Below are 72,089 nucleotides of genomic sequence, written 5' to 3'. Positions count from 1 at the left end.
CTGTAGATGCAACCAAACTTTGTCGCCCACCTGAAACTTGTGTGGCACCTGATGTTGATCATGTCACTACTTGTAATTGGAATTTTCCATAATGGAGTGGTGATAGATCGACCCGTTGGGTAGAGGTGCTCTACAAGTGAGATCGGCCAAATGCTTGACTTGACAGCGCAACGGTACTCCTGTGGGTGAAGATAAGATGACCATATCCCTCTGTTGTTGTTGCTGAATCAAGGAACCCTTCGCGGGGGTCATAGATGTGGCGATGATCTTCCCCTCAATTTGGGAGTGAACCAGACAGAAAATGAATTTCTTGGTTTGAGAGATGAGCTTGCTGCATTTCTTAGTAGTGATCAAAGAGGTGGTGGTAGGTGGGGCTACATCTGGTATCCTATATAATGAATTAACCCAAAGTAATAATAACAGCGCGAGGCCTTGACTCATACACAACATGTCACCTCCATAAGTATGGTTGGCCTAATAGTACATCACAAACATCAAGAGGTGCAACATCACACAATACATTATCCGTAAAGGGCTTGATGTTGTAGAGAAGGTAGCACTGCTCGCAGACTTGGAAATCTCGTCCTTGGTGAAGCCACTTGATACTATATGGTTGTGGGTGTGGTGTAGTCGGTAGGCCCAACCACTTCACGACCTCTGCTAAAATGAGGTTCTTTTGACTGCCACTGCCAGCAATGAATTGTAGCGGCGAACCCTTCACCCACATTTGTGAGTGCAAAAGATGCTCCCCCTCCTCTGGATCTTCAGGCTCATTCTTCTGGATCTTGGTAGTGGCAACAGTGGTGCAGGGCTCCGTGTCAATGATCTGCTTCCCTTTGCCGTTCCCTTTCTCAGTTTCTGACTCAGGGTCGAAACATGCATCTGATTTTGAAGCCTTCAACTCGGCCATCGGTGACTGCTTGGTCCGACACTCACTTGTGATGTGAGTGGGGATCTTATGGAAGTCGTACCACTTTCCTGTGTCCTTCTTTGACTTCGTGATGTTGTTATTTTCTTGCGGCTTTGACGGGTTGTATTGGGTCACCCCACCTTGGCTTTGTCCTTTGTTATTTGGATTCGTAGATCCAAAATCTCGCTTTTTTGTCTAAACTTCTTCTCGATTTTGACATCGTATCGGTACGTCATGTCGAGCAAGGAGATGTTCAAAAACTCCATATCGGCTTGGATGTATCTATATAGGAATTCATAGTATTTGAGTACCAAATTTAGCTCAGAGTCCTTGATACCCAACTGTGTGCAAAGGGTATGAAAAATGTTTGTGAACTCTGGCACATCTTGGTCCCTTGCCTATCACAGCATGGTCCACTTTATGTATTTTTCCTCATAGCTTTTGATAGGGTAGTACTGCTCCTTGATGGCATCCCAGAATGAATTCCAAATGGGTGCAGCTGAAAATAGTGAGCCCGTACTTTCATCCTTTTTCTTGTAGTAGGCTTCCCACCAGTCCTTGACGTGGGGGGTTGCTTTGAGAAGAGAGAAAATAATCTTTTCCCGATTAGAAAAATCATGAATAGAAAAATACCATTCTAGTATATTTAACCACTTATCTATGGCCTTTGCATCTATCTGACCCTCGAATATGGGGATTTCAAAGTTTACTTTTACCTTAAAGGGTGTGGTGTTTCCAGAGTAGCTGTTGGAATCTGATGCGTCTCCCTTGGGTAGCTGCTGAAGGATCTGGGCAAATTTTTCCATCATCGCGTTCCTTTGTCGCTCAAGGGCTTCTTCAAGCAAGATTTTGATAGGATCTCTTGCCCCCTCATCTTTCGTGTCTTCCGTCAGGGGAGGCCATTAGGATTTGCGAGGCTAGTCTTGTAAAGGTTCGACTAGTTCACACCCTAACTCATTATATCCCGACCTCGTTGGGGACATGCAAAGAAAAACATAGAAAGAGTAGAATGCTCTGATACCACTGATCCAGATTTAAATAGGAATGTAACAAAATAAAAGAATATCCATATACACATAGATGCAATGGAAACAATACTTCATTTCAGCAGAGGTCGTGAAGCGGTTGGGCCTACTGACTACACCACACCCATAGCTGTACAGTATCGGGTCACTTCACCAAGGACGAGATCTCCAAGTCTGCCAAAAGTGTCGCCTTCCTTACAGCATCAAGCCCTTTACTGATGAGGTATTGTGTGATGTTGCACCTATTGATGTTTTTGATGTACTATTAGGATAACCATACTTATGGAGGAAACATGTTGTGTATGATTCAAGGTCTCAGGCTGTTATTATTACTTTGGGTAATTCATTATACATGATATCGAAGGTAGCCCCACCTACCGCTACCTCTTTGATCACTACTAAGAAATGAAGCAAGCTCATCTCTTAGACCAAGAAATTCATTTTCTATCCGATTCGCTCCCAAAGTAAGGGGAAGATCGTCGCCACATCCATGACCTCTGTGAAGGGTTCCTCCATGCAGCGGTAGTAGCAGAGGGATACAATCATCTTCTCCTCACCCACAGGGGTACCATTGCGCTGCCAGGTCAAGCATTTGGCTGATCTCACTTCAAGATCACCTCTACCCAATGGGTCAATCTATCACCACTCCATTCTGGAAAATTCCAAGTACAAGCAACAACATGATCAACATCGGGTGCCACACAAGTTTCAGGTGGGCAACAAAGTCTAGTTGCATCTACAGAAAGAATACCTTACAAGAGCTAATCAGAAGCTCAGGCCACTCTGATATGGTCCTTACACCAGTACCAAGGTTGTGGGAAACAATGCTTTGGAGTACAGTGTTCCCCCATTCCTTCGCTTGCACTGAGTGTTCAATGTGGACTGCCCTTGACCATGCTTCCCACCATTACTGGACACATCAGACGTTGCAGAACAGCTCACCAGGGATGAAGTTTAGCAGAAGTTCCCTCATCTCATAGAGGAACTCAATGGAATGGGGACCATTTCTTCCTAAGGGGGTAGGAATGATCCAGGTGGATGTTGGTGGCCACCCACCTATCCCACTTGGACCCCCACAACTGTCTCTTTTAGTTTTTCAGTTTCCTTAATTGTGCTACAATTAAGGAAACTGAAAAACTAAAAGAGACAGTTGTTGGGGTCCAAGTGGGATAGGTGGGTGGCCACCAACATCCACCTAGATCATTGGTCCTACTACCCTAGAGGAATTATAAAATTTCTTGATCATTTATTCTTCATCACCAATGAAGTGTGCATATGCCCAATCGAATCCAATTTCTTTGCAATGTGCGGATGCAATACCTTTTGGGTCATATTTGTGGAACCTTAGCTCAATGAAATGGAAATAACTCATATCCTTAGCTTCTGCTTTGACCTCCCTAAAGTTATAGAAGGTATATGCTCCAATTTTCAAAGGGAACATAGTCCATGGTCCCTTTTTACCTTTTGCTAATGTCTTAAACAATCCAGTAGTTAATTGACAGGAAACCTCCTGTAAAACCACTTTGTCTATCACTAGTGTGGGAAGTTTTTAGGTGCCTAAAAACCTAACATAGGTTACTCCTCTAATTAGGAACGAATCTACAATATCGTGGAGAGGGTTCATGACCCTTTCAGACATACATGCAGACTCTTCTCCAAAGAGCGTGTTATACAAAGGAGCAATGAAATATTCTACAATCGTTTTGTACATTCCTTTGTAACCTATGTTCCCAAATATTTTATAATGAATATACATAGGCTCCTGCACTTTTGCGGTCCATTTTAAACTCAATCCTTCAAAGTCACATTTTACGCGAAGCCATATAAAACTCTGAGTGTTGACCTTTTGTCGTGTTCTTAGCTTCCTAAACATTTGACTTGAGAGAGGATGCAAGAATGCTTTCCCAATTGAATATCATTCCTTTTATTCTAATTGTGTGCATCAGAGGGACCCATGATCCCATAAAAGTATCAATGTTTTCCTTCACATACATCCTATTCATCATGATAACCATTAACTAGTATACCTTCCTGATCTGAATTGGATCCTAAACACTCTCTAAGTTTTCATGACTGTTTCAAATTATGCTAAGAAGATTCAAGTCTCAGAATAATCAAGCTATCATAAGGAATCCTCATGACAGTTGTAGTTGTGGCCAGAGTAGAGCAACGAGGACCCTCGATTGAGCGCGTAGACTGTTGGCCCATGGTAAAGTGCAATGGCAAGAAACTGGAAAAACCGGAGGCTAATTCGGGAAACAGAGGTGGATTCTGATACGCGATTAGTGCTAAAGCACTAATTGCATATCACAGGGTGTCCCCCTCAGTGAAGGAAGGCCCCGACCTGGACCCAAAATCACTATAAAATTCAGAAAAGTAACGCATTCAGTTCCGTAGTGCGGGATGCCACAAACCGGTAGCATATCGAAAGGCTTCGAGGCAGTAAGCAGTTTTGACTGAGTTCCGCCCGATGCCACACATCAAGTGACACGTGTCTGGTGGATGAGAGAGAAAACTACCCACATCGGACGGGTAAATATCGTGCAACTTGTTCGCCCGATATGAAGGACAACCGTAGAATCTGGGGGGCCCAGATCAATGGCGGAGATGCCTCTCGATGACTGGCTGGATTTGACAAGTCAAAAAGCAAGATGACATGGGATTTGAAGTCCGACGTGGATGATGAGTTGGGAAACGATTCATGTTTCGCGGGCGATCTTGAAGCAAACGAAATTAACAGCCATTCAAATATGGTTCAAGGAATATGACACCCAATTTGTTAGGAAACAGGTCGCCACCTCCCTGCGAGGCATTACCCAATAATGACGACACATAGTAGAGGAATTCGAATGGACAAAGGTAAGGAAACCAAAAGGTTGGGAAGCGGAAACGAACAGTCAAAAGAACAGACTGGCTTTAAAGCCATGAACTGACATAAGCAGAGGAGGAGTTAGTTAGACGTAGAAAGCTAAGAGCAGAGAACAGAGAGTAGAAGCTGAGCTAACTTAAAGGTAGCATCGAGCCAGACAGAGCCAGAGAGAGTTAGAGAGTCTGTGTGCTCCATAGAAGGCTTGAGAGGTTCAAGAAAACTTCTCGACATAGGCCTGTCATACTACTGTGACCATTAGAGGTCGAGTTTCAGTAAGGAGAGTCTGTGTACTCCAGTCCTACTGACTTATATCTGTTAAGTGAGACTCAAATTGAGCTCACTGATTGTAAAAATCTGCTTTGAAAACATAATAGAGAGGCCACCACTGAAGGCTAGACCAGGAGACGTAGCCCAGGAGCATTGGGTGAACTCCTTATTAAACTTGTCATCTTATATTTTTTCCTGTTATGTTTTCTGTAACTACCTTGGTGTTTGTATATTTTGCAATCTTATCGATCCATTGCATAAGGTAAAATAGTCACATCCATGCACATGAGTCTATAATACCTTTAATTCTTTGTCCTGGATAAATTCCAGATCAAGTGGTATCAGAGCTCTAGGTTACTAAGGCTAGACAAGATTGTGCTGGATCTTGTTGTTGAATGCTAATTAGATCAAAGCTTAAATTAGGAGAAGGAGAGTTGGCTGAAACTAACCCAGAAATTTGAAGAGTCTATTCGAAGAGGAAAATGTTAGAAGAAAATCCCTTTGAATTAGCCCCCAGTTCATGGATAGTTTTATGACCATGAGATCCATGGTGGAGGAAATGTATAGGGAATTTAAGAAAACTAGAGATGAAGATTCATCAAACTCCAAACAAGACAGAGTAGAAGAATCTCTCCACTCCTCCAAATTTGTTACGCCTCCTAATAGCCTTGAAAATAAAAAGAAGACATCTTTGATTAAATTAGATGTTAAATTTGATTTACCAATATATGATGGAGAGTTGAATGCAGAGAAGCTGGATAATTGGATCAGACATATTGATGTTTATTGTTGAGTGCAGAGCATTGACTCAGACAAGAGTAAGATTTAGCTAGCCAGCCTATGCCTTGGAGGCACTGCCTTGGTATGGTGGGAAGGCAAGACACACGCTGACATGAAGAAAAATGGTAAGATTCTTTCTGTCTGGAGTGAATTTGTTTCTGCAATTAAAAATAAATTCTATCCACTAGCTTACATGTGGCAAGCCATGATGAGCTGGCAAACTCCTCGGCAACTAAAAGGGAAAAGTGTACAAGGTTACACCCAAGAATTTATGAAAATAGCTTTGATTCTAGGAATTTCTTGAGACTCACTTGAGACTCTGTTGAAGTATATAGGTGGTCTACACAGCTACATGAGGCACACTATCCTCATGTTTAATCCCACTAGTATAGATGAGGTATCCGTTCAGGCTACGCATCTAGAAGCTAGAGGTAAGAATGGGAACCTAGAAGTTGGGGGATAATCCAAACCCACTGCAAGAAAAAATAAGGAGAAAAGAAAATAGAAATGGAAGGAGAGGAAGAAAACACTGTATCGAAAAGCAAGTCTTCATGCACTCACTGTAAGAAGGATGGGCATGATGATGAACACTGCTGGATTCTGCATCTGGAGCTGAAACCTAAGAAGTTCGAGGGCAAGAAGAAGAAGACTGTTGTAGCTATTCAAAAGGATTTGGGGTTAGACTCAGGGGATGAAGCAACAATCACAGCCACAGGTATAAAAGATAAAAATTCTGAAGCATCTACTAGTGATTCTGCACAATCTACTGATAATGAAGAAAATGAGAGAAAAAGACATGAGCTTTTTCATATTCAAGTTATTTCCAATCATCAAAAGATTGATACTTTGTTTGATAGTGGCTCACAAGTAAATTTAATTTCTGAAGCAATTGTAAAGAAGTTGGGATTACTAACCACACCTCACAAGAAACCATATCCATTAGGTTGGTTATGTGATAAAGCAAACCTACAAGTGACTAGACAATATAAACTTAAGTTTTCTTTTGGGTCAACATTTGTAGATGAGGTTGAGTTAGATATAGTTCCTTTGGATATATGTGGAATTGTTTTAGGAAGTCCTTACTTGTATGATAGAAAAGATATTTTCTATAGAGCTGAGAACAAGTATCTACTCATTAAAGATGGAATTGAATATATTGTAAGAGCTCATAAGCTCAAGAATAATTATACTCTCATAAACTCAGGGCAGATGAAACGAATTATAACTTCATGCAAACAATTTTTACTGATGGTTGTAAATGAAAAGAAACCTGATAAAACCAATGTATTTGAGGGCTGTGATGCTAAATAGCAAGCTGATTTAGAAAAATTTGTTTCAGCATATGATATATTTTTCCAAGAACCTAAAGGTCTGCCGCCCAATAAGGAAATAGTGCATGATATTAATTTGCAGCAAGATGCTCCATTGCCTAACATCGGAATGTACATGTTGTCCGCTTTAGAGAATGTAGAAATCAAGAAGCAGGTACAGGAGCTGCTTGAGAAGGGGTTCATCAGACCTAGCACATCACCATGTGGGTCTCCAATTTTTTTGGTGAGAAAGAAAGATGGCTCATGGAGAATGTGCATTGATTACTGAGAATTGAATAAGATAATGATAAAAAATCGTTATCCCCTTCCTCACATAGATGATCTATTAAATCAGTTGAAAGACGTTGTTTATTTTTCCAAGTTAGACTTGCATAGTGGCTATCATCAGGTTAGAGTTGCAGAGAAAGATGCATGGAAGACTTCTTTCAAAACAAAGAAGGGATTGCATGAGTGGTTGGTTATGCCTTTTGGCTTAACTAATGCTCCTACTACTTTCATGAGAGTAATGAATGATGTACTCAGACCTTTTCTTGATGATTTTGTTATTGTATATCTGGATGACATTCTTATATTCAGCAAAATGTGGGAAGAAAATTTAAAGCATGTTAAACAGACTCTAGATGTTTTGAAAGGAGAAAATCTTTATGTTAAACTCTCAAAATGTGAATTTGGAAAAACATCTTTGAATTATTTGGTACATATAGTAGGGGGTGGTGAATTGAAGATAGATCCCTCTAAGGTTTCAGTCATTGTAAACTGGCCTAAACCCAACTCTACTACAGCAGTTAGAAGCTTCTTAGGAGCAGTACAATATTGAAGAAAGTTTATTTCTAACTTTTCCTTAATTGCAGCTCCCTTACATATGCTTTAACAGGATTGAACAAGGTGTTTTGGTGGGGAGGCAAACAACAGAAAGGCTTCAACACCTTGAAAGAAAAGATTAGTACAACACCAGTACTAGCACTGCCCGATCTTCAAAGATCATTTGAGATTGAAATAGATGCCAGTGACTATGTCATGGGAGCAGTGTTGATACAACACAATAAACCCATATGTTATCATTCTGAGACATTTAATTCTACAGTATTTAACTATCCCACATATGATAAAGAATTGAATGCATTAGTACAGAGTGTGAAAAAGTGGAAACATTACTTAATGGGAAAAGAGATAGTTATACATACTTATCATCAACCACTTCAATATCTACACTCTGAAACTAAGTTACATCAATCAAGACACTATAGATGGATGGGTTTTCTACAATAGTTTCATTTAGTCATCAGATATAAAAAGGGCATCCACAATAAAGTTGCAGATATGTTGTCTAGACCAATTATAAATGCATCTACTATACTTAAGCATAATTCAGTATTGCATGAGAGGTACATTGAACAATATGCTCAAGATATAGATTTTAAAGATGTATATGCAACTTTAAGTCAAGGCAAAAAAGTAGAAGAATTGGATTATCATGTTAAGTACCAACTCTTGTATCATTTTAGGAAGCTATGCATTCCACAAACTGAAAGAGTAAAGATAATTCGCGAAGCACACACTTCTCTAATATCAGGTCACTTTGGTGTAAATAAAACAGTTGCACAACTGCAAAGATTTTGTTATTGGCCAAAAATGAATGAGACAGTTTCTAGATACGTAAGAGGGTGTACCATGTGTGCTAAAAGCAAGCCCAACAATAGAAAACTAGGCTTGTACACTCCACTACCAGTTCCTTCTCATCCTTGGGAAAGTGTTTCCATGGACTTTGTTGGAGGACTGCCTAAATCTAAGAAAGGTCATGACTATTTATATGTTGTTGTGGATAGGTTCAGCAAAATGTGTATTTTAATACCTTGTAACAAACAGATTACATCTGAACAAACTGCAAAGTTTTTCTTTCAACATGTATGGGTTCATTTTGGATTACCCACTTCCATAATATCTGACGAGATACCCGGTTTGTTGGGAAATTTTGGTTAAGTTTGTGGGAATTGATGGACACCAGGGTGAAGAAGAGCGCAGCTTTTCATCCGCAAACAGATGGCCAAACAGAAGTGGTCAACAGGACAATGATCTAGTTGCTCAGAGGCTATTGCAACAAGCATCCCAAACTTTGGGATGAACATTTATGTTATATGCAACATGCTTACAACCGAGCTAAAAATTATTCTACACAAAGATCTCCTTTCGAGACCTGTTTTGGTTTCACACCAAGGTCTCCCTTGAATTTTGTCTTTGGTAAAGACATAGCAATTGATGGACACAATGATGTGGACAAGTAAACCAAGTTCATTGAAAAAATCCAAGAGATTCACCAGGCAGTACAGGAACAGCTGGAAAAGAGCAAAGCCAAGTACAATGCAAGGCATGACAAGCATCGGATGGAGCATAGTTTCCAAGTTGGTGATCAAGTCTTGCTATATATCAGCAAAGGCAGAATGCAAGTTGAAGGTAAGAAGCTGAAGCCAATAAGGTATGGACATTTCAAGATACTTGAGAAAATTGGTGAGAGTGCTTTTCGCCTTGATCTACCAGCTTACATGCACATCTACTTAGTTGTTAATGCAGACAGCTTGAGACTATTTGAACCTTCATTAATAGAAGATCTCGAAGAGAAAGGTCAATTACTTTCTATTGATGATCGGTTTCCTGAATATCTTAATGAATTGTAGGAAGATACAGTTCTGGACAGGAAGGTAAGAACTAAGCGCGGAGGGTATTTTGAATACCTCAGGATTGGACTCAAAGGTTCAAAGCCAAGCAGTGTGAAATGGATAGAAATTGAGCAAGCGAGGAAGCAATACCCTCACTTGATTGATGCTTAAAATAAAACCAACTTTTGGTGGTCCAAAAGATTTTTCAGTGGGAAGGTCGTGATCCGAATTAGACCCTAAACACTCTCTAAGTTTTCATAACTGTTTCAAATTATGCTAAAAAGATTCAAGTCTCAGAACAATCAAGCCATCAGAAGGAATCCTCACGACAGTTGCAGTTGTGGCCAGAGCAGATCAACGAGGACCCTTAGTCGAGTGCGCAAAGTGTTGGCCCATGGTAAAGTGCAATGGCAAGAAACTGGCAAAACTAGAGGCTAATTTGGGAAACAGAGATGGATTCTGATACGTGATTAGTGTTAAAGCACTAATCTCATATCGCAGGGCATCCCCTCAGTGAAGGAAAGCCCCAAAGTGCCCGGACCCGAAATCGCCATAAATTCAAAAAAGTAATGCATTCGGTTCCATAGCGCGGGATTCCACAAACTAGCAGGATATCAGAAGGCTTCGAGGTGGTAAGCAGTTTTGACTGAGTCCCGCCCGATGCCACACATTGAGCGACACGCGTCCAGCGGATGAGAGAGAAAATCACCCGCATCGGATGGGTAAACGTCATGCAACTTGTCCGCCCGATATGAAGGATGACCATAGGATCTGGGGGCCTAGATCGATGGCAGAGATGCATCCCAATGACTGACCGGATTTGACAAGTCAAAAAGCAAGATGACAGGGGATTTGAAGTCTGACGTGGATGATGAGTTGGCAAACGATTCATGTTTCGCGGGCGATCTTGAAGCAAATGAAATTAATGGCCATTCAAATATGATTCAAGGAATTTGACACCCAATTCATTAGGAAATAGGTGGCCACCTCCCTACGAGGCATTACCCAATAATGATGACAAAGAGAAGAGGAATTCTAACAGATAGAGGTAAGGATACCAGAAGCCCGGGAAACATAAACGAATAGTCAAAAGAATGGACTAGCTTTAAAGCCATGAACTGACAGAAGCAGAGGAGAATTTAGTTAGACGCAGAAAGCTAAGAACAAAGAACAGAGAGTAGAAGCTGAGCTGACCTGAAGGAAACATCGAGCTAGACAGAGCCAGAGAGATTCAGAGAGTCTATGTACTCCATAGAAGGTTTGAGAGGTTCAAGAAAACTCCTCGGCATAGGCCTATCATACTATTGTGACCATTAGAGGTCGAGTTTCAGTAAGGAGAGTCTGTGTACTCAAGTCTGACTGACTTATATCTGTTAAGTGAGACTCAAATTGAGCTCACTGATTGTAAAAATCTGCTTTGAAAACATAATAGAGAGGCCACCACTGAAGGCTAGACCAGGAGATGTAGCCCAGGAGCATTGGGAGAACTCCTTATTAAACTTGTCATCTTACATGTTTTCCTATTATGTTTTCTCTAACTGCCTCAGTGTCTGCGTATTTTACAATCTTAACGATCCATTGTGTAAGGTAACATAGGCACATCCATGCACATGAGTATGTAATACCTTTAATTCTTTGTCCTGGATAAATTCCAGATCACTTCCTAAGGCATTTTTTTTCTAGACGACATTCATTGTGATCCTAAATTTGGTTGGCTCCTTCCATCATGAATTCAATATTTATTTGGTATATTCATTAAAGGCTAATAACATTTTACTGTTAAAGAATTCTTCATGCTCAGGTAGCTTATAATAGGTAGAAATATCAACAGTGATGAAGGATGTTATAAGTTCTCTATCATGTCCCCTGATTTCATAATGATATTCATCTTTGTGCTGCAATATCCACTCTATTGTTTTGGCACATGGGAAAAATGGTGGGTTTCTTGCCACTTTATACAACTAGGATTTATTGATTTTGATATACACTTTGAAATCTTCTTGATCCTGCAGGATGCCCTTATTTTCAAATTATGAGTAGATGTCCCACCAAGTGAGTTTTATTGTTTTGTGAATTTTACAGGTAGTATCTCCATCTATGGGAAACTTTGGTGGATTGTCTATGACCCCTTCTATGTTTCTATCGACACTACCAGAACTCTTGCCATAAACATTGTTCACAGGTGGAACAATCTCTCCAAAATAAGATGATATATTGATGCAGTCTAGGTTGATGGTACCTGACATCTCAAAAATAATTGTTAGTGACATAAATGTTAGTAAAAACGATGGTAATTAGCAGGAAGAAAGGCTTCGTTTAGCTGACAGGTTTAATTTATAGGATAGGTTGCATTCTTGACAAATAAGACAGGTCAATTGTGGACTTGATAGGAAGGATATGTCACATACTGATGATGTATTGCTAAGGTTCACAATTGTGATTTGTGACCTGGAGTGTTAGTGTGACGATCTAGTCCCCAAACATGATCATTAATAGAGTTGCACCTCTTAAGAGCAAAGCATGCAACACTAAGATAGTCTACAAACTTGGCTTATCATGGAAGTTGCATATAAGACAAGGCTAATTACATATGCCATTGGGATTTGTGACCTAGTCACAAATAACAAGGTCGTGTGGCATTGTCAGTGGGTGATTTTGTGACCTCACACAAGTCGCAATTTGTAACAACGACTAAGTCGCAACCTTGGATGGGGTTTGGGGAAGGGAGGAGCAATCCAAAGGCATGAATTGTGTGCTATTTTATTATTGGGTAAGGCCTTCGAATATCGTAGCACTTACAGTTAAGTGACGAGGTTTTATGTAGTTGGGAATATGGTGAGAGGTTACAAATATGAGTTTGGGTAGCATAAATACACCCCTCGCACACATAAAACCCCTTTTAAGTGACTTCAAATGGTTTGAATACAACTCCTTCTTGATATTGAATGATGAAACTTGGGGTTTGACCCTTATACTAGGCATAGAATTCTTCTCTTCGAACCGCAAACCTAAAAAATCTTATCAACGATTGAATGCAATTAAGTAGGGATTAGCCAACAACTTCATGTATAGGGTTCCATATCATAGCCATGAACAAACGCATGAGAATGAACGCAAGCTTACAACAATATCGTTCAATTTAAAAGTGATAGACTTGGGTTTGAATCAAATCAAAAACCATGGTCTGGTGGGTGAGTCCAGGAGAAATGGGTTAAGAAGGCTCAAATCAAGGGTTATTAGTTTGTGGGGGGAAGAGGGATGAACGATTTAGGGGAGGAAGACGCAGGGTTAGTGTAATACACCTTTGTTCTTTATGTTAATGTCTTATTATTTTTAGACCTGCACTATTTTTAGATTTGATGGCTGGAAAGCCATGTTGGATTTGAAATCGATGTGAACAATAAAGTTATGGTGATATAATAAATAGTTTTTTTAATTAATAAATAAAAAGTTGGAAATTACTTGGGAAAGAAGCACTTGAGTTAAGAAATTATTTCCAAGATTGGAAACCACTATTGGTGGATATGCTCATGATAAATCTTCCCTTAAATTCCCTTAAATGACTGCTAAAATCCCTAAGAGGCAAAAGATAGGATGTAATATGATCGGAGAGAAAGATATATTAAATCACTTAGTTGGAGAAAGACACTAAGTATGGGTGGAATAGAGCATTGTAGGAGAGAAAGGCAGGCTTTCAAGAAAAAGAAAAAATATTTTTTATGGAAAAAGAAAAATCCTAGGCAAGTGGGTTGGTAGACCCGAAAATCGGGACACTACTAAAATATGCTAAGGAAGGATATTTATAAGATAAAGTACTTGGAAATCAAAGAGGTTTTTGATTCCTGGAAATCACATCTCAGCTCAGGGGGAACTAGTTGATTCAATTTATGGTTGAGAGGAAAGTGTTTATTTCCAAGTAAATTTCCAGCAGCAAATATGGTAGACAATTTTTTTACATTAAATTTTCTTGGTTAATTATTTGTGCATGTTGAATAGGAGAAGAAATGTCTACAAAGTGGTACATGACTATGTTTTAGTTAATTGTCGGCTTGAAGTTTTATTATATAGATATAATACAACTTAATTACTTACCCCTTTAAGAATATGCTTGAATAAAGTTATGAATGCGTTAAAGGATATGATTGAATGAAGTTGTGACTGTGTTTAAGAGTATGATTGAATGAACATGTGATTGTGTTTAAGAATATGATTGGATGAGGCTATGATTGTGTGTGTATATCAACTGATACTCTAACTATTAATAATTCTATCTTCTACGAAATCTCATGACATATGTGATGCTAAAGGATATGAATGTTAAAGTGTATACTCTAGATGTGTCTATAGGAAATGGGAGCTACTGAAGAATCTCTGGTTATGTCTTGTTAAGGAAAAGGTTAAACAAATAGAATACGTAGGATTTGCGTGAAATTTGTTGGACATTGGATAAACCAATGCTCCCTGTGTGTTTCGCAACATGGACTAATCGCCTATTGTGGATCCTCATCTCTAGCTATGCGATCTTTGACTAACACCTGTAGGTTTTGTTCTAACGACAATCATGATTCCCAACAAGTGGTATCAGAGCGTAGGTCACGATTTCGATACACACCCAACTCACATTGGGGGGGATATTGTTGGACATTGGATAAACCAATGCTCCCACATGGACTAAAAACCTCTTGTGGATCCTTATCACTAGTGATGTGATCGTTGACTAACACCTGCGGGTTTTGGTCTAACGATAATCATGATTCCCAAACAAATTTCCTTAATTATTAGTGTTTGATGCTCATTACAATTAGTTTCATTTGATTTTAAATTAGGCTAATTCGATACTTTCATATAGGAAAAAAAAAAGTGAAGAAGCAAAATTTAAAAAATAAAATTTGAAGCATGAACAGAGTCAATAGTCCTGAATACAGATTCGTAGGTGCATGATGTTGAATAAATCAAGTAATTCTTTATGCAAAACAAGTACTCTAATTACTATTATGCATATAGATGAAAATTTTCTCTTAAGGGTAGAAAGTATAAGAATATTTCTCATTATAATTCAATTAAATTCCATTATGTTAAGAGTAGCAGAGAGTAAACTTATCAACATATCCCTAGAACTAAATTCCAAAGTAATTAGGAGAATTGAAACAAAAGAAAAAAAATAATTGTTGTGCTTGGACGACATATATCCATCAATATGCTCCAAGGTCATGTTACGATATATGTAGAGATCTTTAATTTACAAATAGAAACATAGAAACAACCAAACCTAGTGCAGTATTAACCATCCGACAATGCCTAATATGCATAACCAATGGGAAAGTACTTACAGAAACAAGGTCCTTTAGAAATGTACCAATATTGTTTATTGATTGACAATCATATAACTGAAAGCAATACTATTCTAATCAAACTGTGAACGATATTTAAACTAGCTAGAGAAGACGAGGAGAAGGAGTAAGCAAATAGAAATTTTAAAGGAACTCATTAAATAGTAAATTGGGTTCGTAATAATACCCTCTTAACACAGGTCATGTGCACTAATATTAAACCATACCATCTTCAAGCAAAGCCATACTGTGAAATATACCCCAAATTTCTTAGGAAAATGAATAGAGAATTACATCGAAAGAAACAGAACCATGGCCTTAAATGTAAGTTGTTCACGAAGAAAAAAATTCCAAGCACATTATAAACCCTAAGGGCATCCATTTCATCTATTTGTGGGCTACATATCACAACATAGTAAACTCCTAAAACTAAGACCAAGGATAAATATGCTATCTATCTCCACTGAGAAATGTAGAAAGTCATGCCATACGCCATTTAATAATAACATCGAGAAACAAAACGTGAAGTAGAATAGTGATTCTCACTTAACCAGTTCTTAGAGGAACTTTAAAATTAATCATCCTACAACAAAATTTGGGAGCAAGCAGACACTAAATGTGTCACTACACCAAAAAAATCCCAATAAAAGACGTGGTTACATGACAAAGACCAACATAGAGAGCCAGTAGGAATTACGGTAAAGACTTTAACACCAACTATGTGAAGTCAAACCTAATGTTAGCATCCTCATACCTGAATCCATGGGTACAAGAAGAATCGTGATCTTTGACTAACACCTGCAGGTTTTGTTCTAACGATAATCATGATTCCCAACAAATGGTATCAGAGCGCAGGTCACGAGTTTGATACACACCCGACTCACATTGGGGGGGATATTTTTGGACGTTGGATAAACCAATGCTCCCCATGTCTTTCACGACATGGACTAACCACCTCTTGTGGATCCTTATCACTAATGATGTGATCGTTGACTAACACCTGCGGGTTTTGGTCTAACGACAATCATGATTCCCAACCAAAAAACCTGAATTATTAGTGTTTGATGCTCATTACAATTAGTTGCATTTTATTTTAAATTAGGCTTAATTTGATACTTTCATATAGGAAAAGAAAAGTGAAGAAGCAAAATTTAAAAAATAAAATTTGAAGCACGAATAGAGTCAATAGTCCTGAATACGGATTTGTAGATGCATGATGTTGAATAAATCAAGTAATTCCTTATGCAAAACAAGTACTCTAATTACTGTTATACATATAGATGAAAATTTTCTCTTAAGGGCAGAAAGTATAAGAATATTTCTCATTATAATTTAATTAAATTCCATTATGTTAAGAGTATCAAAGAGTAAACTTATCAACCTATCCCTATAACTAAATTCCAAAGTAATCAACAGAATTGGAACAGAAGAAAAAAATAAGTGTTGTTCTTGGATGACATATATCCATCAATATGCTCCAAGTTCATGTTACAATATATGTAGAGATCTTTAATTTACAAACAGAAACATAGAAACAACCAAACCTAGTGTAGTATTAACCATCCGACAATGCCTAATATGCATAACCAATGGGAAAGTACTTACAGAAAAAAGGTCCTTTAGAAATTTACCAATATTATTTATTGATTGACAATCATATAATTGAAAGCAATACTATTCTAAACAAACTACGAATGATATTTAAACTAACTAGAAAAGAGGAGGAGAAGGAGTAAGAAAATAGAAATTTTAAAGGAACTCATTAAATAGTAAATTGGATTCGTAATAATACCCTCTTAACACAGGTCATGTGCACTGATATTAAACCATACCATATTCAAGCAAAGCCATACTATGAAATATACCCCAAATTTCTTAGGAAAATCAATAGCGAATTACATTGAAAGAAACAGAACCATGGCCTTAAACGTAAGTTGTTCAGGAAGAAATAGATTCCAAGCACATTATAAACCCTAAGGGCATCCATCTCATCTATTTGTGGGCTACATATCATAACATAGTAAACTCATGAAACTATGACCAAGGTTAAATATGTTATCTATTTCCACTGAGAAATGTAGAAAGTCATGCCATACGCCATTTAATAATAACATCGAGAAACAAAACATGAAGTAGAATAGTGATTCTCACTTAACCAGTTCTTAGAGTAGCTTTAAAATTAATCATCCTACAACAAAATTTGGGAGCTAGCAGACACTAAATGTGTCGCTACACCAGAAAAAGCCCAATAAAAGATGTGGTTACATGATGAAGACCAACATGTAAGAGAGCGAGCAGGAATTACGGTGAAGACTTTAACACCAGCTATGTGAAGTCAAAACTGATGTTAGCATCCTCATACCTGCATCCACGAGTACAAGAAGAGTCGTGATCTTTGACTAACACCTGCAGGTTTTGTTCTAACGACAATCATGATTCCCAACAAGTGGTATCAGAGCATAGGTCACGAGTTCGATACACACCTAACTCACATTGGGGGGATATTGTTGGACATTGGATAAACCAACATTCCCCATGTGTTTCACAACATGGACTAACCACCCCTTGTGGATCCTTATCACTAGTGATGTGATCATTGACTAAAACCTGCAGGTTTTGGTCTAACGACAATCATGATTCCCAACCAAATTACCTTAATTATTAGTGTTTGATGCTCATTACAATTAGTTGCATTTTATTTTAAATTAGGCTAATTCTATACTTTCATATAGGAAAAAAAAGGTGAAGAAGCAAAATTTAAAAAATAAAATTCGAAGCACGAACAAAGTCAATAGTCCTGAATACGGATTTGTAGGTGCATTATGTTGAATAAATCAAGTAATTCCTTATGCAGAACAAGTACTCTAATTACTATTATGCATATAGATGAAAATTTTCTCTTAAGGGCAGAAAGCATAAGAATATTTCTCATTATAATTCAATTAAATTCCATTATGTTAAGAGTAGCGGAGAGTAAACTTATCAACCTATCCCTGGAACTAAATTCCAAAGTAATCAGAAGAATTGGAACAGAAGAAAAAAATAATTGTTGTGCTTGGACAACATATATCAATCAATATGCTCCAAGGTCATGTTACGATATATGTAGAGATCTTTAATTTACAAACAGAAACATAGAAACAACCAAGCCTAGTGCAGTATTAACCATCCGACAATGCCTAATATGCATAACCAATGGGAAAGTACTTATAGAAACAAGGTCCTTTAGAAATGTACCAATATTATTTATTGATTGCCAATCATATAATTGAAACCAATACTATTCTAATCAAACTGTGAATGATATTTAAAATAACTAGAAAAGAGGAGGAGAAGGAGTAAGCAAATAGAAATTTTAAAGGAACTCATTAAGTAGTAAATTGGGTTCATAATAATACCCTATTAACATAGGTCATGTGCATTTATATTAAACCATACGATATTCAAGCAAAGCCATACTATGAAATATACCCCAAATTTCTTAGGAAAATCAATAGAGAATTACGTCAAAAGAAACATAACCATGGCCTTAAATGTAAGTTGTTCAAGAAGAAATAAATTTGAAGCACATTATAGACCCTAAGGGCATCCATATCATCTATTTGTGGGCTACATATCATAACATAGTAAACTCCTGAATCTAAGACCAAGGATAAATATGTTATCTATTTCCACTGAGAATGTAGAAAGTCATGCCATATGCCATTTAATAATAACATCGAGAAACAAAGTGCGAAGTATAATAGTTATTCTCACTTAACCGATTCTTAGAGGAACTTTAAAATTAATCATCCTACAACAAAATTTGGGAGCAGGCAGACACTAAATGTGTCACTACACCAGAAAAAGCCCAATAAAATACGTGGTTACATGACGAAGACCAACATGTAAGAGAGCAAGCAAGAATTAGGTGAAGAATTTAACACCAACTATGTGAAGTCAAAACCAATGTTATCATCCTCATGCCTGCATCCACGGGTACAAGAAGAGTCGTGAGTATAAGCATTCTCTGAAGGACAGACCATGAAGTAAAAAAAAAATCCTTGTTAATTGCAAGGAATTCATACCTGTAGTCATACGACTTCTTCAAACACCATTCCTACATATCAGTGTGAAAACCTAAGAATTGAGAGGATACATCCAAAATGATAGTGCAGAGAAGAGATTATAGAGGGTATGCAAAAAAAAAAAAACAACTAGAGGAAAAGCTCAGAGAAAAAGTGTTCATATCAAAACTCTTTAGAGATGAACGATACAAAATGAAAATTCCTAAAAAAACAACATTCTCCTTAAAACTTTACCTGCATTGTTGTCAAACAACCCTGTGCAGCTTATCCAACCCTAAAATACAATGGTAGAGACTCTGTGTCAATGTTTCTTACAAGGGAAGAATTGGCGAAGACGCTATCAACAGAATTGAAATCCTAATAAAGAAATTGGAAGGAAAATCCTTTGTAAGCCCATTTTCCTGAAGGAAGAGTGGTAGAAGCACAAGAAGAGAGATATATAGTTTCATGTTGAATCCACCTAAACTAAAATAGTATGAAGAAGACCCTGAAAAACACATTTAGAAGGGGATTTTGTCAAGGAAACAAAATCAAAGGGATTTGAAAAAGATATTTGAAATACATAGATTGACGAAGTCATTTTAAATATGACTTGCAAGTCTGTTGAAGACAACCATAAGTGTTGATGGAGAGTTCCCATGACACAGTACCCCTATGGAATATAAAAGGTGCCAAAATGACTGTGAAGCTCACGGTGGAGTGGTGTTGCAATGACACCAATACCAATCGGCGGCAGGAATAACAAAATGAAAAGGGAAATATTTTAGGGCATGGAGTTAGGGTTAGGGAAATTGAATCATTACCCTTGGATGATACAAAACTCATTTTCGTCATTCGTTGATTCAATAAGGTAGGTAACATCATATTCACATGATCGAGGAGGATGTGGCCACTATCGATTCAAGCACAAATCTTGAACAATGCTCAGGAATCGAGTCTAAAGCCCCACATGTGTTATATGAACAAGTGAAATAGGCTATAAACACATTATCGCCAATATGTCTTACCAATGGTCTAGGAACCACCATAACCTTGAATTCTTATTTAGTGTACCCTAGTGCATAATGATTTCAAATAGATATGCATTAATATATATAATATCAACTGGGGCATGTTAATGGTAATTGTAATTGGGTTGTGTTTTCCCAACTTAAGGAGTTTTCATGAGTAGGAGCCAATACACTTGGAAAATTCCGTTAAACTATATGATAGGCATGAGCCATCTTCTAGGGCCTTTGTAGGTTAAGTTTTAATGCATATTAGTGTTAGTTATAAACCCATTCCAAATTTTATATAAACTTAATTGATACTTTAATAAACATATAGACCATTGACATTGTATTGACTACCATGGTAAGGCGACCTTGTGGAATAGAAATTCTAACTAAGAGAATGATTTATTATGAAGGTTCCTACCCATAAGTATGATGAATAAATAAAGCATGAGTATTTTTAGTGACTTAAACTATAAGAGAAGATACTTTTACAATAAAATAAAAAATAAAAAAAATTGTTGTGGAAACCAGGTTTGTGAGAGATGGTATCAGAGCAATAGTTTCAAATTGAGCTTGAAAGGAACCACCACACTAATATGTAGTTATGTGTAGAGTTAAAAAATTGATTTAAGTATTGAGATTCTAATACCAGTTTGTGTTGACCATAAGGTACTCAAGTGAAGTAGGTTACAATGCATAATGGTTGATGAAACTACTCCACCCACAAAAGAAGGAGAGGAAATCCATAAGTATTTAATATGATGGGAGAGAAAGATATATTAAACCATTTAGTTGTATAAATACACTAAGTAAGGGTGGAATAGAGCATTGCAGGAGAGAAAGGAAAGCTTTAAAGAAAAAAGAAAAATAATTTTTTTAGAAAAAAAAAAAAACTAGGCAAGTGGGTTGGTAGACCCAAAAAGTGGGACACTGCAAAAATATGCTAGGGAAGGAGATTTATAAGTCATATTACTTGAGAATAAAAGAGGTTGTTGATTCCAATGGCAATCACATCTCAAATCGAGAGGGAATTGGTGGATTCATTTCATGGTTGAGAGGGAAGTGTGTTTTTCCAAGTAAATTTCCAGCAGCAGATATGGTAGACAATCTGTTTACATTAAATTTTCTAGGTTAATTATTTGTGCATGTTGAATAGTAGAAGAAATGCCTCCAAAGTGGAACATGAGTACATTTTAGTTAATTATCTTTTTGAAGTTTTATTGTATGGCTCTAATATACCTTAATTACTTATCCCTTTAAGAAAATTATTGAATGAAGTTATGACTGTGTTTAAGGATACGATTGAATCAAGTTGTGAATGTGTTTAATAATATGATTGAATGAAGATGTGATTGTGTTTAAGATTATGATTGGATGAGGCTATGACTATGTGTATGTATCGATCGATACTCTAACTACTATCAATTCTATCTTCTATGAAATCTCAAGGCATATGTGATGCTAAAGGATATGTATGTTAAAGTGTATATGCTAGATGTGTCTATAGGAAATAGTAACTACTAAAGAATTTCTCGTTATGTCTTGTTAAGAAAAAGGTTAAACCAATAGAATTCCTAGGATTTTGGTGAAATTACCTTAATTATGAGAGTTTGACACTCATTACATTTAGTTGCATTTTATTTTAAATTAGGCTAATTCGGTACTTTCATATACAAAAAAAAAACTGAGGAAGAAATTTTTTAGAAAATAAAAAATTAAAATTTGAAGTGCGAATAGAGTTGATAGTCCTGAATACGGGTCTATAGGTGCAAGACGGTGAATAAATTAAGTAATTCCTGATGGATAATAGGTACTCTAATTACTATTATGCATATAGATGAAAAAGTTCTCTTATGGGAAGAAAGTATACAAATATTTCTCATTATAATTCAATTAAATTACATTAATGTTAAGAGTAGCAGAGAGTAAATTTATCAACCTCTCCCTAGAACTAAATTCTAAAGCAATCAGGAGAATTGGAACAGAAGAAAAGAAATTAGTGTTGTGCCTGGACGACATATAACCATCAAGATGCTCAAAGGTCAAGTTATGATATATGTAGAGATATTTAATTTACAAACAAAAATAGAGCGACAACCAAACCTAGTGTAGTATTAACCATTTGACAATGCCTAATATGCGTAGGCAATGAGAAAGTACTTATAGAAAAAGGTCCTTTAGAAATGTACCAATATTATTTGTTGATTGACAGTCATATAATTGAAAGCAATACTATTCTAATCAAACTGATAATGATATTTCAACTAACTAGAAAATAAGAGGAGAAGGAGTAAGTAAATAGAAATTTTAAATGAACTCATTAAATAATAAATTGGGTGCATGCTAATACCCTCTTACCACAAGTCATATGCACTAATATTAAACCATACCATAATCAAGCAAAGACATACTCTGAAATATACCCCAAATTTCTTAGTAAAATCAAAAGAGAATTACATCAAACAAAATGGAACCATGGCCTTAAATGTAAGTTGTTTAGGGGAAAAAAGGAAGAAAGAAATTCCGAGCGCATTATAAACCCTGATGGAATCCATCTCATCTCTGTGTAGGCTATATATCATAACATAGTAAACTTTTGAAACTAAGACAAAGGATAAATATGTTATCTATTTCCACTGAGAAATGTACAAAGTCATGCCATAGGCCATTTAATAATAACATCGAGAAACAAAACGCGAAGCAGAATAGTGATTCTCACTTAACTAGTTCTTAGAGGAACTTTAACATTAATCATCCTACAAAAAAATTTGGGAGCAATCAGACAATAAATGTGTCACTACACCAGAAAAATCCCAATAAAAGGCATGGGTACATAACAAAGACTGACCTGTAAGAGGGTGAGCAGGAATTAGGGCGAAGACTTTAAAACCGTCTATGTGAAGTCAAAACTAATGTTAGCATCCTCATACTTTCATCTAGAGGTGAAAGAATAGTCTTGAGTATAAACATTCTCTGAGGGACCAGCCATGAAGTACATGTAGGTTTTAACCCCGTACAAAAATTACCTGCATACGAATTCTAAAACACAGAAAATAAACAATGCAAGAGCATAACACATCAAACACATATACACAGAGATTTTCCCTTGGATCCCAAAACCGGGACTGCCAGATTGATTTTTCATTATTTTCCTTTCAATGTTACAATACATATATATACATGCCGAAGCATCCAATACCATGGACCGAAAACCATCGCGCCCAAAACCATGTGTAAAAACCATGCACAAAACCATAGGTAGGTTCGCCCCACCTAATATAGGGTCCAAATTTCTTTTCCCCTAGGCGCTGCCACCCCCCCGTGACCCGCCCGCAGTGCAATCAACGCAACGAAGGGGGGGCTCTACCCCCCATCTAACCCCCCAGTTAACTAGGTGGGCTAGTCGTGGAAAGAATATAACACAACCCAACATTCTCCCACTTGTTGTTTTCTTTCCACAAGGAGCCACAGGAGAGCTTAGTCATTTATCTAGCCCTGCAATGCCCATTTTTTCTCTACACCAAGAGAACTTCTCAGAGCTAATAGATTTTGTCAATGCATCTGAAATATTATTCAAAGTGTCAACTTTTACCAGCAACACCTTTTTGTCTTCTATCATATCCCTCACAAAGTGATACTGAACATCAATGGGCTTTTTCTTTGAATGGTAAGCAGGTTTCTTTGACAAGAAAATTGCTCTTTGGCTATCACAGTCTATCCTTATAGCTCCTTGTACTAACCCCATACTTGAACACAATCTCTACAACCAAACTGCTTCCTTGCCTGCATGAGTGGCTGCCATGTATTCTACCTCTATAGTTGATAGTGCCACTACATATTGTTTCTTACTCATCCAACTAACTGCACCTCCAAATAGGTTAAACACATACCCACTTGTAGATCTTCTCTGATCCAGATCTCCAGCCCAGTTGGCATCAACAAAGCCACGAATATCCAACAATCTATCCAATCCTGGTCTTCCTTGGTAGCACAAACCATAATCACTAGTGCCACGGAAATACCAGAAAACCCGCTTCACTGGTGTCTAATGCTCCTTCCCTACTTTTGACATTGTTAGCGCTTGAATCTGCCTCAGGCTGAAGAAGGCGAAATTCGAGGCAACATCAAACCAATCTCAGCCTCGTAGCTAGCCCTACGAGGACAAGAGAGGGCCTCTCTGGGTCTATCTCGATAAAATGATCAATAGAGTCCGAGATGACTTAAAATGGGAACTAATTTAGGCTAGTAAAATGAATTCGAATGAGGGATATTTGATTTAATGACTAAGTTGCTGGGTTGCATGGGACAAGGACAGCGTGAGCAAAGATTTAACCAAAGGCACATGATATTTCATAAGGCGAGATAAGCATGAGGTTTTAGCAATCAAATTGAATTTAAATGGGGTGAAAAGACTGTTTAAGAAAGCTGAAAAGGGCATTAATGTATGAATCCTTTCCAGGCAGAAGAAAACACATAAAGACTGAACACTTCCTCAAGGCAGAGAAATGACTGAATTCTACTTTCTCTCACTTAAAAGTATTCAGCTGGAAAGATCATGAATGAAATGCAAAACATCACGGGATACATATGAAACAGAGAGAAAAACACATGCCAAAACTCATACCACAAGAATCTTATAAATCATAGCTGCACCATTTAATTATTTCTCTGTCAATATGTACAGCCAAACGCTGAGTTATTCCTCCACCGTTTCCCAGAAGTTACAAGCCAACCAACCCTTTGCAAATAAAATGTATACAATATATAGAATGTGTGGAGAAGAGATGGAATGCCCAGGGGTTGGGAAGTTACTCAAATCATTTCAAAATGGAGATGGAGAGCCAACCATCAACTACAGGTGCAGTGCTCTCAAGCATGACATTTGGCTGTGGTGACCCTTTGCATTCTTCGCCACTTGGATAGATGCCCACCTGGAGATAAAACTCTTTAAAATCTGCCTCTGGTGCCAAAAAACCGAAGATTGAATGACCGAGCCCACTTGGAGAAGTCGCGACCCAGAATTTCGTGAAACGGGAGCAAACTGGGAAAAATTTCCTCTGTGCGCCGTGCACTTTCCTCTGTGCGCCGCGCGCTTTTCTCTGTGCATCACGCTACTTTGGGGCCTGTTTTGGGGCACTTGTAGGTGTCCAAAATGTGCCCAAGTGGGCTTGCTAGCAAGATGGGCCTGTCTACTTTCTAATCCCACTGGAATTTCTAAATTTGGTGCTCATTTGCCCCTCCAAATATTCATTCTCCCAAGACTGCTTTCTTTGTGTCCAAAAAGGGGCAGAGAGGCCATGTTTTGGTGTTTTCTGACCTTTAGGAGACCCAAAACTTATCAAAATTTCTTGTCCGGACACGAATAGACATATTTTTCAATTAAGAATCCAAATATGCAAGCCATTCCTCATTTGGAGCTCTAGAATTTTAGCGCCGCATGGGGTGCGCGACACACAGGGAGAAAAACCCTGTTTTTTGACCAAAAATTTTCCTTAGCCTCTTTTTCTCTCCTTGTTGCTTTACTCAATTTAGCCTTCAAGCTCTTTATTCGGGCCTTGGAACTTATGTTTCGTGCCTGGTAGTGAAATGCCATATGCCTCAGCAGCGCAAGGTCTTTGTCTGTTTTGTTTAGCAGCCTCTCCAAGTGCATATTGGCTCTCTCAAGGTTGGCCTCCCGATCTTCATTTACCTCTTGCTCCAAGGAAGTGAGCTCAATCCTTGCCCTTTTAGCAGCTTGGCAATGCTCACGAATGTCTCACAGCTCCATGATCACCTGCTGGTCCTCTAGCTGCTTGTTCCTCTGTTCTAGGTACTTCATGTTCCACTTGGCCCTCTCCAAGTCAAGGGACAAGGCCTCAATCTCTGCTTGTTGTTCCCAAATGTTTGGTATCCCTGTTGCCACTGATATGGTCTTTGGTGTCAAGGTGAAGGTGACCCCAACCAAGATAGATTGACCCCCCTATAGATGTAGTGAAAAAAGGCGGGCCTACTCATGATGTACTCTGACATTTTCCACCCTTTGGCAAAATTCATAACATGCCAAGTGCTGGAAACAAGACATGGCAAGTGGGCATGTCTATAGCTCTTTGAGGGTGTTTGGCTCGTCTCTGAGATGTCTGCCACTCCGATGATGTATCCTATGGGCCCTCTCTCCTGAAGATGTTTCACTGTGTGTATCCCCCTCATAATATGAGAAAATTCCTGATGCCATTATTGTTGTGTGTACCTTGAGTTTTCTTTTGCTGCCCTGAGAATCTGTCACCAAGGGGAAAATAAAATAGGGAGTGTTAGGAGGGGAATGATGAAAGGGGAATAGGGATTTAAGAGGAGAAAGTTATCAGGGATTTAGGAATATTTTGGGTATAGTTTTGATGGGACAGGGTTTGGATTTTGTTGAGGTAGGGTTTGGATATTTTGATCCATAGAAATAAAGGGAACAAATGGATATGATTATAGTGGTGCTAGGGTGATGGTAAGGGGAAAATGATAGAGGGAAATTAGTTGATAGGGGTGGGGTAAAATAATACTTCAGCAACAATGTCACTGTAGCAAAACCCTAGTTTTTTTATTTTCTTTGTGTATTGCTTTGTTCATTAAAAAAAAAAATTGGCATTGGATTTATACTCATCAAAATCATGATATTCTTATCAATTTTAATGCCAAGAGTGAAGGTATTTGCCCCACCTTTCAAGTTTGATAGGCATTCACAAAAATTTTGGGCGATTTAGTGGTTTTTTGAGCTTATAGGTCTGTGCGCCGCGCGCTCTGCCCAGTGCGCCGTGTGCTCTGAGTGCACCGCACCAGTGGCAATTTTGCACTAAGGTTGGGCTCCTAGTGCGCCGCGCGCCCTGAGTGCACCGTGCCTCTTCATGTGTGTGCCGCGCGCCCTGAGTGCACCGCGCCTCTTCATGTGTGCGCCGCGCGCTACAAAAGTCGCCCAGTTTTGCTTGGAAGGATAGGGGGAGGGTTTTGTGGTGGATTTAGGGTGGGTTTCTTAGGAAAAATGGTGAAGGGGAGATGAGAAAGATGATGGGTGAGGGGAAAAGGGGAGTGGAGTGAAACCTTGGTGCTATCATCTCATTTTTGCAACCCCAGACATCGTCTTCTTGGTGATTTTCTTATGGTTGACCTTATGCTTTTGGGTGACATTTCAACATCTTATAAACACCATATCATTGACAAATTTGATGTACAAGAGGTGTCATAAAGCCTACCTCTTGATTTGATGGGCTTCATAAGAAATTTGAGGCAATTTTTCACAATTTCAGCTCCTTTTTTCCCTGTGCGCCGCGCTCTCTGTGTGCGCCGCACCAGTGTAAATTTTACACTAGAAAATATCTCCTAGTGCGTCGCTCTCTTTTCCAGGTGACTTTTGGAGGCCTTCCTGGTGTACAAATTGGGTGCAAGATAGCGCGTTGGAAATTTACTTGAGTCTAATTTCCAACCCAACCAGAATTTTTCAATTTGGAGTTCATTTGCCCTGTCAAAAATCAAATCTCCCAAGACTGGTAAAAAGGTGCCAAATGAGGCTGCCTAAAGGCAGAGTGTTGTTACAATCAACTTTTGAATGCCTTCCTCAACTCCAAATGGAGCTCATGGTAGCTCATTGGAAATCTCTTTGTATATAGTTATCATTTGACTCATCAAGCAAGCCATTTTGCCAACTGAGCAAGGAGAAAATTTGATTTTCCCAAGGTCACTTCAGAGGTGCATCAATTCTCCCGAGGAAACTATATTTTTGAGATTTGTCCAAAACCATGACACCTGTGTAAAAAGTGAAGGAGGTTTTTCTTCCTTGGCATGTTTTGGACAAAACCCTCTCTCAGTTTTCCCAAATTCATCTTTTATTGCTCATAAATCTCATTTAAGTGAAACCTATCTCGATGTGTGGGACAAGGGATTTGTCGAAATGAAGCGAATGAAGGGAATAGGGAGTTTCTAAATTATTTAGGAAATTTTGGGAAGTAGGGAGGGATGTTAGGAAGTAGGGGAAAGTGTAATCTCAGAGATTGAGTGAGGGGAAGGAGTCCAAAAAGGAAAAACACAGGTCCAACCTAGAAAATTGCCAGGTTGTAGCAAGAAACTAGGGTTTGTGCGAAAATGAGGAATTTGGGGGATCTCAGTGATGGGAAGTGTTTGATAAGGTACTTTAAGGATATGGGAAGGTGTATGAACATCCGGATACAATTTTTTCCGATGATTTGGCCATCCAAGAGAAATTGCCTTCAAAACCCTAGGAGAGGGAAATGGCCTTACCTAGGCGTAACTGAAGCATGTACAAGGTGTAAAATGACCCAATGGGACTTGAAATGATAATGAAAACTCTTTGAATGATGGTACACTCAGCTGAACTCTGACATGGACCGACATCTGGACAACTTTGACAAGGGTAAAATCAAACCCTAGACCCAATGCCTAGTGACCAAATTTTGGTTGAAGACTCACTGAAATGACAAAATTTGACCTTGACATATTAAAATCACTTTGCAAGAGCATGTTTGATCACTGAAGGAAGTCTTTAAAGACTGACACTAACATTGGATCCAATAGGGATGGCAGCTCCTTGGAGGTGCCAAGAACTGCAGATCTTTGGGTGAGCAGACAGTGCCTTCGTCCATTGGGCTATGGAGTCCATTATTCCAACAAACCAACATGACTCAATTTATTGACTGAAACTTGACTCAAACTGACTCAATGCAAACTAAAATGACTGAAAAACTTGACTCTATGCAAAAGGAAATGACTCATGACTGACTTAACTAAAACAAGTATTTACAAAACTTGTTCAATGGCAGCAGTCCATCAAAATTCGAGGGTTTCAAATCATGATGACAACCACCTGCTTACTAATGCAATATGTACAATCATGTGTAATGTGTCTTCCAATGTAACCAATCAATTAGATGCCTCCTTGATTGATTCTCCGGATCAGATCTTCTGGTCAACAACAGATACTGGTAACTGGGCCTTGAAAAACATAATTGACCATGATCCCTTCATCACTGAATACTGCAATAATCACCTTCACTGCTGACTGTAACAAATCTACCATTGGATCCTGAAGAACATGAAGATTTTCTTCCTGCTGAAGAAACAAGATGTCCTTTGCTTCAAATTCTGATCTTCCTTCATCATGTGATTCAGTAAAACTATGCTCCTGGGCTTCAAAAAACTCTGAACAGGTAGATGAGCAAATATCTTCTTGGAAAAAAATTTCAACACATGAAACATATGAAGAGGAATCTGAATGGAAATCCTAAATGTTTTGATCTTCTGTGGTATGATTGTATTGAATGAAGGTTCGATCTTGTTTTTCATACACTGACTGGATTACCTCCTCATGAAGGTTGTATTCTAATGAACTGAGAGCATTTGGATCCAAAACTCTGTCTTCTGCATCCCAGATGGTTTCAACAGCAAAGTTCTCTTTCATAGGATTCTGTACTAGGCATTCTTGGTCATCACAATCTGAATCTGGAACTGAAATAGTTTTCCTGACATTATCACATTCTGAAATTAGGACTGAACTTACTTGCATGCCGTCTTCTTCTATTGACAAATCTGAACCAACGCTTTTTCTTTCATCACCTTCAGCTATATGGAACTCTTCAACCTATTGATTTTGATCCTGCTGCAAAGTTTCCTCTAAGAGTTCTGTAGACTGCTGAAATGGATTTTCATACAGGGCTTCCATGATCTCTTCATCCATAAAATTATCATCTTCATAATATTTCTCAAGGCTTTCAATAAAACTATGAACATGGCTACAACAGTCCTGAACTAAAGTCAAGGATGGATATGATTCTTTGTACCTTTCAAAGAATACTGCATGAAAATCCTTTAAACAATAAATAGAAGCAGGTGGCAAACTTTCATACCAAGATCGGGCTTCGTCTTCCAGGGTAGCCATAAACATTTTCATCAAACAGTCTTCAGGAAAATTGATCTTTAACCTATGCACATGAATGTGAAATTTCACCAGATGAAGAGTAGCATCATTACCTTCCACATTTTTGAACACAGGTAAATTCTTTGACCAACCTACCTTGGGCATTTTATTTGGAAAGCCTGGGATGTGATATCAGCTCATGGGAGCGTATCTTCTTGCAATCCGATCCATCTTAAAAAAAATCTCACAGCTACTAATCCCTCTGTAGTGGAGTCACCATGAAGCACCAGTTGCTGGATTCTTTAGCGAATGGAGTTGCCAGGTGAATGATTTCAGCCGTCTTCTTATGTCTGATCGTTGTTCACCATCAACAATCAGCTTTGGACTTGAGATATGTACTGGGGCAAAACAATCTTCAAGAAAACCATTTTCTCCCCAGTATGGTCGCCACTATGTTAGCGCTCGAATCTGCCTCAGGCTGAAGAAGGCAAAACTCGAGGCAACATCAAACCAAGCTCAGCCTCATAGCTAGCCCTACGAGGACAAGAGAGGGCTCTCTCCGGGTCTATCTCAATAAAATGATCAATAGAGTCCGAGATGACTTAAAATGGGAGCTAATTTAGGCTAGTAAAATGAATTCGAATGAGGGATATTTGATTTAATGACTAAGTTGCTGGGCTGCATGGGACAAGGACAGCGTGAGCAAAGATTTAACCAAAGGCACAAGATATTTCATAAGGCGAGATAAGCATGAGGTTTTAGCAATCGAATTGAATTTAAATGGGGTGAAAAGACTGTTTAAGAAAGCTGAAAAGGGCATTAATGTATGAATCCTTTCCAGGCAGAAGAAAACACATAAAGACTGAACACTTCCTCAAGGCAGAGCAATGACTGAATTCTACCTTTCTCACTTAAAAGTATTCAGCTGGAAAGATCATGAATGAAATGGAAAACATCATGGGATACATATGAAACAGAGAGAAAATCACATGCCAAAACTCATACCACAATAATCTTATAAATTAGAGCTCCACCATTTAATTATTTCTCTGTCAATCTGTACAGCCAAATGCTGAGTTATTCCTCCACCGTTTCCCAGAAGTTACAAGCCAACCAACCCTTTGCAAATGAAATGTATATAATATATAGAATTTTTGGAGAAGAGATGGAACACCCAGGGGTTGGGAAGTTACTTAAATCATTTCGAAATGGAGATGGAGAGCCAACCATCAGCTACAGGTGCAGCACTCTCAAGCATGACATTTGGCTGTGGTGACCCTTTACATTCTTCGCCACTTGGATAGATGTCCACCTTGAGAGAAAACTCTTTAAAAGCTACCTTTGGTGCCAAAAAACCAAAGAGTGGATGACCGGGCCCACTTGGAGAAGTCGCGACCCGAAATTTCCCGAAACGGGAGCAAACTGGGAAAAATTTCCTCTGTGCGCTGCGCGCTTTTCTCTGTGCGTCGCGCTACTTTGGGGCCTGCTTTGGGGCACTTGCATGTGTCCAAAATGTGCCCAAGTGGGCTTTTTGGAAATCTAGGCCTATCTACATTCTAACGCCACTGGAATTTATGAATTTGGTGCTCATTTACCCCTCCAAATATTCATTCTCCCAAGACTGCTTTCTGTGTGTCCAAAACGTGGCAAAGAGGCCATTTTTGGGTGTTTTTTGACCTTTAGGAGACCCAAAACTTATCAAAATTTCTTGTCCGAACACCATTAGACGTATTTTTCGATGCTGAATCCAAATATGCAAGCCATTCCTCATTTGGAGCTCTATAATTTTAGCGTCGCGCAGGGTGCGCAATGCACAGGGAGAAAAACCCGGTTTTTTGACCCAAAAAATTTCCAAAAACACAAAATTGCCCCAAAGTTTTTGAAATTTGGGTTGGGAGCTCTCTATGGAGTGCCATGCTGAGCCAAGGAAGCCTCAACCAAGATTCTAAGTCTATCTTGCTCCTTAGCCTCTTTTTCTCTCCTTGTTACTTTCCTCAATTTAGCCTTCAAGCTCTTTATTCGGGCCTTGGCACTTATGTTTCGTGCCTGGTAGTGAAATGCCATATGCCTCAGCAGCGCAAGATCTTTGTCTGTTTTATTTAGCAGCCTCTCCAAGTGCATATTGGCTCTCTCAAGGTTGTCCTCCTGATCTTCATTCGCCTCTTGCTCCAAGGAAGTGAGCTCAATCCTTGCCCTTTTAGCAGCTTGGCAATGCTCACGAATGTCTCACAGCTCCATGATCACCTGCTGGTCCTCTAGTTGCTTGCTCCTCTGTTCTAGGTACTTCATGTTCCACTTGGCCCTCTCAAAGTCAAGGGACAAGGCCTAAATCTCTGCCTGTTGTTCCCAAATGTTTGGTATCCCTGTTGCCACTGATATGGTCTTTGGTGTCAAGGTGAAGGTGACCCCAGCCAAGATAGATTGACCCCCCTATAGATGTAGTGCAAAAAGGCGGGCCAACTCATGATGTACTCTGACATTTTCCACCCTTTGGAAAAATTCATAACATGCCAAGTGCTGGAAACAAGACATGGCAAGTGGGCATGTCTATAGCTCTGTGAGGGTGTTTGGCTCGTCTTTGAGATGTTTGCCACTCCGGTGATGTCTCCTATGGGCCCTCTCTCCTGAAGATGAGTCACTGTGTGTATCCCCCTCATAATATGAGAAAATTCCTGATGCCATTATTGTTCTGTGTACCTTGAGTTTTCTTTTGCTGCCCTCTAAATCCAATGAAACTGGTGGCTGCCCTGAGAATCTGTCGCCAAGGGGAAAATAAACAAGGAGTGTTGGGAGGGGAATGATGAAAGGGGAATAGGGATATAAGAGGAGAAAGTTATCAGGGATTTAGGAATATTTTGGGTATAGTTTTGATGGGATAGGGTTTGGATTTTGTTGAGGTAGGGTTTGGATATTTTGATCCATATAAATAAAGGGAACAAATGGATATGATTACAGTGGTGCTAGGGTGATGGTAAGGGGAAAATGCTACAGGGAAATTAGTTGATAGGGGTGGGGTAAAAGAATACTTCAGCAACAATGTCACTGTAGCAAAACCCTAGTTTTTTTATTTTCTTTGTGTATTCCTTTGTTCATTAAAAAAAAAATTGGCATTGGATTTATACTCATCAAAATCATGATATTCTTATCAATTTTAATGCCAAGAGTGAAGGTATTTGCCCCACCTTTCAAGTTTGATAGGCATTCACAAAAATTTTGGGCGATTTAGTGGTTTTTTGAGCTTATAGGTCTGTGCGCCCCGTGCTCTGCCTAGTGCGCCACATGCTCTGAGTGCGCCATGCCAGTGGAAATTTTGCACTGAGGTCAGGCTCCCAGTGCGCCGCGTGCCCTGAGTGCGCCGCGCCTCTTCATGTGTGCGCCGCGCGCTACAAAAATCGCCCAGTTTTGCTTGGAAGGATAGGGGGGGGTTTTAGTGGTGGATTTAGGGTGGGTTTCTTAGGAAAAATGGTGAAGGGGAGATGAGAAAGATGATGGGTGAGGGGACAAGGGGAGTGGAGTGAAACCTTGGTGCTATCATCTAATTTTTGCAACCCAAGACATCGTCTTCTTGGTGATTTTCTTATGGTTGACCTTATGCTTTTGGGTGAAATTTAAACATCTTATAAACACCATATCATTGACAAATTTGATGTACAAGAGGTGTCATAAATCCTACCTCTTGATTTGATGGGCTTCACAAGAAATTTGAGGCAATTTGGCATAATTTCAGCTCCTTTTTTCCCTGTGCGCCGCACTCTGTGTGTGTGTCGCACTCCCTCTGTGCGTCACGCTCGTTTCCAGGTGACTTTTGGAGGCCTTCCCGGTGTCCAAATTGGGCGCAGGATAGCTTGTTGGAAAGGTCCTTGAGTCTAATTTCCAACCCAACTAGAATGTTTCAATTTGGAGTTCGTGTGCCTTGTCAAAAATCAAATCTCCCAAGACTGGTCAAAATGTGCCAAATGAGGCTGCCTAAAGGCAGAGTGCTGTTACAGTCAACTTGTGAATGCCTTCCTCAATTCCAAATTGAGCTCATGGTAGTGCATTGAAAAGCTCTTTGTGTCTAGTTATCATTTGACTCGTCAAGAAAGTCATTTGGCCAACTAAGATAGGATAAAATTTGATTTTCCAAAGATCACTTCATAGGTGCATCAATTCTCCCGAGGCAACTATATTTTTGAGATTTATCCACAACCATGACACCTGTGTAAAAAGGGAAGGAGGTTTTTCTTCCTTGGAATGTTTGGGACAAAAATCTCTCTCAGTTTTCCCAAATTCATCTTTTATTGCTCATAAATCTCATTTGAGTGAAACCTATCCCGATGTGTGGGACAAGGGATTTGTCGAAATGAAGCGAAATGAAGGGGATAGGGAGTTTCTAAATTATTGAGGAAATTTTGGGAAGTAGGGAGGGATGTTAGGAAGTAGGGGAAAGTGTAATCTTAGAGATTGAGTGAGGGGAAGGGGTCCAAAAAGGAAAAACACAGGTCCAACCTAGAAAATTGCCAGGTTGTAGCAAGAAACTAGGGTTTGTGCGAAAATGAGGAATTTGGGGGATCTCAGTGATGGGAAGTGTTTGATAAGGTACTTTAAGGATAGGGGAAGGTGTATGAACATCCAGATACAAGTTTTGCTGATGATTTGGCTATCCAAGAGAAATTTCTTTCAAAACCCTAGGAGAGGGAAATGACCTTACCTAGGCGCAACTGAAGCATGAACAAGGTGTAAAATGACCCAGTGGGACTTGAAATGATAATGAAAACTCTCTGAATGATGGTACACTCAGTTGAACTATGAATGGACCGAAATTTGGACAACTTTGACAAGGGTAAAATCAAACCCTAGACCCAATGCCTAGTGACCAAATTTTGGTTGAAGACTCACTGAAATGACAAAATTTGACCTTGACATATTAAAATCACTTTGTAAGAGCATGTTTGATCACTGAATGAAGGCTATAAAGACTGAAACTAACAAACATAAACCTGCTCAATACTCCCACTGCATGTGCAATGTTTGGTATAGTGCAGACCATCGCATACATTAGGCTACCGACTGCACTTGCATATGGAACACGAGACATGTCCTCTTCCTCTTCTTGTGTCTTGGGACACTGTTCAACAGATAACTTTACACCTAGAAGAATAGGAACCTTCACTAGTTTACTGTCCTTCATATTAAACCTCTACAATATTTTCTCGACATACTTTCTCTGGTTTAACCAGGGCTTCCTCTTTGCCCGATATCTTTTAATTTCCATTCCCAAAATATAGTTTGCAACACCAAGATCTTTCATGTTGAATTTGGAGGACAATTGGGTCTTTAAATCCTAGATAATTTCTTTCTCATTTCCAACCAGCAACATATCATCCACATACAAGACCAAATAAATAACACAGTCACCAATTAATTTAAAATACACAAGTGATATGCCATACCTTTACCATGAAGTATTTAAAGGCCCTTCTCTCAAATATGTCCAAGCCTTTGATGCCATAGCATGGTCTTTTCTCTAGAGACCACTAGATTTTCTGCTACACTTTCAGGAACCACATAACTGTTGCACCCATCAATAACAGTGCAACCTTATATCTTGTATAGAGTTTCAATCAGAACTCCCCGCATCAATACCAGTGCTCCTCAAACCATCTTGCAAGTATCTTTATCAAACACTATTTTTACACCTATGTCATCCAGCTTGCTTACAGAAATCAGATTTCTGGCCAATGCAGAAATATGCAGAACACCTGGAAGTGTTCTAACATTTCCACCTTGCAACTTCAACTTTACTTTTTCGTGACCAACGATTCTAGCCTTCCTATCATCCCCTAAGAAGACATTACCACCCATATATTTCTCATACTTGCAGAATCACTCTCTATGGGGAGTGAAGTGAAAGGATGCACCTGAGTCAATCAACCATGCCTCATGATCTACATGTGTACTTGAAGAAGCCAAGTATACATCCCCACCTTCTTCTGAGGTGGTTTTCGCCTCTGTAGAAGGAGCATCATTAGATCCCTTTCCTTTTTCAAGAGCTTTACATTTACAGTCCCTTTTGTAGTGCCCTTCCTTTCCGAATTTCTAGCACACCAGCTTTACAGGTTTTTCTGGAGATTTAGATCTCCCTCTAAATTTAGATCTCCCACTCGATGACTTATTTTTTTTCTGTTCTGGGAACATCTTCGCACAGACAAGTCATCGTCATTCTGGCTATCCTGATTTTTTCATCTCATCTCCTCCGTCAGCAAGGATGAGACTATTTTATCAAACTGTAAGGCAGTTGCATTGCTACCTATTGCAATAACCATATTATCCCATGAATCTGGTAGATAACACAAAAAACTGATGCACTTATCTTCATCTAAAATTTTAATATCAAAAGACAATAACTAACTTACCACAGTATTAAATGCATTCAGATTTTCTGTCACCGAGTCTCCATCTTTGATCCTTAGGTTATACAACCTTTTCTGTAGGAATAGTTTATTCACCGAAGACTTAGATTGGTACAAAGTCCCTAACTTGTCCCACAAAGCCTTCATCATAGCTTCCCCTGATACATTCAAAAATATTGAATCTGAGACAGACAATTGTATTATGCTCTTAGCCTTTCAATCCAACTTATTCCATTCTTTATCAAACACTCTCGTTGGTTTAGTACCAGATCTACCGTGATCTACTTATCTTTATCTACCAACAAATCCTCCATCTTAAGTTTCCATAACTCAAAACTTTGACCATTAAATTTCTCGATCTCTATCTTTCCACTGCTCTCCATCTTCTTTCAACACCAGAATCGATCCCGCAGATCTCCCACTGAATAGGGTCTACCACAGGCCCAAGCAAAACCCCTCAACAACAAAGGCGTCCCCTTGAAGCCAAAACAGATCTGATACCAAATTTAGGTTTTAACCCTGTACAAAAATTACCTGCATATAAATTCTAAAACACAAAAAATAAATATTGCGAGAGCATAACAAATAAAACACATATACATAGAGATTTTCCCCTGGAGCCCAAAACCGAGATTGCCAGATTGATTTTTCATTATTTTCCTTTCAATGTTACAATACATATATATACATGCCGAAGCATCCAATACCATGGACCGAAAACCATTGCGCCTAAAACTATGTGCGAAAACCATGCACAAAACCATAGGTAGGTTCGCCCCACCTAATATAGGGTCTAAAAAAAAATTTCTCGAGGCGCTGCCCCGGACCCCGTAGAGGGGGCTACCCACCCCCTCAAACCCCCTGGACAGTGGAGGCTCCACCCCCCCTCTAATCCCTCGGTTAACTAGGTAGGCTAGTCATGGAAAGACTATAACACGACCCAATAGTACAATATATATATATATATATATATATATATAGATATATATATATATATATCCTTGTTAACTGCAAGGAAGCCATACCTGTAGTCATACGAATTCTTCACACATTATTCCTATGCGTCAATGTGGAAAACCTTAGAATTGACAGCGTGCATCTAAAACGATGGCGCGGAGAAGATATTATGGAGAGTATGAAAAAAAAAAAACTAGAGGAAAAGCTCAGAGAACAAGTGTTCATATCAAAACTCTTCAGAGATTAACTCAGAAGATACAAAATTAAAATTCCAGAAAAAAAACAACATTTTCCTTAAAACCTTACATGTATTAATGCCAAACAACCCTATGCAGCTTATCCAAACCTGAAATAAAAGGGTTGATACTATATGTCAATGTTGTTTACAAGGGAAGAATTTCCGAAGACGTCATCGACGAAACTGAAATCTAATAAGGAAATTGGAAGGAAAAACTTTGTAAACCCATTTACCTAAAGGAAGAGCGGTAGAATCGCTAGAAGGGAGAGATATAGTTTCGTGTTGAATCCACCTAAACTCAAATAGTATGAAGAAGACCCTGAAAAAGAAATTTAGAAGGGGATTTTTTCAAGGAAATGAAATCAAAGGGATTTCAAAACGATATGTTAAATACACAGATTGGCGAAGACATTTTAAATCTAAATTGCAAGTCTGTTGAAGAAAACTAGAAGTGTTGATGGAGATTTCCCATGACACAGAAACCCTATGGAATATAACAGGTGCCAAAATGACGGTGAAGCTCACAATGGAGTGGTGCTGCAATGACACCAATACCAGTTGGCGATAGGAAGAACAAAATGAAAAGGGGAATATCTTAGGGTGTAGAGTTAGGGTTAGTGAAATTGAATCCTTATCCTTGGATCATAAAAAACTCATCTCCATCATTCGTTGATTCAATAAGGGAGTTAACATGATTGAGGAAGACATGGCCACTATCGATTCAAGCACGAATCCCAAACAATGCATAGTAATCAATTCTCAAGCCCCACATGTGTGATATGAAGAAGTGAAATAGGCTATAAACACATTATCGCTAATATGTCTTACCAATAGTCTAGGAACCACCATAACCTTGAATTCCTATTTAGTGTAACCTAGTGCATAATAATTTCAAACAGATATGCATTAATATCTATAATATCAACTGTGGCATGTTAATGGTAAGTGTAATTGGGTTGTGTTCTCCTGAGTATGGGAATTTTCATGAGTAGGAGCCAGTGCACTTCGGAAATTCCATTAAACTATATGATAGGCATGTGACATCTTCTAGGCCCTTCATAGGTTAAGTTTTAATGCATAGTAGTGTTAGTTATAAACCCATTCCAAATTTTATATAAATTTAATTGATTCTTTAATAAGAGTATAGACCATGGAAATTGTATTGGCTACCATGGTAAGGAAATCTTGTGGAATAGAAATTCTAACTAAGAGAATTCTTTCTTACGAAGGTGTTTATCCATAAGTATGATGAATAAATAAAGCATGAGTATTTTAGGTGACTCAAACCATAAGAGAATATATTTTACAATAAACTAAAAAATCAAAATAAAATAAAAATTCTTGTGGAAACTAGGTTTGTGATAGATGGTATCATAGCACCAGTTTCAAACCTGGGCTAGAAAGGAACCACCACACTAATATGTATTTATGTGTGGAGCTAAAGAATTTATTTAAGTATTGAGATGCTAATACCAGTTTGTGTTGACCATAAGGTACTCAAATGAAGTAGTTTACAATGCAAAATGGTTGATGAACCCACTCCACCTACAACAGAAGGAGAGGAATTCCATAAGTATTTAATATGATGATAGAGAAAGATCTATTAAACCACTTAGTTGAAGAAAGACACTAAGTATGGGTGTAATAAAGAATTACAGGAGATAAAGGTGGGCTTTAAATAAAACGGAAAAATACTTTCTTTGGAAAAAAAAAACCTAGGAAAGTGGGTTGGAAGACCCAATAAGTGGGACACTGTTAAAATATGCTAGGGAAGGAGATTTATAAAATATAGTACCTGGGAATCAAAGAGGTTGTTGATTCCAATGGAAATCACATCTCAGCTCGGGGGGAACAGGTTCATTCAGTTCATGGTAGAGAATAACATATTTTTTTCCAATTAAATTTCCAGCAACATATATGATAGACAATCTGTTTACATTAAATTTTCTTGGTTAATTATTTGTGCATGCTGAATAGTAGAATAAATTCCTGCAAAGCGGCACATGAATATGTTTTAGTTAATTTTCTACTTGAAGTTTTATTATATGGATCTGATATACCTTAATTACTTATCCCTTTAAGAATATGATTGAATGAAGTTATGATTGTGTATAAGGATATGATTGAATGAATCTATGACTGTGTTTAAGAATATGATTGAATGAAGATGTGACTCTGTTTAAGAATATGATTGGATGAGGTTGTGGTTATGTGTGTAAATCGACCGATACTCTAACTACTATCAATTCTATCTTCTATGAAATATCATGACAGATGTGATGCTGAAGGATATGTATGTTAAAGTGTATACTCTAGATGTGTCTATAGGAAATGGAAACTACTGAAGAATTTTTGGTTATGTCTTGTTAAGAAAAAGGTTAAACAAATAGAATACCCAAGATTTGGGTGAAATTTCCTTGATTATGAGATTTTGATGCTCATTACATTTAATCGCACTTTATTTTAAATTAGGCTAATTCGGACTTTCATATAGAAGAAAAAAAATTGAGGAAGCAAAATAAATAAATAAATATAAAAAATTGAAGCGCGAACAGAGTCGATAGTCCTAAATATGGGCCTATAGGAGCAGGACAGTGAATAAATTAAGTAATTATTGATGGAGAACAGATACTCTAACTACTATTATGCATATAGATGAAACATTTCTCTTAAGGGTAGAAAGTATACAAATATTTCACATTATAATTCAATTAACTTCCATTAATGTTAAGAGTAGCAAAGAGTAAATTTATCAACCTCTCCCTAGAACTAATTTCTGAAGCAATCAGGAAAATTAGAATATAAGAAACAAAAATAATGTTGTGCTTGGATGGAATATAGCCATCAAGATGCTCCAACGTTAGGTTACGATATATGTAGATATCTTTAATTTACAAATAGAAACAGAGTGACAACCAAACCCAGTGCAGTATTAACCATCTGACAATGCCTAATATGCGTAAGAAATGGGAAAGTACTTACATAAACAAGCTCCTTTAGAAATGTACCAATATTATTTATTGATTGAAAATCATATAATTTAAAGAAATACTATTCTAATCAAACTAAGAATGATATTTCAACTAACTAGAAAATAGGAGGAGAAGGAGTAAGCAAATAGAAAGTTTAAAGGAACTCATTAAATAGTAAATTGGGTTCGTACTAATACCCTATTAACACAGGCAATGTGCAATGATATTAAACCATACCATAATCAAGAAAATCCATACTATGAATATACCCCAAATTTCTTACGAAATCAATAGAGAATTACATCGAAAAAAACAAAACCATGGCCTTAAATGTAAGTAAGACTACATATCAAAACGTAGTAAACTCCTGAAACTAAGACCAGGGATAAATATGTTACCCATTTCACTGAGAAATGTTGAAACTCATGCCATAGGCCATTTAATAATAACATCGAGAAAAAAAACGCGAAGCAGAATAATGATTCTCACTTAGCCAGTTCTCAGAGGAAATTTAACATTAATTGTCCTACAACAAAATTTGGGAGCAAGCAGACACTAAATCTGTCACTACACCAGAAAAAGCATAATAAATGACATGGGTACATGACGAAGACCAACCTATAAGAGGGCCAGCAAGAATTAGGACGAATACTTTGAAATTGTCTATGTGAAGTCAAAACTAATGTTAGCATCCTCATACCTGCTTCCATGGTTGCAAGAAGAGTCATGAGTATAAGAATTCTCTAAGGGACCGACCATGAAGTAAAAAAAAATAAAAAATTAAAATCATTGTTAACTGCAGGGAAGTCATACTATTAGTCATACGACTTCTTCACACACCATTCCTACGTATCATTGTCAAAAACATTATAATTGAGAGGGTGCATCCAAAATGACGACATGGAGAAGAGATTATGCAGGGTATGCAAAAAAAAACTAGAGGAAAAGCTTAGAGAAGAAGTGTTTATATCAAAACTCTTCATAGATGAACTCAGAAGATACATAATGAAAATTCCAGAGAAAACAACATTCTCTTTAAAAATTTACCTCTATTATTGTCAAACAACCTTGCACAGCTTATCCAACCCTGAAATACAAGGGTTGACACTATATGTCAATTTTGCTTACAAGGGAAGACTTGTCGAAGACATCATCGACATAATTGAAATCCTAATAAGAAAATTAGAAGGAAAATCCTTTTTAAGCCCATTTACCTGAAGGAAGAGCGGTAGAAGTGCAAGAAGGGAGAGAGATAGTTTCGTCTTGAATCCACCCAAACTCAAATAGTATGAATAAGACCATAAAAAACACATTCAGAATGGGATTTTTTCATGTAAACAAAATCAAAGGGATTTGAAAAATGATATTTGAAATACACAGATTGACGAAGTCATTTTAAATGTGACCTGCAAGTATGTTGAAGACAACCATAAGTATTTATGGAGAGTTCCCATGACACAATACCACTATGGAATATAACAGGTTCCAAAATGATGGTGAAGCTCATGGTAGAGTGGAGTTGCAATGACACCAATACCAGTCGGCGAAAAGAAGAACAAAATGAAAAGGGAAATATATTAAGGTGTAGAGTTAGGGTTAGGGCAATTGAATCCTTATCCTTGGATCATACAAAAATCATCTCCATCATTCGTTGATTCAATAAGGGAGGTAACATGATATTCACATGATGGAGGAGGATGTGGCCACTATCAATTCAAGCACGATGCCCGAACAGTGCATAGTAATCGAGTCTAAAGCCCCACATGTGTGATATGAACAAGTGAAATAGGCTACAAACACATTATTGACAATATGCATTACCAATGGTCTAGGAACCACCTCAACCTTGAATTCCTATTTAGTGTACCCTAGTGCATAATAATTTCAAAACTATATGAATTAATATATATAATATCAACTGGGGCATGTTAATGGTAAGTGTAATTGGGTTGTGTTTTCCCGAGTAAAGGAATTTTCATGAGTAGGACTGAGTACACTTGGAAAATTCCATTAAACTATATGATATGCATGAGCCATCTTCTAGGGCCTTCATAGGTTAAGTTTTAATGCATGGTAGTGTTAGTTGTAAACTCATTCCAAATTGTATATAAACTTAATTGATACTTTCATAAGAGTATAGACCATGGAAATTGTATTGACTACCATGGTAAGGAAACCTTGTGGAATAGAAATTCTAACTAAGAACATGATTTCTTACAAAGGTGCATATCCATAAGTATGATGAATAAATAAATAATGATTATGTTTAGTAACTTAAACCATAAGAGAAGATACTTTTACAAACAAAACAAACAAACAAAAAATTTGCAGAAACCAGGTTTGTGAAAGATGGTATCAAAGCACCAGTTTCAAAACTGGGCTTGAAAGGAACCACCACACTAATATGTAGCTATGTACAGAGTTAAAAAATTGATTTAAGTATTGAGATGTTAATACTACTTTGTGTTGACCATAAGGTACTCAAGTGAAGTAGGTTACAACGTAGAATGGTTAATGAACCTACTCCACCTACAACAAAAGGAGAGGAAATATATGTAGAATTTGCGGAAAGAAACACCCCACAAACAACTCATTTTATGGATATTATAAAGAGGTTTACAACAAGAGTTTGCTCACCTCAGAAATAGCAATGGACACCTACTAAAGGCTAGTGAAGAATAGGAAAGGATGATAAGGGATTTAACTAAAAAGTCTAGTCATAGAACAATAAAAACATAAGCACTGAAAAGGAAAAATGTTGAGACAAAGTCATAAAATTCTGGAAGTGGAGATGATTCGAACAAAACTTATCCAAAAATATAGAAAAGGAAGAAGAAAGTGGAGTTGCAAGGAGAGTTCAAAAAAATAAAGCCTCCTACCTTTGATGGTGAAAAGGAGGGAGATGTAGAAGCCTAGATCCTCAACATGGCAAAGCATTTCCAAGTTTATGAGTATGACGGTAACTTGAAGGCTATATTGGCCATTTATCAACTAAAAGGGAATGTTTCCCTCTTGTTTGAGGAAATCAAAATTGTGCATGAATTGTAAGAAAAGGCAGTTTCCTGGGAGGAGCTTTAGAAACAGTTTATGTCTAGATACCTAAATGAGTGATATTATGATGATCGAGCAAAAGAGTTCTATGAGTTATGATTGGGACGATTAACTATGAATGAATTTTTGGCTAAATTTATAAATATTTTGTGATATGTCTATTATATTAAGGAAGAAAAAGCCTAGGTGCATAGATTTTGAATTTTATTCCAATCCCATACAGAGAAAGGATTGAGTTTGACAACCCTAAAATAATGGATGAAATAGTAAGAAAATCCTGACTATGTTATCAAAAGTTTATAAATAGAGGAGAAGGCTCAAAACCTTGGAAAAGTAAGGACAAAAATAAATCTGTAATGGGAACAAAAAGACAAAAACCTGCATACCTTAGAAATTTTTTAAAGGACCATCAGTGGAAAAAATTCAACAAAGGAACTTCAAACCAACCAGCACAATCTCAAACTGGATCCAAGCCCATGGATTTAAACAATAAAAAGATGGGTGGAGTCAAAGAGAAATAACCATTGAAGTGTTGGGGGTGTGGGGAACCTCATTTGTTGAGGGATTTCCCGCATAACCCCGAGTTTATTCAAAAAATCCAGATTATTCATGAAGCAACAATGGTGAATGATATTTCCAAAAATATTACAAGGATAAGTATGACACTGGAGGATAGATAATTGAATCACCAATCCACAATGATTGAAGTTGAAGGTACTATTTCAAACCATTTTGTTTTTGTCTGAATTGATCGAGGGGATAGCTAAAGTTACATTAGTCCTTAGGCTGTGGAAAAATGCAAATTGAAAATTGAAAATTTTAAGACTGCATGGTTAGTACAGTTAGCAATCGACACTACGAGGAGGGTAACTAGCCAAGTGAGAAAGTGTCCCATAGATTTAAATGGTTTTCCCACCAAAGTAAACTTCAATATACTTCCCTTAGGGTCATATAATGTGTTGATAGGCATGGATTTGTTGGAACAACATGGAGTTGTTATAAACTATTTAGAGAAAATAGTAAGTTGTATAAGTTAGGAGAGACAAACTTAGTTAATAAAAGGTATACCGAAACCAATATTAATTAGACAAATCTTAGCTATACAACTGAAAAAGAGTGATAGAAAAGGGTGTCAGTTATTTGTAGTGTATGTTGAGACAAATGAGTAGAAAAAAGAAAATAAAAGATTAGATGACCTACCATTTATTAGGGAATTCTAGGATATTTTTCTAGAGAATATTATGGGTTTACCTCCCCATAGAGACATAGATTTTTCCATTGATCTAGTACCAGGAGCAACCTTGGTGCCTAGAATGCCTTATCGGATGACTATTCCAGAATTGTTGGTGTTGAATATGTGGTTGCAAGAACTACTCGATAAAGGCTATATTAGACCCAACATTTCGCCATGGGGGCTCATGTGTTATTTGTGAAGAAGAAGGATGGCACATTCATAATGTGCATAGATTACTGACAATTAAATAAACTATCTATTAAAAATAAATACCCACTGCCACGAATTATTGATATGATCAATCAAATAAGAGAGGCATCCATATTCTCAAAAATTGATTTGAGAACCAGGTATCACCAGCTGAGAACAAAGGATGAATACATTCATAAAACAACTATCCAAACTAGATATGGTCACTAAAAATTTGTAGTGCTACCCTTTGGCCTTACTAATGCACCAACAACATTTATGTGCTTAATGAAAAAGGTACTTAGTAAGTACCTTGATAAATTTGTGATGGTATTTATAGATGACATTCTGGTATATTCCAAAAATTAAGAAGAGCACAAGGAAAATTTGACATTGGTGTCACAAAATTTAAGAGAACATCAATTATATGCTAAGTTTAGTAAATGTGAGTTTTGTAATGACTTAATACAATATTTAATCCATGTTATTTAGAAGGAGGGACTATCAATTGATCCTGAGAAGGTCAGGGCTCTTTTGAATTGGCCCATAACCAAGGATGTGTTAGTTGTCCGATCCATTATGAGAATTACAGGATATTACCAAAGTTTTATAGAAGGGTTCTCTAAACTAGCCTACTCTATCACATCCTTACAAAAGAAAGGAACAAACCTTCAAGGGATAGCCAAATGTGAAGAAAGCTTTGATCAATTGAAACATTTGCTTACGGTGACCCCTATTTTAAAAATTCCAAATCTTCATAAAGAACTTGTTGTTTGCACAGATTCTTGTTTGGAAGGTTCAAGAGGAGTTTTGATGCAGGAAAATTCAGTAATGGCTTATGAGTCAAGAAAGCTAAAAATAGATGAAAATAACTATGCAATATATGATTTAGAGTTCGTGGTTGTAGTACATGATTTAAAGATGAGGAGAAACCATCTATTGGGGAAAAAAATCACCTTGGTAACAGATCATATTAGCTTGAAATATTTTTTCCGCCAACCAGATCTTAATGCTAGACAAGCTAGGTGGATGGCCTTTCTTAGTGAATTTAAATTTGATATTAAACACATAAAAAGAAAAGAAATTAAGAAAGAAGATGCTTTATGTAGACATGCTCATGCTCTAATGGGAGTATTTGTTAGCAGTGTTAGTGCATATTTCATGGAGTAGATCAAAAATTCAATACAAGAGATTATAACTACCTAAATATTCAATAAAAATTGTAGCAAATAGAAATTCCAGGTTATGTTGAAAACTTAGAAAAGTTTTTAACCAACATAAATAGATTGTATGTTCAAGATGCATTAGAGGAAATTTCAGCCTAAAAGTGGCCTCCTAAGGAAAAATAATAAACTAATACTTAAAATAATAGAATAAGAGTTATGAATTTTGGAGGGAAAAGAAGAAAACTACTTTTTTAATTGTATTTTTAGCTTATCTCCTTATAGGTTTACTCAAATTTCAAGTGCATACACTCATTGGATACAGAATCAAATTCCACATCCAACGAGTGCCCATCATGTATACTTTCGAGAAGACCCACATGGATAAAAATTGAAGATTCATTAAAAAAGTGTGTTGAACATGTTTTTTTAATGTATCTTCATTTTTTATCAATGTGGGTCTTCTTAAAAAGTTTTCATGATGGGTACTCGTTGGATGTGGAATTTAATTCTACATCCAATGAGTGTCCATCATGCGTACTCTTTTAAAAGACCCACATTGATAAAAAATGAGATACATTTAAAAAATGTGTTCAACACACTTGAAATTTGAATAAACCTATAAGGAGATAAGGCAAAAGTATAACTAAAAAAATTATTTTTTATTCTTTTCCTTCAAAAATATTTACATGTACCTCTTTTTAAATTCAAATGATTTTGATTGGTTTACATACTATGACATGGAAATTACATGAAAATTACATGGGAAATTTTAGGCTGAAACTTCCTCTAATGTAAGTATTCTAAATCAGGTAATATTAGATGAATATCATGAGAAACCGTATGTTGGACACCCTAGATATCAAAAGATGAAAACTACACTATGAATGGAATTCTACTAGCTTGGCATTAAAAAACAAGTAGCAAACTACTTGTCTAAATGCTTAGAATGTCAGTAGGTGAAGGTAGAACACCAACACCCATTAGGATTGTTAAACCCACTACCCATTCCTAAATGGAAATCGGAAGTGATTTAGCTAGAATTTATTACAAGATTACCAAAAGCAAGACAACAACATGACTCCATTATGGTAGTAGTACACACCCTAAACAAGGCAACACACTTTATATCGGTACAAACTACCTATGGAACACCTCAGATTGCCAATATTTTTATGAAGGAGATCTTTCGACTACATGGAATACCAAAAATAGTAATGTCTGATAGAGATGCTAAATTTACTTCCAAATTTTGGAAAACTATTTTTGGGGGCATGGGAACATAGCTAAATTTTATCACTGCATATCACCCCCAAACTAATGGGAAGATAGAGAAAGCAAATCATATCTTAGAGGATATGCTAAGAACGTATGTCATGGACAAACCTGCTAAATGGGAAGATTTTCTACATCTAACAGAATTTTCTTATAATAACAGTTATCAAACTTTGATAAAAATGAGTCCCTTCGAGGCCTTGTATGCCAGAAAATGGCACACACCTCTTAGCTATAGTCAACAAGTAGACATGCTAATATTAGGGCCAGATGCATTACAAGAAATGTAACAGGTGGTGCGGAAAATTAGACAAAACATAAAAACTGCATAGGACATACGTAAAATTTATGCTAATAAAAGGGAACTCACAAGGATAGGGTTGGAGATCATGTATACTTAAGAGTTAAACCGAGGAAAATCACCTTAAGGAAGCGAACCTTACCAAATTAGCACTACGGTTTTATGGGCCTCTTGAAATTTTGGATAGAGTTGGGCGAGGAGCGTATCAGCTAGCATTGCCCATCCATATTAAAGTGCACAATGTTTTTCATGTATCTTTGTTAAAATAATATTTCCATGATATTTATCACGTAATTTATTGGAATTTCATATGAGTGGAACTAGAAGGAGACTTCATGGTAGAGCAACTTTGCATATTAGGTCCGAAAGAGATATTGATCCAGAATTAGGTTGTCTCTCAGGTTAAAGTGCAATGGAATCCCTTTACACCTGAGTAGGCTACTTGGGAGATAGAGGATAAAATGCGAGAGGCCTTTCCAACACTATTTCATAAGGGAATCAATTGGACAATGAACACCGAGGACAATGTTGAATAAAAGGGGGGGAAGATGTAATACCCCTCTATTCTTTATTTTAATATCTTTCTATTTTTAGATCTTGACTATTTTTAGATCTTGACTATTTTTAAACTTGATGGCTAGAAATCCATGTTGGATTTAAAATGGATGTGAACATTAAAGTTATGGTGATCTAATAAATAGTTTTTTTAATTTAATATATAAAAAGTTGGAAATTACTTGGGAAAGAAACACTAGAGTTAAGAGATACTTGCCAAGACTGGAAACCACTATTGGTGGATAAGCTCAAGATAAATCTTCCCTTAAATGACTCCTAAAAATCCCTAGGAGGCAAAAGACAAAATTTAATATAATGGGATAGAAAGGTTTGTTAAATCACTTAGCTGGGGAAAGAAACTAAGTATGGGTGGAAAAGATCATTGTGAAATAGAAAGGTAGGCTTTAAAGAAAAAGGAAAAATTTCGTTTTCGAAAAAGAAAAAAAACGTAGACAAGTGGGTTTGCACACCCAAAAATCGAGACGCTCCTAAAATCTTCTAGGGAAGGATATTTATAAAATACAATAGATGGGAATTAAAGAGGTTGTTGATTCCAATGGCAAGCACATCTCAACTCTGGGGGAACTAGTGGATTTAGTTCATGGTTGAGGGGAAAGTGTGTTTTCCCAAGTAAATTTCCAGCGACACATAAGATAGACAATTTGTTTACATTACATTTTCTTGGTTAATTATTTGTGCATGTTGAATAGTAGAATAAATTACTGCAAATAAATGCATGCGTACGTTTTAGTTAATTGTTTGCTTGAAGTTGTATTATATTGCTCTTGTATGCCTTAATTACTTATCCCTTTAAGAATATGATTGAATGAAGTTGTGATTGTGTTTAAGAATATGATTGAATGAAGTTGTTACTATGTTTAAGAATATGATTGAATGAAGTTGTGACTGTGTTTCATAAAATAATTGGAAGAGGTTGTGTCTATATGTGTGCATCGACCAATACTCTAACTACTATGAATTCTATCCTCTATGAAATCTCATGACAGATGTGATGCTAAAGTGTATACTCTAGATGTGTCTATAGGAAATGGGAACTATTAAAGCATGTTTGGTTATGTATTGTTAAGAAAAAAGTTAAACAAATAGAATACCCAGGATTTGGGTGAAATTACCTTATTTATGAGGGTCTGATGCTCATTACATTTAGTTGCATTTTATTTTAAATTATGATAACTAAGTACTTTCATATAGAAAAAAAATGTGAGGAAACAAAATTTTAAAAGATAAAAATAAAATTTTGAAGCACAAACAGATTCCGCAGTCCTGAATACAGGTCTTTAGGTGCCAAATGGTGAATAAATTAAGTAATTTCCTATGGAGAACAGGTACTCTAATTACTGTTATGCATATAAATCAAAACTTTCTCTTAAAGGAAGAAAGTATACAAATATTTATCATTATAGTTCAATTAAATTACATTAATGTTAAGAGTAGCAGAGATTAAATTTATCAACCTTTGCCTAGAACTAAATTCTGAAGTGATCAACAGAATCAGAAGAGAAGAAAAAAATAGTGTTGTGCTTAGACAACATATAGCCATCAAGATTCTCCAAAGTCAGGTTACGATACATGTAGAGATCCTTAATTTACAAACAGAAACAGAGCGACAACCAAACCGAGTATAGTATTAAACCATCTGACAACGCCTAGTCTGCATAAGCGATGGGAAATTACTTACAGAAACAAGGTCCTTTATAAATGTACCAATAATTTTTATTGATTGACAATCATATAGTTTAAATCAATACTATTCTAATCAAACTGAGAATGATATTTCAGCTAACTCGAAAATCAAACGAGGAGGGGTAAGCAAAAAGAATTTTTAAAGGAACTCATTAAAAAATACATTGGGTGCGCACAAATACCCTCTTAACACAAGTCGTGTGCACTGATACTAAACAATACCATAATCAAGCAAATCCATACTATGAAATAGACCCCAAAAATCTTAGGAAAATCAATAGATAATTACATCAAAAGAAATAGAACCATGGCCTTAAATGTAATTTATTCAAGAAAAAAAAAGGAAGAAAGAAATTTCAAGCGTATTATAAACCTTGAGGGAATACATCTCATTTGTGTGTAGGCTACATATCATAACATAGTAAACTCCTAGTACTAAGACCAAGGATAACTATGCCTGATACTAAGACCAAGGATACATATGTTATCTAGTTCCACTGAGAAATATACAAACTTAGGCCATATGCCATCTAATAATAACATCAAGAAACAAAATGCCAAGCGGAATAGTGATTCTCACTTAACCAGTGCTCAGAGGAACTTTAACATTAATCATCTTGTAATCAAAATTTGGGAGCAAGTGGACACTAAATTTGTCACTGCACCAGAAACATCCTAGTAAAAGTCATGGGTACGTGAAGAAGATTGACCTGTAAGAAGGCGAGCAGGAATTAGAGTGAAGACTTTAACCCCAACTATGTGAAGTCAAAATTTGTGTTAAACATAGTTACTGATCAAATAGGAACTATTACCTCAAAATAGGTACTCGAGCCCAAAAATCCCAAAAAAACATGAAAAAACACCTTGAAATCGAAAAGTGTTGATGCCGGAATAAGGTTTTTTTTTCAAAGTAAATTTTCAATATTTTTTAAAAATAACAGTGAAAAACAATAAAAATCCATTTTGTTTGGTGCAAAAAACACCTTGAAATCGAAAAGTGTTGATGTTAGAATAACATTTTTTTTTTTTGTAAGGGTACATTTTCAACATTTTTTAGTAATGACGTTAAAAACAAAATATCGTGACTCTGAAAAACTTTAAATTTCCAATGATTTTCAAGCATGACATTAACGATAAAATATCACGTCTTTGAAAAGCCTTAAAATTCCAATGATTTTTAAGCATGACATTAAATTTAAGATATCACTTCTTTGAAAAACCTTAAAATTCCAACAATTTTCAAGCATGGTGCTAAGAAAGCATATTTATATTCAACCATAACAATAAAGATAAAATATCACGACTTAGAAAAACATTAAAAATCTTGATAATTTTTCAACCATGGAATTAAAACCAAAGATTATGACTACAAAACAGTCTTAAATTTTCAAAATATTTTAAGCATGAAATTATGGAAAAAATTTATGATTAAAAAAACTTTAAAAATGAACACCTGAATGAAAGAGATATTATACCAAGAGAAAAAAATTTTAAATGCTAAATGTATAGAGATTTTGAAATCTTAGCCTAAGACAACTTGATACATTGCGAACAAAATTTAAAAATCAACTATCAAATTGACACGCAGTGCAGGTGAGCTCAATCCATTGTAATGAAAACTTAAAGACTAACCATGAAATTAACACATTATGGGGCAGACTCGATTTATTATAATGAAAAAATTTAAAAGCAACTATCAAATTACACATAATGTGACCAAGTTGCTAGACAAGCATCAACACATACCCCATATTAAAAAATTATATATATATATATAAGAAAACAAAAATATAAAAAAAAAAAATGACAAAAAAATAAACAACAATGACATAAAAAAAACTATAAAATGTAACAAAAAATTAGCCATACCATGTAAAATTTTAAAAAAATAAAATTACAAAAATAAAATACAACATTAAAAAAAATTAAAAACTAAACAAAAAAATCTGGGGGGACACTGAGGCCCAACTAGCCAGGGGTGACAAGGGGACGATTCATGACAAAAAGTAAATTAAATTTCATAAAATATAAAAAAAGAAACCATAAAAAAAAGTTAAAATAAAAAATAAAAATTAGCTTGTAAAAATGAAAATCTTAAATAATAAAAAATATAAAAAATAAACAAAAAATTAAAAATATATATATAATATAAGAAAAATTAAAAGAAGGACCATTTTTTAAGTTAAAAAATAAAAAATAAAAACATCATTTGAAAAACTGTTAAATAATTATCATAAAAATAAAAATAAAAACAAAACAATTAAAAAAATAAATTTAAAATTAAAATTATATATATATATATATATATATATATATATATATATATATATATATATATATATATATATATATATATATACATACATATATTAAAAAAAAAAATTAAATATATTTTAAAATTTAAATTATAAAAAAATTTAAAATTTAAAATATTTAAATTTAAAAATTAAAAACAAAAATTAAAAAATAAAAAATAAAATAAAAAACAATTAAAAATAAAATAAAAATTGTAAACAATTTAAAAAATATATATAACATAAAAATGATAAAAAATTTATTAAAACATAACCCCCCACCCAACCCAAACCCCTCCCCACCTGACCCAATTCCCCTCCCCCACCATTGTCCCACCCCTCTCCCTCACCCCTCTCCCCTGCTTACCCCCCCTCCCCTCTCCGCTCCTCCCGCACCCAAGCCCCATCCCACCCCACTCATGTCCCCTCGGTCACCCTCGTCCCTCCCCTCCCCTCTCCCACCCGACGCACACCCCACCACCCCCGCACCCCCCTCGGCCCCTCGCTCCACCCTTACCCCCCTCCCCCCCACCCGAGCCTCCAGCCAATGACCAAGTGGCCACAAGCCAATTCCGGGAATTGGCTTGTAGCCTCTTGGCCACTAGTTGGGGGCCTAGGTGGGCGGGGGAGGGCGCACGAATTTCCCTTCCAAAGAGCCACCACCTCTGCCACAGCCTGGGATGAACTTCCGCCCTCTGCCAGAGCTGCTTTCGCACTCTCCTTCAACTCTTTCGCTCTCTCCCTCCTCTTCTTCCCCTCCTCTCCTTCCATCAATTCTCTCACCGCTTTCTCCACTTCCTCTTTCGTTACAATCCCATCTTTTCGCTTCTGCAATCCCACTGCCATTTTAATATCATTCACCAGAAAGTAACCGATGGGCTTTTGGTCCCCCTGGAGGGGCCAAGCGATAATGGGAACTCCAAACCAAATGCTCTCTAGCACTGAGTTCCAACCGCAGTGACTCACAAACCCTCCTGTGGACGGGTGTGCAAGGATGGCAACCTGCGGAGCCCATGAGGTAACCACAAGACCACAATCTTTGGTCCGCTGTTCGAAACCCGGGGGGAGCAACACAGATACATCTGGATTGGAAGGAGGACCGCGGAGAACCCACAGGAAACGATGCCCGCTTCCTTCCAGTCCCAAAGCAAGCTCCATGATCTGCTCCCCCGAAAGGAAATTCACACTTCCGAAGGAAACGAAGATAACCGAAGACGCCGGCTGGTTATCCAGCCATTGCAGGGAACCACTAGGATCCTCGAGAACAGGTTTCGGGGGAGCAATGAGCGGCCCGACGGCATATATTGAGGGCATGCGAATTCCATCGACGCTCGGGAGAATCTCTCCATTTACGAGTGCCTCGATGATCCTGCTCTCCACATCCTCAAATGTGTTTATCAGAATTTCGTCAGTTTTAAACAAGCGATATGAATTGCGGAGGAAAAGGTGATAAAGCGGATCAGACTTGTCTTGCATTGGGTCAGGGAAATCTACTACAGGTAAGGATGGAAATGCAGGTACCTTAACAGAACTGTCCAAATCCTTCAAAGATTCCTTCATTGCAGCCTCCCCTGCCCACCCGGGCCCCCAGCTAGCGGCCAAAAGGCCGCAAGCCAATTCCCGGAATCGCCCTCTGGCCTCTTGGCCGCTGGCTAGGGGCCCAGGTGGGCGGGGGAGGCTGTGATGAAGGAATCTTTGAAGGATTTGGACAATTCCGTTAAGGTACCTAGATTTCCATCCTTACCTGTAGTAGATTTCCCTGACCCAATGCATGAAAAGTCTGATCCGCTTTATCACCTTTTCCTTCACAATTCATACCTCTTGTTTAAAGCGGATGGAATTCTGATAAACACATTTGAGGATGTGGAGAGTAGGATCATTGAGGCACTCGTCAATGGAGAGATTCTCCTGAGCATCGATGGAATTCGCATGCCCTCAATATATGCCGTCGGGTCGGGGAGGGGGCTAAGGCGGGGAGGGGAGAGGGCTAAGTGGGGGAGGTGGGGTATGTGTTGGGTGGGGGAGTGGAGAGGTGAGGGGAGTGATGAGGGTGAGGGAGGGGACAGGGGTGCAGTAGGGTGGGGGTTGGGTGGCAGAGGGGTAGAGAGGGGTAGAGAGGGGACGGGGGGGTGAGGGGGGAGGTGGGGTGAGCGAAAGGGGTGGGGTGAGGGTCAACTAGGGGAGGGGAGAGGGGAGGGACGAGGGTGATGGAGGGGGGTTGGATTGGGTGGGGGTCAGGTAGGGGTTATGTTTTAATTTATTTTTTTTCATTATTTTTTTATATTATTTTTTGTTTATATATATATATATATATATATTATATTGTTTTTTTAATTGTTTATTTTTAAATTGCTTTTTTTAATTCTTTTTTTACTTTTTTTTCATTTTTATTTTTTATTTTTTTTAATTGTTTTTTATTTTTTTAATTTTTTATTTCTTAATTGTTTTTATTTTATATTGTTTTTCTTAAATGTTTTTTTAAATTATTTATTTTAATTGATTAAAAAAAAATAGTTGTTGTTTTTTGGTTTAAATTGTTTTTTTATTTGTTTTTATTTTTTAATTGTTTTCATTTTTTAATGTTTTTTTTTTAACTTTGTTTTTTGATTTTTATAACTTAATTTTATTTTTATTTTTTTTTGTTATTTTTTAATGTTATTTCTTTATTTTTATAATTTAGATTTTTAAAAAATTATTCTTAAATTTTTATTTTATTTTATTTTTTATTTTTTATTTTTTATTTTGTTTACTTAAATTATTTAATTTAAATATTTTTATTTTTTATTTTAAATATTTTGTTTTTAATTTAATTTTTTTTTCTTAATTTTTTGGTAATTATTTTAAGAATTTTTTTTGTAATGAGGTTTTTTTATTATTTATTTTTTTTTATTTAAAAAAAATGTTTTTAGATTTATTTTCTGTTGTGGATCAATTTGTTTTTCTTTCAATTTTTTTTTTTTTTTAATTCATTTATTTATTTATTTATTACTTTTTTAATTTGTTTTTTGTTTTTTGTTTTTTCCATTAATTTTTTATTCATTTTTTTTTTGTTTTTACGAGTTAATTTTTTTTATTAAGAAGAGTTTCAGCATAAATCACATGTAGAAAACCTTTGTCGACGCGTTTCGAACCAACTAGTGTGGTTCATCGTCAGGACAAGTTGAGGAGTCAGATCATGGCTGCCAATTATATAGGGAGAGCAGATCATCCAAACGGCTAGGTTGACTAGGTTGACCATCAATGGCTATCTAAAACGGCTAGATTAAATAATAATATTAAAATATTAATAAGTCAAAGGTAATAACTTATAGTAATAGAATAATTAACTAATTGTAATATATTAGTTATTCTATTTTATTTTATTAATATATTTTTCTTAGGTTAATAAATTAATTCATTTATAATTTATTTAGTCATATAACCACTAGGGATAAGTAAAGGGGGGGGGGGGGGGGGGGGGGGGGGGGGGGGGGTGGTGTGGTTTTATATAATAGAATGTTATACTATTTTATTTTATTTATATATTAAATTACCTAATTCTAATTTATTTAATCAATTGAATCACTAGGGGGGGTGGTGTGGTTTTATATAATAGAATGTTATGCTATTTTATTTTATTTATATATTAAATTACCTAATTCTAATTTATTTAATCAATTGAATCACTAGGGATGAGTAAAGGGGGGTTTATATATTAGAAATAATTTTATTTATTTATTTATTTTAATCGTTTAAATCCCTAGGGATAAGTAAAGGGTTTTTAATAATTATGATTTAATGGAATAAATTATTTATGAGTATTGGCTAAAATTAATTTTTATTTTTATTTTATTTATATGGTAAAGGTAGAAACTTAGTAACAAATAGGATTAATAATATTAATAAAATTTTGATAAGGAAATAGTAATAAAAATTAGAACAAGTGACAACTTTTTAATACAAGAAAGATTTGTATTTGATTTTTTTTTGCCATGTTTTTTTATTTTTATTTTTATGTTTTATTACTAACATGTTTTATGGGTTTTTTTTTTTTTTTTTTTTCAAATGTTTCTTATTTTTGTTATGTTTTCTTTATATCTTTATGTTTTATTACTAACATGTTTTTTTTTTTTTTTTGTCATGCTTTATGTTTTATTTTGTTGTTTTATGTTTTCTTTACATTTTTATAGGCTTTTTGTTCTTTGTTTTGTTTTTTTTAATATACTTTTTTTGTATTTGATTTTTTTGTCATGATTTAATTATTTCTTTTATTGTTTATTACTAACATGAAAATCACCAACATCTAAAAAAAATTATTCACACTTAATTCATTAGAAAATTTAAAGTGTAAAAACTAAGCCCTCTAAACAAAAACGGTTGATGCTCATCAACCCCTTACAAAATCAAGATGAAAATCACTAACAAAAAATAAATATTCACACTTGCTACATAAGAAAAATTTAAGTGTCAAAAATAAGCCCTCTAAAAAAATGTGTTCATGCTGCATCAACACTTTTCAAAATCAGCATGAAAATCACTAACATTTAAAAGAATGTGTTGATGTTGCATCAAAACTTTTCAAAATCAGCATGAAAATCACTAATATCGAAAAAAAAATTAAAAAAAATCATACTTGATACATAACAAATTTAAAGTGCCAAAAATATGCTAAAAAAAAAAGTGTATTCTGGCATCACCACTTTTCAAAATTGGGTGTTTGCTACCTCAAAAAAACGGGTATCAGTTCACTTTCTTGTTGATCGGTAACTATGTTGTAAGCATCGTCATACCTGCATCCATGGGTGCAAGAAGAGCCGGGTGTATAAGCATTATCGCAGGGACCCTCCATGAAGTACAAAATTAAAATTAAAATTAAAATCCGTGTTAACCATAGGGAAGTCATATCAGTGTGGAAAAACTTAGTGTTGGCATTATGATACAGGTGTTGTCCTTGATGGCAACTCACACAAATGACAGTTCATAGTGCAAGAGGTTAACAGCAAAGGATTAGATTACAGACTCCAAAGATTGAAGAAAGAGAGGTATACATTGGTTCACTTTGTTAAAGTACCGTATACACACGGGCACACAGAACAAAAGGAGCGTATACGTATACATGCACTCCCACAGGAGGAAAAGAGCGTACATGGTGGAAAAACCAAGGTTTTGGTCCGAGGTATTTGGTCCAAGGTATTGGTCCTAAGTGGTTTTGGTCCAAGGTATTGACAAAGGGCCTAAAGCTATATAAGGAGGAGAACATCATTAGGCCAAAGTGTGCAAGCAATGAATATCTGATGAAGAGTGAGATCAAAAGAAAATATGCATGTTATGGGTTTATGGTGCTTTTCTTGATTTGAACTAAGGATGAACCTTCACGGTTGATGGGGGATGAGATCTAATGATGGATCAAGATCATGAGACCTAAAATGAATTAATATTATTATATGGTTTTATCATGGATAGTCTAGATCTGAATGCTAACGCGTGATTTACATTGTAAATGTTTTGATCTGGGTATGACTGAAGTTTGGAATAGTTGTGATGTTTTAAGTTAGCATTTGTAGGTCTGTATGATGGTTCGTTTTGGTAAAAGCGCATATACGCACTGGTTTGGAACATCAAAGTAGGGTATACATTATCAAATATGATATTTGAAGTTGCAGTTGGTTATGGTTGTTGATGCAGAATTCTGGGTTCTTCTCTGTGTTCTGGTGACTGTGTTCTGCTGATAATGTTCTGAATGTTCAGATTGATTGATTGTGATTTGATTTAGTGATGACGAGATTTTTAGTGATTTGTTGTATTGCAGTGGTGATTTATTTTGAGCTTCAATGTTGCTTATGGGTCCAATATGAAAATTTGGTGAAACGCAACCTTCAGATTGTGGTGTTGTGTTCAGAGAGTATCCAATATGAAAATTTATGAAACGTGGTCCCTGGAGGAAGAGAGAAGGTTGTAGCCTTCTGTAGGTTGGCGCCTACATACTGGTAAACATATCGACCAGTACAAGAGCCAAGGGGTTGGAGCTCCCTTCCAGTAGCAGCTGGAAAACGAGTGAAGGTTGGAGCCTTCTGTAGGCTGGTGCCTACGTACTAGTAAATGGATCAGCTAGTACAAGAGCCAGGGGGTTGGAGCTCCCTTCTAGTAGCAGCTAGAAAATGAGTGAAGATTGGATCCTTTTGTAGGCTGGCGCCTACATACTAGTAAATGGATCGGCTAGTACAATAGCTAGGGGGTTGGAGATCCCTTCTAGTAGCAGTTGGAAAACGAGTGAAGGTTGGAGCCTTCTGTAGGCTAGTGCCTACGTACTAATAAACGGATCGGCTAGTACAAGATATAGGGGGTTGTAGCTCCCTTCCAGTAGAAGCTATAAAATGAGAGAAGGTTGTAGCCTTTTGCAGGTGGGTGCTTGCATACTGGTATGAGTCTGCACCAGTACAAGATTGTAAACAGGTTTTTCTTATATTAAAAGAAGACAGCAGCAGGTGGTTTTTGTCCCGCATTGGGTTTCCACATTAAATCTTGGTGTTCATGTGTGTTGCTTATGTGTGATGGTTTATTTTGTTATTACTACACATGGTTACTATTTATATGGTTAATGAAGTATTGATGCACTGATTAAAGATCAACATATGATGAATTAACTGAATCATAAGTTTGTTGGATATGCGTTGGTTGCTTTAAAGACAGTTGCGTGTACACGCAAGTTACCTTCACTGAAGTAGCGTATATAAATTTGAGTATGAAATGAAAATTTTATTGATTTGATAATACTGATTCACCCCCCCCCTCAATATTATTTCCAACAATTGGTATCAGAGTAAGTCCTTTGGCAGAAGCTTGATCGCTTGAAGGATATCCGTAGAAATAATGGGAAAGAAGCTAAAGAAGAAAGCGCCTCAGAAAAAGAAGACATCTCAAAGGAACAGTGATAGTAGGAGAGACAATTGGCTGTTAGGTGGAAGCAAGTATTTAGATTCAGAATCGCCTCAGATTGAAGATGAACAAGAAAATGAAGCATCAGGTACAAATTTTTGGTCTTCTAGTGATATTTTTCTTTGTTCATGCAATATTGAAGATATTGGAAGTGATAGTGAATAAAACATAGAGGCAGAAGTTAAAATATTTGCAGATAAAATCAGAGATCAACAAGATCTATTTAACAAAAGGGAGTGTGCCTTCAAAGAAGAAGTTACTAGATTAAAAGCTCATTACAAAGAAAAGGAAGATCAATGTCAAAAGCTGTAGGATGAAATGACATCATTAAGAAATGAAGTAAATGAAAAGAGTACAACAATCAAGAGACTTAAAGATAGATCCAGTTACTATGAAAGTCTTGAAGCTAAGATCCTCTCTCTAAAAGAAGATCTTGAAAATAAGCAGAATGAAGAACTACCTCAAGCAGATGAAGAACAAGAAAATGAGATTCTCAAATTAAGGCAACAAGTGGAAGAAGGAAGAAATGCTAAAGAAATTTTGAAGAAGCAATATCTGGAAAAGGAAGAGAAATATCAGGTTGAGGTAAATATCTTAAAAGGTAAATTAGAAGAAAAGGATAAATTGTTACAATTCCAGGACAATACTAAGACTTTGGATAATATTCTTAGTAGTCAAAGGTCTCCTACCATCAAAACTGGTCTTGGTTTTCATGAATCTGTTGAAGGTGAATCTAGCTCACAAGATGAGGCAAGGAACTCTAATGCAAAATCTGAAATGCTCAATAAGGAGATGAGAGGTCAACCCCATCAACAACCAAGGAAAGAAATTCTTCAAAGAAAATATTTTACTCCTAACTGTGGAAGTGATAGTTGGTTATTTCCTCCAATGAATAATGTTGAATGTTTTATATGTCATAATTTTGGACATGTTCCAGCGAGATGTAGAAGTAGAATGGTTCAAGACCGTCACACAGAAAGATCATTAGCTTTCGGGTACTTTAAGGGATATTTTTTTTCTTGCAATATGTTTGGTCACAAATCCATTGACTACTATAGAAAGAATATGAAACATGTAAGATGTTATGCATGTAACAAGTTTGGAGATATAGCAAAGGAATGTAGGAGAAACTTTCGAGCACCATACCAAAAGGAGAAAACATCATCACACTCGAACATATGGAAGAAGAAGGAAGTACAGTCAGAAATATGTGGCATAGCACAATGTACAGACATAACAGACTTAGGGGGAGCTGAAAGTGTGAAACTTCAGTGTTCTAAATCTCATACGTAAGTTTCATGAATACAAGTTGCATATATACGCGAGTTTGAAGCTGCACAGTCGTGTATAGGTTGGTTTGAGGAAAAAGAAGTGGAACAAACTCAGGAAAAGGGGTTTGATATGGTTCAGTCAATTATTTGATCTGTTTACAATCTGCTGATGATATATGGAAATGTGTTGGTGTTGATAAGTTGTTAAAAAGTTGATGTATATTTGATTGATGATGATGGCTTGATGATTCTTACTAATATTTGCAATGATCAGATCTGACAATGAACATTTGGCATAGGTTCAGGGGGAGCATATGCTTCTAATAATGTATTGTTGGCATTATGTTAGAAGATCTTGGTACATGAAGATTCTTATATTGCTTGATCCACATAGTTGTTTTGATTCAGGTGGCTTATTTTATGATGGACATATACAGGCTGTTGATATTGATGCTACTGGAAGATGTTGATGGTGCAGTTCATATATGATGTATGATAGTTGTTGATGACCATCATGGTCTTGTTTAGATTGTTGGTCCTTGTTATAAGTGTTATTTATATCATTTGATGTAAAGGTCATGAAAATATCTAATTTGTAACCTCACTATGCATCGGAAGGATGATGTAATAATTTATATTTCAGTCATGTATAAACATTTGGTATATCCCCACTTGGTTGGGTGGATGAGTCAAAATTAGTGTATCCCCACTTGGTTCGGAGATTGATGTATGTATAAGTCAGTGGTGATAGGAAGGTCATACACAATTAGTTGAGTTATAGAGTCATGTTATTCTTTTGAAAAATATTTTTTGCAGACTCTTCATTTGCTCAGGTAGAGCGAGGATGGTTTAGTGCATCTTAGCATGTACAAAGGGGGAGCTTAATAAAAGAATTCAACATGTACTCAGGGGGAGCATGGAAAACATAATGTATATCAAAGGGGAGAATATCTTGGTCCGCCCTTTGCCCTTGATGTCAAAGGGGGAGAGTGTCTTGGTGTTGTTGTTTCCATCAAGTCCAAAGGGGGATATTGTTGGCATTATGATATAGGTGTTGTCCTTGATGGAACTCACATAGATGGTAGTTCATAGTGCAAGAGGTTAATAGCAAAGGATTATAGATCAGACTCCAGAGGTTGAAGAAAGATAGGTATACGTTGTTTCACTTTGTCAAAGTAGTGTATACACACGAGCACACATAACAAAAAGAGCATATATGTATACATGCACTCCCACAGGAGGAAAAGAGCGTACATGTTGGAAAACCAAGGTTTTGGTCTGAGGTATTTGGTCCAAGGTATTTTAGGTCCAAGGTGTTAGTCCAAGGTATTTGGTGTGAGGTATTTGGTCTGAGGTATTAACCCTAGGTATTTGGTCCTAAGTGGTTTTGGTCCAAGGTATTGACAAAGGGCCTAAAGTTATATAAGGAGGAGAAGATCATTAGTCCAAGGTGTGCAAGCAATGAATATCTCATGAAGAGTGAGATCAAAATAAAATATGCATGTTATGGGTTTATGGTGCTTTGCTTGAACTCAACTAAGGATGAAACTTAGCAGTTGATGGGGGATCAAATCTAATGATGGATCAGGATCATGAGACCTAAAATGAATTATTATTATATGGTTTGATCATGGATAGTCTAGATCTGAATGTTAACACGTGATTTACACTGTAAATGTTTTGATCTGGGTATGACTGAAGTCTGGAATAGTTGTGATGTTTTAAGTTATCATTTGCATATCTGTACGTTGGTTCGCTTTGGTAAAAGGATGTATACACGCTAGTTCGGCACATCAAAGTAGGGTATACATTATGAAATATGATATTTGAAGTTGCAGTTGGTTATGGTCATTGATGAAGAATTCTGGGTTCTGCTCTGTGTTCTGGTGATAGTGTTTTGAATGTTCAGATTGATTGATTGTGATTTGATTTAGTGATGACGGGTTTTTCAGTGATTGGTTGTATGGTAGTGGTGATTGATTTTGAGCTTCAATGTTGTTGATGGGTCCAGTATGAAAATTTGATGAAACGTGGCCTTCAAATTGTGGTGTTGTGTTCTAGGAGTATCCAGTCTGAAAATTTATGAAACGTGGTCCATGGAGGAAGAGAGAAAGTCGTAGCCTTCTATAGGTTGGCTCCTATGTACTAGTAAACATATCGACCAGTACAAGAGCCAGGGGTTGGAGCTCCCTGTTGCGACAGGAAAAAGGTATGATTTCTCTTCGTAAAATGCTTCATTTGTCATTCATCCTTATACGATTATATGTGTTTATAGATTAAAATGAGGAAAATACCGGCTAAAGTTGGATGAAACTATTTGGTGATAGAATAGGCAAATCTAGTACAAGAAATTGATTCTTTGCTATCTTTATGTACAGAGGTGCAGAGTGGGAAAAATTCGTTCAGTTGACAGAACAACACGAGGCCATAAAAGGGAAAAGAGACAACGTCTTGGGCAGACAAGGAAGTAGGAGACCAACTCGAACAATGTTATTTTATCACATTATCAGATTATATATTGCGAAATTCTCAGGATCCCGTGATCTTGAGGATTCACTTTTATCCAGTTACTCTTTTATGTTATATATAGTGTCGAAAGGAAATTAGATACAGTTCAGACTTTGATAATCTATAACTACTCTTTTTGAAAACATATACGTTGTTATATCAGTGACTTTGTCAGTTGTTTTTTGCAATTAATGAAAGAAGGTTGCATTTGATACATCTTCAGATTTTGAGTTCTTATTAAGCAGAGGCTTCTGGAAACTTTGGGCCCAGTCACAAGAAGTTCTACTACTCCTTTGTGTTATAGTTTTTATATTTAGTCTTTCCTATTGATTTAATGTTCATATACGTCATTTATCGTAAAAGATTGTGATATTGATTCATACTATTGTTTAATTAGATTTAGAGTGAAGCCGTGTGATTTACTTAAGTAGTACTTTGATTGGAATGAGTGAATTAGTGTTAATAGTAGATTGTTGTTCATCTGAATAGATGTTATCATAGATCTTAGAGATAAGATTGATTAACTTCTATAAATTGCAATATAGATTGTTTGCCATTTAGAAATCCTTTATCACTATTTGTTGTTCAATTACCGATTGTTGTTCAATTACTGTTGTTGTTCAATTGGGAATTACAAGTTGATTTGGGTTGTTATAGATTAACAGTATTGTTCAATAGTTATAGTTTCTTTACTTGATTGAGTAGGATTAGCCTTAAGTTTATTTGAATAATTCCAAGTGTAATTCTTATTTGCATTTAGTTTCAATTGATTTCAGAACAAGTTGCATAGAATTGCAGAATGTGTTAAGAGTATTTCTTCCATAAATAGTTCTTTCCAGAAATGTGTGAAATGAATTGAAGAATTAGCCATTATTGATTGCAATGATTCATCATTAGATAACCTTGTCGTGCGGAATGGGTCGATCTTGCGGACAAGATAGACCTTCCTAGAATCTAAAGAAGACCTAACGACAAGCAAACCAACCAGACACTATCTTTCTCTAAATATGCTTCAATAAACAATGGCAAACAAAGGTTTCCAGGGCCTACCTTTGGTTCAACGCAAGCTTGTGGATGCCCTCGCTCTTTCGATCCAAATGAGCTCCTCTTCGCGAATTTGCAAACACAAACAAGGCAAACAAATTAAATAGCACCTGAAAAACCAATTGAAAAACTAATTGCATGAAACATATTTAACATGAAAGTCAAGGAGTCCATGAAACAAATAGCATAAGATACTTGTTGGGAAAAATGAGTTTGATTGTATTAATTCAAAAGAAGAAGAACCTTACAACCTTTGCCTTGACGCTGTACAAGCTCCTCCCACGGTCTAACAAGATGTCTCCTCTACTTTGACAAGTTTCACTCACTCTCCAATAGAACAAAGAGGTATGTGATCTCTCCTCTCAAGCTCAACCAAAGAGTCTCAATTTCACCAGCATTTACCCTCAAAATGTTCAGCTTCTAACCTCCCTAGTCCTCACCCCAATGCCTGTATTTATAGTGCAATGGAGGGAAGTTACTAGGTCCTCCTTCAAAGGGATAAAGCCCTCCTTCAAAGGGATAGCTCCTTTAGTCAAGGGATTAGCTCCTTCTCTTTTGGGATGCATGAACCACCTCAGGGCGAACAATCCACGTCAAAATTCCTTCTAGAAAACTCTAGAATTAACCCAAAGTGAGTTTTTTAAGATACAAATTGCGCCTTTTGACTTTCACAGGGGTCCGCACCTGCACCGTTAGGAATAGAGCGGGCAGGTACGCAGATTTTGTACATAGAAGGTGCGGGACCGCAGGTGACCATGGGAGAAAGTGCGGAACCAGAGTTACATTGATTTCTAATGTCTTTCTCCCACTTCCAAAGCTTGATTTGAAGAGCTGAGGTTCTAGACTTGCTTAGGAGGACAATACAAGTGATGATAGACCCATATTGACTGCAAATAATCATGGTGACGATATTTTTGTGTAACAGATTGCCCCCTAAAGTGAAAAGTCTGTAGTAGATGAGGATTTCATTTATCATATAGGAAGAGTGAAGTACTTTATCATTTCGAGGATTATCTTATGGAGAGCACGGTCGGAACCTGTAAAAACATTCAATGCAAGATATATATATGAGATCATATCATCGCTGAGGTAGGCATTCCCATACTCAGATCAAAACTAACTAGAAACCTATCTACTGCTCCGATATAGGAATGATCTTGTAAAACATCATAAGTATAGACTCGTGTGAACACAGTATGGACGCAGCCATCTTTTATGAATAGTCCACAACATAATGAGTACAAAATTCCTCGCAGCCTGGATGGTGGAAACTAGATCCAGGGTCTTCATTTCTACTTCCCGAAACAGTACGATTCTATCCATGCGAATAAATGTGTTGATGTCGAACATGGTAGAAACCACTTGATTACCAGTCAATGATGTAAACTGTTAACAAGTGTGAGAGAAACCACCAGTGATGTCAATGGCTCTCAAAGTACCCAGTACAATCCATGAGATGTGAGTAAATGTGTTGATGTCGAACATATCATGGAATCCTTTGATCGAAAGTCAATGATGTAAATTGTCGTCAAAGGCAAGAAACCTACCATTGAGGCATGCAGACCCCAAGGTACTGACGATCTCTAGATCATCTTTCTAGATAATGAGCTAAAGTCGATAGAAAGCGATCCGTTGCAGGCAAGCCCACAACACGAAATCATAGATCAAGTTGAAGAAATTTTGTTGCAAGGACTAACTCAGGGATGGTCAAGATGGATGACAGATATTTTTCAAATGAATGGCTTATTGGCAGAGTGACCTCTTGAACACATAACGACACGATAGATGGTTTGGTGACAATTGACCCAAAGTTAACACCCAAAAACTGACTGAAGACTTTCAATGTGGTTTGATCAACTGTTAGGCAAAGGATTTCCCAACCCAGGTTAATAAAAGTGTCATGTTCAAGAGGGGTTACAAAGTATGACAAACAGACTCATTTTTCTCTCTTTTCCCCCACCATTTCTGGCAAGTACCTCTTTATTTTTGACAAGCTTGAGGAGGATAACATTTGCTTGATTATAAGCTCATCCTTCGGATGAGTCAAACTTAGTTTAAATTCGAACCCTAAGAAGGAGTGGTTCGTTCCTGTTTGTAATTGAACAGGTCCTTTACTGTGAAATTTTAACGAGTCCAGTATAGGAGAAACTCGGCGTTTTTTAATTTTAGAGAGTCTGAGAAAACTTAAGAAAACTCTAGGGTTGACCTTTTTCATAAATTTGTGTCTCCCAAGTCCGAAAAAGTATAAAATAATACTTGAGAGAATCGCTTGATCTTTTACGACCAAGGAGTACTTTTCGTTATTAGTGTTACTGACCCGAAAAATAAAAAAGTGATCAACGACACGTCATTTCATAACCAATATCGAATTTGAAACAACAAAAATCTGGCAATCTTTTCATGTTTTTACGATTGGAAAAGAGCTGTAAGTGGACCATCTTTTAATTCCGTTTTAACGAGTGTAAAAGAAACACTCGGCAATCTTTTCATGTTTTAGGAGTCAGAAAAGGGCTTAAAGATGACTCTACTTCTTTTTTCATTGAAAATGATAGATTTCGCCTGAATAATCCTGCACAAAGACACAAACATTACTCATACCTGTTTGAAATGGATAAAAGCGTTGCAAAATACCTTTTCAAAGTGAAACATAAACAAATTTGCGATTTATTTACTCAAAAAACTTATAAAAAGGGCCTTTGTCAATTCATTTTTACCGTTTGAGTCTGGGTGAGAAAATAGTGCTTTTGCTTAGAAAACTTCCCGTGAAGATTGTGGAAAATCCAACCGTCGGAATCGAGCGCCGTCTTCTCCAGGTAATCCACATCACCTTACTCTTCATTTTCAACCATTTAGTTTTTTGATTTAGCCCTTTATTTTGTTTTTTGGGAGAGTTTTTAGGTGCAAAACCCGCGGACCCCGATTTTTTCTCCATTGGGAAAAAGCTCGGGGTCCGCACCTTCTGTGTAGACAAAGTACGGACCCACGCACTGTGTCTAACGTGGAGGGTGCATACCCCGCAGCAAGGGTTTTGAACCTAAGATTCCTCAAAAATGCACCAATCAAAAAGTTTTCTAGCAATCTAATTAAACTTTATACTTAATGCAGAGGATATATCATGCTAGATTGGCGAGAACGGGAGCATGAGGACGTGGATACCGCCGCATGGAATCATCATCCTTCACTTGATGCTTTGAGGGCATGCGGACTGTACAAGTTCTGGACCATTCCTGGCATGAGGGCTCAGGTAGATTTCTTACAGTGGCTGGTTGACAGGTGGAGTGTACAGGACCAGTGCTTTTTCATTGGCGTACACCAGCTCGAAATCGAGTTGGAGGACATTTATTTCTTGACTGGTTTGCCTAAGAGAGGAGAGGACTTGACTCTATTCGGGACTAGGCCAGGTGGCCAGTCTGTCGATAGCCTCCGGCTAGAGTACTGCCACAGCCAGGCCAAAGACAAAGGGATAAACATAAAGACCATATCCCGTCCTGAGCTCATGGTGATTGTGTTTACTGTCACCAGACTTTGCGGAGCTGCCACATTACATGTTGCCACCGGATCCCAGATGCGTATAGCAGTTGATTGGTTTCAGGGCACCATCTTCAACTAGTGCAATGTTGTGCTGGCCAATGTGAAAGGCCAACTGACCAAGGCCAAGAACGGACGACTAAAGACCTTTGGTTATGGGGCTTTGGTCATGAGTTTTGGCCTGGAGAGGGTTCCTATGTTGATCCCACAGCATCTTACTGTTGGAGCTGGGCTTCCTCGAGAGCCCAAACTGATGCGATGGGTCGCAGTCATGGCCCGTCACCCGGACGAGAGGACAGAGGTTGCTCGGTTCAAACCTGAGTATTTCCAATGGTTGGAAAACTAGGTTTTTTGCATTCAGGATTTCCCTTATGCTGGGTTAGATTTCTGTGGTGACCCAGACATGGTTCTTCCACCGGGAGAGCAGTGGGACGAGTCAGGTAAAATCCTTTTCAACTTTCCCTATTTAATTTTTTTTTATATTTTTCATCGTCCCAAAACTGATAGTAAAAATTTCAAATGCAGATGTGGGTCCACAGCGACCAGCCGCTCTCCAGCCTTTCAAGAGGAGGCAACTAGTTGCACCCGTGCCAGCCCCACAGGACGAATCAGCAGAGGTTTTGGCTGAGTTGGAGAGTCATCTTGAGCGCTTGACAGGAGATATTCCTGAGACTACTATCGACGACATTCCTCGTCGACTTCAGCGCTATGTGATTGGAGTCCCGGGACCTTTTAGGAGGTTCCTTTGCAAGGTGGCTCAGGCAGTGGTTTCTTATAGAGATCATCACCAGTGATAGGATGATCACCTTTTGTGGGCACATGTGACATTTTTGTTTTTTGTACTTATCATTTTTGCCGATCATAAGGTGTTTTTCAACCTATGATCGAAGACGATGTATTTTTTGACACACTCCTATTTATATATATCACTCTTACCGGCTTTTCTTGTAAATCATGTTATGGAATGGTTTTAAATTTACATGTATGATTATTGCAAATGTCCATTTAACATTATAGAAGAAATTGCATCTGCTAATGTATTCAAAGACCTTGGAATATGCTGATATTCAATGTAATCAAACTCACGTTCCAAGAGACGCACTCTCAAAAATAATCTTAATAACACTGGATTTCTAATGGCATACACTCTATTAAGCTGTAATACAACGAGTTCAGAATCTAACCTCACTATCAAACTCTGAATCCCAAATGAAATAGATTCAGATAATAACTCAATCACTGCACTATACTCGGCAATGTTGTTTGTTGTTTGACCGAGGCTTACCCCATGCATAGAAACTAACTCGTCAGAGGGCGAATAGATAACCCAAGCTGCGGAAGAAATGTTCTGTGTACTACGACAAGCACCATCAGCAAATCCAATGTATGTTTGGAGAGGCATCGACATCTGTAATATCAAGAGTAAAACCAAGATAAGCAGGAATAATGACGAAAAACACTCTCTAAGCTAAGCACACTTTTTCAACTAAAACACACTTGCTAGAAAGAAAAACTAACCTAACTAAAAATCTCCATACCCCATTCTTTTAAGCATAGTACCTCTTCAAGTAAAGGCCATTTCTGGGTTTACCCAAAGAGTCCCCATCAAAGTTTACCAATTCATAAGCCCCTTTGGCTAGCTTTCGCTTGACAACATAGGGCCCATGCCACATAGGAATGAATTTTCCAGCACCTAACTTATCGTTAGCTTGATCATACAATAACACTAGGTCTCCTTCCGAAAAATTTCGAGGGGTCACATTTCGATCATACTGAGCTTTCATACGTTTTGCGTGAGTCTCGATCGCCAATGCAGCATCACGTCGATTCTCATCTAATTGAGCTAAGTATAACAAACGCTTTTCCTCTTCGGAAGTAGCTGGAAGTAACTCGATGGCCATTTGCAGTGACGGGATTTCGCATTCAATGGGTAGCACAGCTTCCAAACCATAAACTAGTTGGAAAGGAGTGAACCCTGTTGATGTTTTCACTGAGGTTCGGTACGCCCAAAGCGCTGAAAATAGCATGTTGTGCCAATTCGACCGATGAATCCCAATGATTCGTCGGATCATGATAACTAAAACTTTGTTGATGGATTCAACCAGACCATTTGCTTGTGGATAATAAGGGGTTGAACTATCGTGACGTAAACCAAGCTGGCCTGTAAGTTCGGTCATCATAACGTTTCGAAAATGACGCCCATGATCAGTGATTATTGCTTGTGGGACACCAAACCTAGCAATTATATGATTGAACACGAAAACTGCAGTTGTCTTGCCGTCTGCTTCGAATGTAGGCATCGCTTCGGCCCACTTAGTAAAATAATTTACCGCAAGGATGATATACGCATGCCCCCCGGCCGAGTGAGGGTTACATGTAATAAAATCGATACCCCATTTAGCAAAAGGACCAACGGCAATTATAGGGTGGAGAGGAGCAGGTGGAGCGTGCATCTTATGATCAAAAATCTGGCAGTTGTGGCATTTTCGGACTGCCATAATACAATCTTTAAACAAGGACGTCCAGAAATAGCCAGCACGCAATATCTTTTGGGTTGTGGCATACCCAGACATATGACCGCCACATGCTCCAGAGTGACAGTCATTTAGAACCCTTTCAGCCTCTTCGTGAGTTAAGCAACGTCGAAAAATAGAGTCCGCCCCACGGTGATAAAGAGTATCTCCAATAATTTTGAATTGTTGGGACTGGAATCGAATTTTCCGACATTCCGATCTTGAAATTTCTGTCCGAAAGGATTGGGTCTGGAGATAGACGATGATATCCCCATACCACGGATCTAAAGTGTTGATTAGAATCAAAGATTCCTCCGCAATGGGCTCCTCTTCCATCGTTTCTGTGTTAGCACGTGGGAAGTCACACATTAACTCCGCGAAAACTAAAGATTTCTTAGACTTGGATTTCTCAAATTCAAAATCGAACTCCTGCAGGATAACGATCCATTTAGAGTACTTGACCCCTAGCAATTGTTTGGTCAAAATGTAGATCATAGGGTTGAAATCCGAAATTACCGTAGTTTTACGTAGTAAAATGTAGTGACGAAAGCGTTGGATAGCTTGAACGGCTGCCAATGCTAATTTCTCCACATGTGAGTATTTTAGCTCAGTCGAATTTGACGTGCGACTAAGGTAATATATCACATGTTCCGTTCCGAGTTCATCTTCCTGAACTAAAACCATTCCAATGGTGGAATGAGAGGCGGCGAGGTACAAAAAGTAATCCTGGTTGTAGTTGGGAGGATGCAACAACGGTGCATGGGTTAACGCGTGTTTGAGTGCATCAAAAGACTTCTGAGCTATCTCATTCCAAGAAAATTGAGTATTTTGTTTCAACAACCGTGTAAAACCCTTTGTAACCTCGGCGTAGTTAGGAATGAATCATCGTAAGAAGTTTGCTTTCCCCTGCAAACTTTGGAGTTGGCGAAGACTCGAAGGAGGAGTCAGATTGATAATAGCTTCTACCTTTGAGGGATCAACGCGAATGTCGGCTTTCGAAACTACAAATCCCAACAATCAACCCGTTTCTATATAGAAGACACATTTGTGTGGGTTCAACCGAATACGATAATGCCTACACCCCATAAAGATTGCTCGTAAGTGGACGAGGTGATCAGATCGATGTAGTGAATGAGCAGGCAAGTCATCGAGATAGGGTTTCACAATGTGCTTGATGTCATGAAAGGCATAAGACATCGCCCTCTGAAAAGTTGCGTCGGTATTCTTAAGCCCAAAAGGTAATTTTCAATAAGCAAATGTCCCCCATGGACAAATAAAAGTCGTTTTTGGTTGATCGGCAGGTAGAATGTTGATTTGATTGTATCCAGGAAAACCGTCCATAAAGGAAAATATCTTGTTGTCGGCACAATCATCAATGATTTGATCGATATAAGGAGTTGGATAATTGTCCTTTGGACAGGCTCGATTAATGTCCCTATAATCGATGCATATTCTTATTGTTCCCTGTTTTTTGTTAACCGGAACAATATTTGATACCCAATCTGTTAACGGGATTGGATAAATGAAACCTGCTTTCAACAGTTTTTCAACTTCTGTTTTAATTGCAGCAGCTTTTCGTGGGTGAATCTGGCGCAAACATTGCCGGACAGGTTTAGTGTTCGGGTAAGTTTTGATCTCATGAACAGCAATTGCAGGATCAATTCTTGGCATTTCCTCATAGGACCAGGAAACCACGTCGCGGAATTCTTGAAATAGGGCCTTATATAATTGGATTTCGTCATCTGTACACGAGGCACCTATATGAATGTTCTCAACAATTCCGGGCTTAACCGAAATGTCAATGGGAATAGTTCGAGAGATGTTCCCCAAATTTAACTCTGAATCGGGATGTTTCATTGGATTCTGAA

The 72,089-nt window shown here is 37.2% G+C and overlaps 1 pseudogene; it reads right to left on the bottom strand.

Annotated features, from left to right (window-relative positions):
• Positions 1–52,955: 52,955 nt before the first annotated feature.
• On the bottom strand, positions 52,956–54,002 carry LOC149209125 (anthocyanidin 5,3-O-glucosyltransferase pseudogene; annotated as a pseudogene).
• Between the last annotated feature and the right edge of the window lie 18,087 nt (positions 54,003–72,089).

The sequence above is a fragment of the Pinus tabuliformis genome, chromosome 1_2 (genome assembly GCF_031772625.1).
Source record: "Pinus tabuliformis cultivar Carrire ecotype Pingquan chromosome 1_2, CPIR1, whole genome shotgun sequence".
NCBI classification, from domain to species: Eukaryota; Viridiplantae; Streptophyta; class Pinopsida; order Pinales; family Pinaceae; genus Pinus; species Pinus tabuliformis.
Note: the sequence above shows the minus strand (reverse complement) of the source record. Positions and strands in the feature narration are given on the sequence as shown.